The sequence below is a fragment of the Achroia grisella genome, unplaced genomic scaffold (genome assembly GCF_030625045.1).
Source record: "Achroia grisella isolate CSIRO2021 unplaced genomic scaffold, CSIRO_AGI_Agris_v1 utg669, whole genome shotgun sequence".
Lineage (NCBI taxonomy): Eukaryota > Metazoa > Arthropoda > Insecta > Lepidoptera > Pyralidae > Achroia > Achroia grisella.
Window position 1 is genome coordinate 187,528 of NW_026712988.1, and position 64,438 is coordinate 251,965.

Sequence of the window (64,438 nt, forward strand, 5' to 3'; positions counted from 1 at the left end):
GTTCTGCTAATTATTATACTTTTTTTTTTAAATACAATTTTCCACAGACATTCGTCCGTGCCTTTTTTAATTTACTTTAATATTATTATATTTATTTAATTTCCACTTTTGTACAACTCCAGCCGAGATGTTACAATTTGCCTAACAGTGACACCGAGGCAGACCTTATCCGTCTGGCCCAGAACCACCGCTGGCCGGCCGGGTGAGTTGACAACATGCAGTGTCATCCATCTTTATTAGGAGTATTAGATTTACCAATATGCATATACAATTATATAAATCAATTATACACTACTACATAATATAACAATACACATTATGAAATTTCTAATTTCACAGTTTTCATTACATTGTGCAATGTAAGAATTCATAATGTAACAATACACATTATGAATTCTTACACTGCATATACAATTATATGAAATCTTATTTTAACATTATTTTCAAAGTTCACTATTTGTTTTAATTAATTATTATACTTTTGTACATAACATTATTGCTTCCTAGAACCCGTGTTTGCATAATTATGTCTACCAGCCCCATATATATACAGTCCTTCGTTCACAAAGTTAAGTAAATAAAAAAAAATATATCCAATAATATATATATATATATACATGTATAATTTTTTTTTGACCTATTGTTTTTATTGATTATATTTGCACCGCCTACAGTTTTTCTCTGCACAGCCTATAGTTGACTGGTAGAAAATGTCTTAAGGCGTTAAGTCCGCCATATGTACTTTTACCTTGGTATTTTGTGAATTGAAGTTATATAAATAAATAAATAAATAAATATCCATTAAACACTGGAACGAGTTACTCCTTGAGATTAAATGTATCTCTTCAAAATACATATTCAAATCTAAATTACGAAAACGCCTTTCCCAGAACTAGTGTAAGCTCGTGTTATGTAGTATCATTCCTCTACACGACTTCCTCTATGCATCTGAATTTCACTGTTGATTTCTATAAATTTATAATTGTATGTGTATTTGTATGTATGTACGTGTATGTAGTTATATTTATATATGTATAATTATTTAGTAATATTATGTATTATAGTTTATTAAAAGAGCAACACACAAGTTTCTTGCTCGTTCTTCTTGTGATGAGACAGCTTTCAAAAGTGCTTAAAAAAAGTTTATTTGAACGTATATTCTCATATGTATTTATATTTAATCATATTGGTAGATAAAAAACAAATTGTTATGACTATTCAAAAGTGCTTAACTTAAGTTTATTTGAATAAATTATTTTCTATTCTATTCTATTCTATTCTTTTTTTTAATCTACCGCTCATTCGGAATGCTGTCTCATCACAAGAAGAACGAGCAAGAAACTTGTGTGTTGCTCTTTTAAATAATTTATTCTTAATTACAATTTAAGTTTAAGTGTGTGAATAAAAACACCGATTAGCACTAATTCAATTAAATAATTAAAATCTGATTCTGATTGAATAATGAAAAGTCTGTCCGTCCCTATGTATGCTTAAATCTTTAAAACTACGCAACATATTTCGAAGCAGTTTTTTTTAAATAGATAGAGTGATTCAAGAGGAAGGTCATGTACACTCGTGCGAAGCCGGGGTGGGTAGCTAGTATTAAATAAAAATACAAAGACATTGTCAGAGAATTGTTCGAGACAATAATACAATTGTGGATCTCTATTGTAAGTCCCAATCGTGCTGTCGGTGTTGTTGTACGTAGGACTGTATCGACCGGATCACCTGTTTGTTTGTCTATCCTTCACCGATCCACGTGGGAGAGTTACCACTATTGTATTGGAAGGGAATTTAAAAAACCACAAATATGTTTAGCGACAATACTTTAAAAGCCTTTTACAACTTTATACTTGCAATACTCTTGCAATTATACAAGGCGCAGATCCGGCCGCATATGGCTGGGCGGGGAGCACCACAATATCAGCTACTTCCATTTGACCGCATTCATAACCGAGCAGCCAGAATCATTGGTAATCAACGTCTATGTGACAGACTCTACCTATTGGCTTTGCGGCGAGATATTGCGTCTCTGTGCATTTTCTACCCCATATATCACGGGGAGTGTTCTGAGGAATTGTTCGGATTAATACCAGCTGCTGAGTTTCACCACCGTACCACCCGCCAGAAACTGAAATACCATCCTGATCATCTGGATGAATGGCGGTCTTCCACAGTACGGTTTTCTAGAAACTTTTTGCCACGCACAACCACATTGTGGAATCACCTTCCAGCAATGGTATTTCCGAACCGATACGATATTGAAACTTTTAAGAAAAGAGCTTATTTCTTTTTAAAAGGCCGACAACGTACTTGCAATTCCCCTGGTGTTGCGGGTGCTCATGGGCGGCGGTAATCACTTACCATCAGGTGAGCCGCATGCTCGTTTGTCCCCTGTGTTATAAAAAAAAACAACTGCTTGGAGATCTCTAAGTATTTTATATGTGCTCCCTCTAACATGAGTGTAAGATTTATATAATTGTATATGCATATTGGTAAATGTAACTGGCTCCTAATAAAGATAGGTGACACTACATGTTGTCAACTCACCCGGCCGGCCAGCGGTGGTTCTGGGCCAGACGGATAAGGTCTGCCTCGGTGCCACTGTTAGGCAAATTGTAACATCTCGGCTGGAGTTGTACAAAAGTGGAAATTAAATAAATGGAGTGGAGAATTGTATTTAAAAATAAAAAAAAAAACATGAGTGCAATGATGGCTGGCTCATCCGTCATGCTCGTGGACGGGTGCTGCTTGTGGGGACTGGTCTGTTTAGGTTGCGAACACTGATTAGATTTTTTATTCTTTGCAATAGCATATGCTGGGTCACTCTATTCTCCCAATTCTGAATTTAAATGAATCTGTATTATTGTAAACATGTACAACATTTATTTGAAATGAATACGAGCTGAGTTTCTTGTCAGTTCTCATCTCGAAATTGTTGTAATTAGCTAATCAGATATGTTTTATATTCTAAATTTGTATTTAAATTTATAGTTCTTTTATATTACATTCTTGTTTTGTTACTTCAATTCCTTCTTTCTATTCCTAATTGTCAGTAGTCTATATTAATATATTTTCTCCGTTTACCTAGTCTTTTTTCTTATTACTACAACAGAAATCATTCCGAACAACAATCTACCATCAGATTTAACACATCATAAGAATCTGTAATAGACCTACATGATAAAAGGTGTTTTGATTTTTTTTTTTTTATTTGAATATTTTGGCTATACGGAATTAGTGCTAGTTAGTTTATAGTATTTTGTATTACAAAAATACTAAATACTAACTAGCATATAATACGTATAAACTACTATAATTATATGGTGGTTTATATTTGAAACACAATTGAAGTTAAAAAGTTAAAGTTTCATCAATTATTTAAAAGAGCAACACACAGGTTTCTTGCTCGTTCTTCTTGCGTTTCGAATGAGTTGTATAATAAAAAATATATGACTATTAAAATGTAATAATAATTATAATAATCTCAGGACAATTCACACAGCGCCATCTAGACCCAAGTTAAGCTAGCCAAAACTTGTGTTATGGGTACTAGTCAACTGATACATGTATTATACATAGAAAACACCCAGACCGATACAAGCAATCATACTCATGAATACAAACTAAACAACTGCTATTAACACTGAAATACATTTCTTTTGTAAATACATACATAATAGAACACCTAGACTAACACAGATAGTTATATCATCAGGAATCGAAGCCGCTACCATCGGAAGTAAGGCGGTGTGCTAAACCGCTGGACCACCGCGGCCTTCAATAAAGATTATTTCTATTTCTGTTTAACTTACTACAGTTAATATATTTCTATCAATAAGGGTGTATTTGTACTATAATAACCTACCCGTTCACTTTGAACAACCCCAAGGGTTCTATAAACCGACAAACAAACAGACAAGTGCGGCTGACTGTATCTTTGTTATCTCACGATCAGATACCACCCCCTCGTCTCTAACAACGATGTGCTATTGTTAACAACAGTAGCTTTTGATCGGCACAAGATATCAGCGATATGGCCAATCTTTAACCATACTTTAAACTTTCACACGATATCGGATTACCCTACTAGTGTAGCGATAACGCACTACCTCGCCTACTCTAGGTTGTAGGTTCATAATATACAATTAAGAACAATGTAATTAAATATTGTAATGGCTGAAAACTGTGATTGTTACAGAATATGCTGTAAATAATATAAATGACGTAGTGGAGTAACTTGAAACAGTCATGCTCGCTATAAAGTTCAAACTTGTGGCGGCGTGGTGGGCCGGGTCGATGTGCTCCCTCTAATATGGTTGAGTGCAATGATGGCTGGCTCCTCCAGATTACGAACACTGATTAGACTATTTGCTTTTTGTAATAGCACATGCTAGTGGTCACTCTAGAATCGTTATGTTTTTAACCTAATTAGAGAGGTTAAAAACATAACGATCCCAAAGGAGGAAAGAGGATTGTTAGTAATGTGGACTGATGATCTTATTACTAGCAATGTACCATGTCAGGTTGACCTCCACACGGTTCCCTCTGGAAACCATCGTGATTAATTCTTGGTGAAGTTGTCACGATGGGCTAACTGACCTCATGCTCATCTTATCATCCTCCACTAGTGCCCCGCCAGCGTAGACCGTTAGCGCAGGCGGGTGCACCATTCCATTATCATCCACATAAGACCTTAAATTCATTCTGTCATCAGCCACTGGTGCCCCGCTAGAATAGAATATATCTTTATTGCTTACTGTGTGGGTACATTTTTTTTGTAGATGGTACAACAATATATATAGTATATGTATCAACAGTTACACCCTATCGGGCATGCAACAATTTACAACAGATTTGATTTAAGATTATATTATAAACTAGCTTTTTCCCGCGGCAGCGCTCGCGTTAATTTATCCCCTTAGGTGTGGAATTTATCAAAATCCTTTCTTAGGGGATGCTTACGTTATAGTAGCTTTATGAATGCGAAGTCTCAGCCCGATCGGTTTAAAATTGACAAAGTTTCATACGAACTTTCATCCCCATGTACAAGTTCAATTGAAAAGAATACGAGCAGAGTTTCTTCTCAGTTCTTCTCTGTCGGGACCGCATGGAGGTCAACACATTACTAACAATCCCCTCGGGGAAGAGTTGTGTTTCGATTATTTAGCAATACTTGTGTCACGCTCGGCCGGTATGGTTTGTATTCACGACCCAGAGGCCACCAGCCATCTGTCCAGTTAGCTTATATGGAAATAGATTCTATTCGGACGGTAGGCAAAAAAATAAAAAATATAATGTAAATAAATTAACGTTTATAAACGGATAATATGTCCTACATGATTAAATAATTTATGAATTTTGAATTCTTGTATCTTATCTAAATATATATAACTCAAAAGTGACTGACTGACATAGTGATCTATCAACGCACAGCCCAAACCACTGCACGAATCGGGCTGAGACTTTGCATGCATAAAGCTACTATGGCGTAGGCATCTCCTAAGAAAGGATTTTGATAAATTCCACCCCTAAAGGGATAAATTATTACCCCTAATGGGAAGCCGCGGGCAAAAGGTAGTTAACATTATAAACGCGAAAGTTTGTGAGTATGGATGGATGTTTGTTACTCTTTCACGCATAAACTACTGAACGGATTTTGATGAAACTTTACAATAATATAGCTTATACCTCAGAATAACATATAGGCTATAAATTTTATGCAGGAGAAACCGCGGGAATCCATCTATACTCACAAACTTTTACGTTTTTAATATTAATAAATTGTTTCTTTATTTGATCGAGGCCAACTATTCCACGCCGGCAAAGTCGAGAGCACAGCTAGTTTCTAATAAAACTGCGAACCTCTTCATTTAAATAGTCGGTTAATAAAGGAGCGGTCTCCACACTGAGTTGCCGCGTTCGCTGTCACCGACACTCACTCGGTAATTATTTTTATTATTGAGATACCTCCCCCCTCTGACCGTTCACCCCCACCCCCCGCCTCCCAGCGAGCCCTGTAACCGCCCTTTATCGTTTGCTAAAACTAAATTAATTTCTCGTTTTATTTTCTCTTTGTTAACTTCTAAACAATAACTGACACTTGGCGTTATTTGTCTCAAAGATAAAACAATCTCTGTACTAAAAGATCCGATGGCCAAGTGCAAGCTGTCCTGAAGAAAATATTAATGTTTGTATTGGTCTGGGTGTTTCCTATGTATATTATGTGTATATTATACGAACTCGGTGGTATAGTGGTTTAGCACAGCTTTACTTCCGATGGTCGCGGGTTCGATTCCTCGCACTCGCATGTGTGAGACATGCTAATTGTAGCGGAATTAAACAAAATAGTATAAATCCATTAAGTAAGTAGATTTGCTATAATAATAATAATAATCTCAGGACAATTCACACAGCGCCATCTAGACCCAAGTTAAGCTAGCTAAAGCTTGTGTTATGGGTACTAGATAACTGATATGTATATGTAATACATAGATATTTTTTTTTGTAAATACATACATATTATACATAGAAAACACCCAGACCGATACAAACAATCATACTCATGAATACAAATGTTTGTGCCGTGCGAGGAATCGAACCCGCGACCATCGGTCGTAAGCAGTGCGCTAGACCGCTGGACCACCGAGGTCGTCAATGCTATGATCTACTACACCTAATTACATCTTTACATAGTATAAAATGAAATCATTTCCGCTATCTGTTTGCTTAGATCTTTTAAACTACACAACCGACTTTATTGCAGTTTTTTGCAATAAATAGAATGATTCAAGGGGAAGATTTATATGTATAATACATGCCTGTTATGGTATAGAATAAGCCGAGAAAAGCCGGGGCGGGTAGCTGAAAAAGTTAAAAATATACTAACTTCTAAGTAGATTTACTTCACTTGCAACACCTAGTAATGTATATACGAGTAGACGGTTTTGTAGGCGTGACGCTCAAATAAATCAATTCCAATACTTAGAACTGAATCGAGCACGGCGAGAAATTTACAATTTTCCATCAGCTTTCCAACGATCAAAGTTAACACAAAGGATCCTCTGTCTCTTTCCAACTTGTTGGATTGCTAATCTAGCCATCTCTGTTTATGGAACTTATTGTAATAGTGGTAGCTAAGTCAGAAGAAAGTATTGAATTACAGCCGCTCGTGGACGGGTTTATGCACAATAAAGCAATTCAGAAGCAATTTGAGACTCTTCTAAAAGAAAAAAAAAAGAAGAAAATAGTGTATTTGGTACATAACAATAATAAAAATAATTTTAAAATTTTAAATGACATACTGGTCTATATCAGTTAGATAGTTCCAAATAGGTCTCCACTCAGCATATGTCGTCACGGGTTTTTTTTTTATATGATAATGAAATGGTGTTCCCGCCTGCGCTAACGGTTTACGCTGGCGGGGCACCAGTGGAGGATGATAAGATGAGCATGAGGTCAGATCAGTTAGCACATCGTGACAAATTCACCAAGAATTTATCACGATGGTTTCCAGGGGGAACCGCGTGGAGGTCAACCTGACATGGTGCATTGCTAGTAATGGGGTCATTAGTCCACATTACTAACAAATCCCCTGTCGTGACGGGGTGCCACGACGCTGGTATTCTGCAGATACCTTCATACATATAAATATAATAATAATATATATACATACATAGATCTAGGCGGATAACAGAGTAAACATTTACGACATACTAACATATATAAATAAATATCAATCATAACTATACACTGAAACATAAAATAAACTTAATGTTGTGGTAACACTAGCAGACAGACACATTGCATTACCCTGTATATAGAATACAGACACAGTTTTCTGAGTTGTAGTCTTTGAAATTTATTTTTAAAAATCTGCACAGTTCTCTATCATTAATAGACTAGAAAACTACTATAATATTGTGGCGAAGAGATCCGGAAAACACGTTAATGTTTTCCATTTTCTCGAAATTCCAATCAGCCGATCAAGAACATATTCATTCATTCATAATTTAAGAGCTGTGCTCTTGTCGGTGGAGCTCCCGCCACCTTCCACGATCTTCTATCAGTCCCTTTAGCTGTTGATACGACACGACTCCAACTTTTTCTTTAACTTGCTTGATACAGCTGTGTCTTGGTCAAACCCGTTAAAATTAAAATTTAATATTTATACACATATTTATAAATAAAAAAATTAAATAAAAAGACAATAATAATAATAATATTTACTTATCAATTATGGATTCTACAGCCGGAGGTTGTAAAAAAAATCCAACCTTTTTCTTAACTTAAATTTATTAATATAAAATAATAATTACAATGCTTATAGTTCGATGTTAGAACAGAATATGATTGATTTATATAATTCTATAAAAATGAAATGTAACTATAGGCATGACGCGATATGGCGTGATGCTCATTGCTGATCAAGCATTTGGTGCCTTGGTCCTTGGTCCTTCTATACTAGGCTTGCGTAACATATCTCTCTACACAAACACTGTACACATTGGGAACAGATACATGTAGTATTTTAGATAATACAAACAATCTACGCAAGAATTACCATTACAATCAATTGTTGTGAGAAGCTGGTGTCTGAAACAAGTTACAACCCGTAATACAGATCACCAGGCCCTCCAACCGAAAAACAAGTGATATACTTTAAATAAATTACAATGCCTATACTAAATCAATTAAATTAAAATCATAATGTTTAGAATTAAACAAAAAATAATAGATAATGAATAGGTTTGTAAGTAGGCCTACATTATAGACGAAGGAGAATGGCCTACATTATAGAATGTGAGTGAGAGTGGTGAGCCTATCTGTGGGTTTGTGTAAATGTGTGTGTTTATATAATAAATATATATAATAAACTTCTGTAAACATTTACGCATGTCGTGACAACCAGTAATTTTTTTTATGGATTTTTTTTATACTACTATAGTGGCAAGCAAGCATACGACCCATCTGATGGTAAATGGTTACCGTAGCCTATGAACGCCTGAAGCACCAGGGGTGTCACAGAGCGTTGAGACCCTTAAGAAAAGTTTTATATATATAACCCCATGCTGTAGTTATATAGAAAACCTCGGAAGGAAGTTCATTCCACAATCTAAGTGTACGCGGGAGGAAACTCCTCTGAAACCGCACTGTATGGATGTAATGGATGACAATGGAATGATGCACCCGCCTGCGCTAACGGTCTACGCTGGCGGGGCACCAGTGGTGGATGATAAGATGAACATGAGGTCAGATCAGTTAGCCCATCGTGATAAATTCACCAGGAATTTATCACGTTTTTTTCCAGGGGGAACCGCGTGGAGGTCAACCTGACATGGTACATTGCTAGTATGGTCATGAGTCCACATTACTAACAATCCTTTCTCCCTCCGTCAAACAAAGTCGCTGTCGCTATTTGTCTGTCCCTATGTATGCTTAAATCTTTAAAACTACGTAACGGATTTTGAATCGTTTTTTTTTAATAGATACAGTGATTCAAGAGGAAGGTTTATATATATAATACATGTACACCCGTGCGAAGCCGGGGCGAGGAGTTTGTATAGTATAAAACAAAGTCGCTATCGCTATTTGTCTGTCCCTATGTATGCTTAAATCTTTCAAACTACGCAACGGATTTTGAATCGTTTTTTTTTTAATAGATACAGTGATTCAAGAGGAAGGTTTATATATATAATACATGTACACCCGTGCGAAGCCGGGGTGAGTAGCTAGAAAATAAATAAATAAGAATTCTGTTGTATTATTCTACAGTTCTACACTATTTGTAGTTGGAAATAAGCTGAGATTGATAGCAGGTGAATTAGTTACAGTACACTCCTTTATATCTGTTTTATAATTTTGATATATTCTAATTATAATTACTTTAACATTTTTACGGAAACTTCTCTGTTCATCAATTTTATCTACATAGGAACGGACAGACAGCGACAGCGACTTTGTTTTATACTACATAATGAAATATACTCAACGGGTTTTAATGCAGTTTTCAGCAATAGATAGAGCGAGAAGAAGAAGTTTTATATATATAATACGTGTGTTATATAAATAATATAGTTAATTCATTCATAATTTAAGAGCTACGCTCTTGTCGGTGGAGCTCTTGCCACTTTCCTCGATCTTCCATAATATAGTATTACGTTTAAATTGTTTAGTACATCTTTACATAGTATAAACAAAGTTGACGAAGCTGTCTGTTCGCTTATCTTGTATAGTATTAAAATTAGCACAAATAATACAGACAAACCCGAGGTATTCAGGTATCGAGGGTAGTGGGTACTCCGCGCCGCGCCCGGTGTCACAGTACAGTGAATTATACACAAAGTTGTACAATTACTTGCACTCGTCCATTGTCCGACCTCATTCCACCATCCACCATCCACCACTCCACCCAAAACAGTCGCCACCGCGGACCACCCCCGCCGGTAATGACTACCCCGATTTATTGGCTTCAGTTCACATTTTCCGTAACTTTTCACGACTAAACACATTAAGGGACGAAACGACACCCCGTTTGGTTCCTTTATTGTTCCTTTTTAATAGATTTTATCATGGAGAAATAGAAAAAATAATGTTTAATATATTTTGTCAAAGAGAAATAGAAAAAATAATGTTTACTTTTGAATCATTATTTTTTAATATATTTTGTCAAAGAGAAATAGAAAAAATAATGTTTACTTTTGAATCGTTATTTTTTAATATATTTTGTCAAAGAGAAATAGAAAAAATAATGTTTACTTTTGAATTGATCTGCTTTTAATATATTTTATCATAGAGAAATGAAAAAAATAATGTTTACTTTTAAATCGTTCTTCAATGGAACTGATTTTTGTTTTTATGTAATTATGAAATAATTTGTTGCATTGCCATTTTAGGGGACTAAGAAGGTCTGTGTCTTACCCTGTAATTTCACTGCTTTACTCACCCTACCAGTTGTAGTTGTAACTGTTTCACACAAAAACTGCTCAATGAATTTTAATGAAATTTTTCAGTAATGTAGGTTATACATCTGAATAACGTAGGCTAAAAAGTTCATGCGAGTGAAATCCCGGGCACAGATAGTGAAAAACTAATATAGCGCCATCTAGTCCAAATTCAGCAGAGCTTGTGTTATGAGTACTAGACAACTGATATAAATACTTAGATTTTTTTTAATACATACATAATATACATAGAAAACACCCAGACTAATTGAATCGTCATACTCATTAATACAAATGTTTGCGTTGTGCTCGGAATCGAACCTGCGACCATCGGAAGTAAAGCGATATGTTAAACCATTAGACCAGCATCTCTATTAAATACTAATTCAGTTTTCCGCAACATTATGTTTAATTTAAATATAACCATTCCCACGCAATTCAATCGCATTTCATTATGAATTTATAAAACATTTAAGCTCACCCCTAATTCGTTGCAGTTTAAAAACCAACAAACAATAAAGTAAAACCCGTTTAAATTGAAATAACCGACCGCCATGACGGTCACGTGACCACTGCGGAAACTAAAATACTACACCCCAATTTTGCACATTTCAATATACATTGACTGTTTAGTTAGTGTAGTGAAATAGTTGATACGAAGAAAAAGTGCGATGTATAACTAAAAATACACCCCAATTTAGAAATGCATTTCAATGTACATACATTGAGCGTTTTGTTGGTGCAGTGAAATAGTTGATGCAAACAATAAATGCGATGTATAACTAATTGGGTAGGGGTTGTTTATAAGCCGGTTTTATCTGATGAACACTGTAAACTGTCGTATGCTAATCTGCGTTGATTTGTCGTGACATTTGCTTTTCACTCGACGTAATCCGTTCCGAATGAATACATAGAAAATAAAAAAAAAAATGTACAGGGAATTTACGATTATATTCCTAAATTTGCTGTTCCCGCGACTTCGTCCGAGTGGAATTACATTATTTTTCTAAAATTAAAGTAGCCTCAGTTACCACTTATTACATCAGCTTCCTGCCAAAATATGCCCTGTCAAAATCGGTCCTGGTCCAAATAACATTTTTTACAATTTTTTGATCTCGGAAATGAGATCAAAGAATTGTAAAAAGTGTTCTTTGGTGTACGTACCATATTTATATTCATATGCATGTAGTAAAAAACGGTTATTTCAATATTACAAACAAACACTGCAATTTTATTTATATATATAGACTACCTGTCCCAACAAACGTTGTTTTGCCTTAAAATAAAAATAAAAATTTAGGTGTGGACTACCCTTAACATTTAAGGGGATGAAAAATAGATGTTGGCCGATTCTCAGACCTACTCAATACGCTCACAAAATTTCATGAGAATCGGTCAAGCCGTTTCGGAGGAGTATGGGAACGAAAACTGTGACACGAGAATTTTATATGTATAGATAATAAATTGATCTACCTTCTAATTTTAGTATATAAATACAATCCTTCTGAGTGTTAGCACACAGTATATCAGCTATTCCGGTCTGCCGACTGCTTCACACTCCAGTGGGTCATCATTGCCGCATACGATGATTGTCCTCTCGTCATGCACCACTGTGATGCTCCACAAAGGAGACTGTCTTGTGCTTACGTCATATACCACACGTTCCCACGTAGGGTTGCCACTAGAACGACGCTTTAACATCAGTTAGTTTTTTTTATTCGGGAAGCTCAGATATATCTTTTCGTCCAGATTACCAGTGTCTCAAGACGAAGGTTTACGACCAATGTGTGTTGCCAGTGATGACATACGGTACAGAGACGTGGTCGCTAACTATGGGCCTCATGAACAAACTCAGAGTCACTGAGAGGGCGATGGAGAGGGCTATGCTCGGAGTTTCTCTGCGTGGTCGAATCAGGAATGAGGAGATCCGCAGAAGAACCAGAGTGATCGACATAGCCCGAAGAATTGCAAAACTGAAGTAGCAATAGTGGTCCATAGACCAGAATAGAAAATCCTTTATTCAAATAAACTTAATTTAAGCACTTTCGAATAATCAAAGTTGCGACCGGAATAGCTGATATACTGTATGCAATAGCATTCAGACGGACTGCATTTATATACTAAAATTAAAAGGTAGATCAATCTAAATATATATAACTCAAAGGTGACTGACATAGTGATCTATCAACGCACAGCCCAAAACACTGGACGGATCAGACTGAAATATGGCATGCAGGTAGATGTTATGACGTAGGCATCCGCTTAGAAAGGATTTTGATTAATTCTACCCCCAAGGGGATGAAAGTTTGTCAATTTTAAACCGATCGGGCTGAGACTTTGCATACATAAAGCTACTATAACGTAGGAATCCCCTAAGAATTTTGATAAATTCCACCCCTAAGGGGATAAATTAACGCGAACGAAGCCGAGGGCAAAAGCTCTACCTGTTCCCGCAACTACGTCCGCGTGGAATTTAACTTTATTTTTCTAAAATAAAAATAGCTTAAGTTACTCCCTATGACATCAGCTACCTGCCAAAGTCCCGTCAAAATCGGTCCAGCCATTTCAGAGATTAGCTGGAACAAACAGGCAGACAAAAATTGTAAAAAATGTTATTGTGGTGTATGTACCGTATTTATATTCATATGCGTGTAGTAAATAGCGGTTATATCAATATTACAAACAGACACTCTAAATTTATTTATATGTATAGATATCTCCCTTTGATGAAACTAGTCTATCAGACTTGTTATTGTGGGTAAAAATCACCAAACAATAACAATATAAAGAAATTATAAAGATGGAGATGTTTTAAACGGAAATAAAAAAATTGCAGACATTTCTACAAGTGTTCAGTATTACAGCTTTTTGGAGAAGTATGAAAGTAAGTGGGTGAAGTAATATCTTGAGGCTAGTGTGTAGGGATGTTGGGATACATCTGTGGACGAGATAATAATTGAAAAAATACGAAACAAAATATATAAATAATAAAATCACCTAAGATTCCAAACCTGACGACCCTGGTGCGGTAGGCAGCCCTGATAGGGTATAGGCGTTATCGCCAAATCAACACCCTGTATCTTGGTTCTTGTGCATTGATTGTAAAGATATGTTCAGACAAGTACATATATACAGAAAATAGTACGAAATAGTATTGTTAAGATTATCTAAATATATATAACTCAAAGGTGACTGACTGACATAGTAATCTATCAACGCACAGCCCAAACCACTGGGCGGATCAGGCTGAAATTTGACATGCAGGTAGATGTTATACCGTAGGCATCCGCTAAGAAAGGATTTTGATTAATTCTACCTCCAAGGGGATAAAATAGGGGATGAAAGTTTGTCAATTTTAAACCGATCGGGCTGAGACTTTGCATGCATAAAGCTACTATGACGTAGGCATCCCCTAAGAAAGGATTTTGATAAATTCCACCACTAAGGGGATAAATTAACAAGAGCGAAGCCGCGAGCAAAAGCTAGTGTTGTAGATAAACTTGAATAAAATTTCTTGATTGAACCTCGATGTGTTTAAATATAGTATTTAATTTCAGTATATTGTACAGGGCAAGAGACACTTGCCGAAAATTGCCGAGTTAGAAGAGATGGTTTTTTTATTGTGTCAGCCGTAACAAAGTTTTACATTTTTGTAGTCAAATAAGGGAAAAACTGGCTTTTAAAGAAAAATAAATCCAAGTATTATCAATTAATCTGTATACGGAATTAAATGGTATTTAGTAACGGTAGTAATAATATATTAATGATAATCAAACAATACAAGTAGTATTATATGATCATCATCATAGTTTGTTGAGATGGATATATACTATTTTGTTTAATTCCGCTACAATTAGCATGCGTGAGATCACAAATATTGAGTGTGGAAACTTGAGTACCGTTACGACCTTCTCTAATAGCGAACCCGAGACCATCGGAAAAAAAGCGATGTCCGAAATCCGAGTCCACCGAGAGCATCATTGAAATAAATAATGAATGTAATGAAATATTATGTTGAAACATTATGTTGATTGTAGCAACTGCTACCAATTCAAATTCAATTCAAAATCTCTTTATTCATGTAGGTCTATTACGGACTCTTATGATATGTCAAATCTACCGTCAGTTCGGAATGATTCCGAGATGAGAAGAACTGAAACTTTTGAAATAAATTTTGTACACGTTTACAATAATACAGATTCATTTTTAAATTCAATTTTGGGAGAATAAAGTGGTTGATTTGAATCCACAGAAGAAATTTTCTCTGTTCTGTTCTAAAATCAGGTAACAAACGAATTCAGTGCATCCAGTGAGAATACTGCCTATCACTTATTCTGTGGCACTGTACAACATATATCTCTTCAATAGACATGCAATTACAAAGACAAAGGACAATTGACGTCGCGTCAAAGACTCTCGTTGTCCCACTGTCCGCCTGTCCGGTGTCTGCTCGCGTCCGACGTCCGGACACGTCGCTTTGTGGTATGACGTAGCTGCGACGTGGAGATGACGAGCCAGTTAGATTGCTTGCCACGTCGCACTGTGTAAGTACTATTGGACGATTGTTTAAACGATTTCAAGAAGCGGTGTATGCACTTTGAAATTGGCTGGATTTACACGACACGTTCAAATTCAAATTCTAAAATCATTTCTTCATGTAGGACATTTTAGCCGCTTATGAACGTCAAGTTTTTATATTATAACTTTTTTTTCACTACCGTCCAGTTTGGTATATAGATCCAATTGAGAAAAACTGCCAAGAAACTCTTGAATTTTTTTTAAATGTCAGTTTATTTGCAATGTATAGGTATTTATATAGGTATCTATGTCTAACATTAAATGAAAATCCAGTGCATGAACAACTATTGCCATGCACGCTCGTTATTCAAGTAATCGTTTAGTGAGTAATAGTTCTTTCACGCGTTATCAGGAGCGAGTACGATTTGGAACGGAAATGCCAATGTGAAGTACTATTGGACGATTGTTTAAACGATTTCAAGAAGCGGTGTATGCACTTTGAAATTGGCTGGATTTACACGACACGTTCAAATTCAAATTCTAAAATCATTTATTCATGTAGGACATTTTAGCAGCTTATGGACGTCAAGTTTTTATATTATAACTTTTTTTTCACTACCGTCCAGTTTGGTATATAGATCCAATTGAGAAGAACTGCCAAGAAAATCTTGAATTTTTTTTTAAATGTCAGTTTATTTGCTAAGTATAGGTATTTATATAGGTATCTATGTCAAACATTAAATGAAAATCCAGTGCATGAATAACTACTGCCATGCACGCTCGTCATTCAAGTAATCGTTTAGTGAGTAATAGTTCCTTCACGCGTGATCAGAGCGAGTACAATTTGGAACGGAAAAGCCAATGTGAAGTACTAGTGGACTATTGTTTAATCGATTTCCAGAAGGGGTGTATGCACTTTGAAATTAGCTGGATTTACACGACACGTTCTTTCACGCGTGATCAGGACCGAGTGCAATTTGGACTGTGTAGTATTATTGGACTATTGTTTAACCGATTTCCAGAAGGGGTGTATGCACTTTGAAAATAGCTGGATTTACACGACACGTTCTTTCACGCGTGATCAGGACCGAGTACAATTTGGACTGTGTAGTATTATTGGACTATTGTTTAACCGATTTCCAGAAGGGGTGTATACACTTTGAAATTAGCTGGATTTACACGACACGTTCTTTCACGCGTGATCAGAACCGAGTACAATTTGGAACTGAAAAGCCAATGTGAAGTGCTAATGGACTATTGTGTAACCGATTTCCAGAAGGGGTGTATGCACTTTGAAATTAGCTGGATTTACACGACACGTTCTTTCACGCGTGATCAGGACCGAGTACAATTTGGACTGTGTAGTATTATTGGACTATTGTTTAACCGATTTCCAGAAGGGGTGTATGCACTTTGAAATTAGCTGGATTTACACGACACGTTCTTTCACGCGTGATCAGGACGATTGTACGTTGTTGTTGTTGGTGTTGTTGAGTACGATTTGGAACGGAAAAGTCAATGTGCGTAGTCGTGAGAGATTGCATTTAACTGTTTTTATTGTTCACTCTTTCGCGCATGATAACGTGTATGCTTCATGTAATTTCACTTACTTTTAAAATTTTGTTATTTATTCTACTTCTTCTGTTCTACTTCTACTTCTCTACTTTATTAATTTGCCTACTATTTTTTTTCGTTTTTTTTCTTTATATCTCTAAACATTGTATAATTATAATTTATTTAGTGTAGTATAAGCATCATAATTTGTTTAACTTATATCAATTTTCGGTTGGGGGCCTGGTGATCTGTATTACAGGTTATGCCTATCTCAGATACCAGCTCCTCACAGCAAATCGATTAAAATAATAAATTTAAGTATTTTACTATAAAAATACTACATGTATTGTTGCCATCATGTTTGTGAGGAGAAATAAATAAATCATATTATTATTATTATTACTTTTTTTTATTTCCAAAGACACAGTAAGAGTTATAAATGAGTAATAACTCTATAGTCGATGTCCGCCATTTTGCTATGACAATAATTACAAAAAGGCGCTAAAGCCCGGACAATTGTTGTATTTCTTATTAGAAATAGAAATAATCTTTATTCAAATAAACTCATTACAATCACTTTTGAATAGTCATATTTTGATTCTACCACTCATTAGGAACGCAGATTCATCACAAGAAGAATGAGCAAGAGCAAGTGGGTTGCTCTTTTGAATAAATGTTTTTCTGTGGAGTGCAGGAGTGTGCTCACTGTCGACGGGCGGTCTTTCTCGTTCTCTGACTACATTTATATACTCATTCTTTCCTGCGTGAAAGAATCATCAAACGAGAAACGCGTAAAGGTAGCTATTGACTGTTGCCTATAATATTTATTGCACAGAATTTGGACGAAACTGTACTGTGAAGGACTATTTTACCAAATAGAGGTAAGGAATGAGTTTAATCTAATACAATATTGACATCAACATGAATCTCTGTTTGCCCAATGGTTGACTGGGAGAAAATGCCTCAAGGTGTTAAGTCCACTATGTGCACTTTTATTTACGTATTTGTGCAAGTTTTAATGAATAAATAAATAAATGCATGCATGATGAAATCCTATCTAAATAATAGAATGCAAGTTGTTGAAATAAATGGTGTAAAGTCTGAGGGAACTAGTATTAAAATGGGTGTTCCTCAGGGCTCTATTCTGGGTCCTTTCTTATTTTTAGTTTACATAAACGATCTTCCTTATATGGTAGAAAAAATAGCTGATATAGTTCTGTTTGCTGATGATACTTCATTAGTATTCAAAGTCAATCGACATATTGATGATATGGACGAAGTAAACGGTTCTCTCTCTTATGTTTTAAAATGGTTTACGGCAAATAATATGCTACTAAATGCAAATAAAACTAAATGTATCAAATTTACTCTCCCCAATGTAAGGCCGGTAGATTCAAAAATCGTATTGGACAATAAATCTATTAATTTTGTTGACGATACTGTATTTCTAGGTATCACATTAGATTCCAAGTTGCAATGGGGTGCTCATATTACTAAATTGGCGAGTCGACTTAGTTCTGCCGCTTATGCGGTAAGAAGAATTAGACAATTAACAGACGTGGCAACGGCTAAACTTGTCTATTTTAGCTATTTCCATAGCATTATGTCGTATGGTATTTTGTTATGAGGCAAAGCAGCTGATATAAATACAATATTTACTTTACAAAAGAGGGCCATTCGCTCCATTTATGGTATGGGTTCCAGGGAGTCATTGCGAGAGTGTTTTAAGGAATCAAATATCCTCACCGTTGCTTCTCAATACATTTATGAAAATATCATCTATGCCAGAAGGAATATAGACAGTTTCAAAAGAGTTAGTGATTGCACTAATAAAAGCTTACGTAACAATAACAAACTGATTTTACCTAAATATCGTTTGGCTAAAGTTAGTAATTCGTTTTATGGCAATTGCGTAAGGTTTTACAATAAAATACCAGAGTCTGTTATAAATTTGCCAGAAAAAAGATTTAAATGTCAAATAAAACAGTTCCTTTGCAAAAAAGCTTACTATAAAATTGAAGAATTCGTTAACGATAATAATGTTTTTATAGAAAAACTTTAAATCTATAGCACTGGCAATATTATCTGATTACATTAATAATGAGTGCGTAGCGACCTCTATGTTGATTATCGCATGCCTCTTACTTGTTATACTGTAATTATTTATATAAAAAAAAACATCTATTAAAAAGAGCAACACACAAGTTTCTTGCTCATTCTTCTTGTGATGAATCTGCATTCCGAATGAGTGGTAGAATCAAAATATGACTATTCAAAAGTGCTTGTAATGAGTTTATTTGAATAAAGATTATTTCTATTTCTATTTCTATTTCTATTTCTAAATATTTTTATTAATTGAACAAACAAATTTTTCGTCTTCACAATTACAGCAAACATTATCTGTACAAGTGGCGAAATTTCTTGCGACCCTAGAGAGTTCTAGAAAAAGATTGTGCAAATCACATAAATTCAGGTAAGTAGATGCAATATTTGCTTGAATCCACTTACTTACATTAATTCCTAAAATTCTAAAAAAAATTCCCATTTTTTTTTTATTCCATGAAATATTGGTAGAGACAGCTACCGATGCAGCCAAGAGATTTTTCTAAAAGATATCACATTAGTTTAAATTTCTTAAGTTAATTGATTGTTTATTTACCTAGTTGATTGATAGTGGATTATCATCGTCACATTTTGTGTACAAAAATCCCAAAAAAAAATGTATATGTATGTAGAGTCAGGACTGTTATCGCATAGACTTTATCAGCAGTTTAAGTTCTGAAGACGTAAGGAAGAATGGATGGATGGACAGAAAATTAAAAAAAAATGTTGACTGATGATTCATTTTATTGAGCACGTACATTATTGTTCATTACATAATATTTTACATTAATTATAATCTCATTATTATCGGTTAAGCATCAACTACACAATATTTACAATTACCGTAACTATTTGAACACTAGACACTTCAGATTATTTTGAAACTAGACTATCTACAAAAACATAATTAATTCTTACATAAAAATAATTTAGAATTTTGATTCTAAATGTTGAAAGACTCCTAAAACAATATCCTAAAAAATGGGATATTAAACCTATAGAAAGGTAATATAAAATTACGTATGTCAAGGTATCGGTTTGTCACTTAAATTACAATATATATACAATTGGTATAGCGTTAGACGCACTACACACTTCTACCTATTTTCTAAGTGTCGTATGACCCCTCCGATCGATCCCCGTCCAATCCAAACGGGGATCGAAATTACGACGGTCTGAGCCGAGGTTCTAACCCTAGCAGTGCCTACTAAACTCGTATCCGTCAGGCGGGAGTTGGCCTTCAGCCGCTCCATAAGTCCTTCCTTTGGTTTGGAGTGCCATCTGCACTCGCCCCCTATCGTCCGATACAGCTGTAATGGCCAACCACTACAGTCGTATCCGTCAGGCGGGAGTTGGCCTTCAGCCGCTCCATAAGTCCTTCCTTTGGTTTGGAGTGCCCTCTGCACTCGCCCCCTATCGTCCGATGAAGCTATAAAGGCCAGCTGCGGCCAACAGCATTAGAGTAGTCCGAAAGAAAAATTGTAAGAACCAACGTTATTCCATCTTAATATGTTACCACTAAAATTAACTACATTATGTATAATTCCGTATACTGATCAACTATTATGTATTAAAATGGATAATTCTAAATATGTACACGATACAAAACTATACTTACTAACTAAACTATTATTATTGACACTAAAATATTTATTTGGTTTTTTATAACTACTTACATTACTACAAATTGAAAGAAATTGGGTAAATTTCCAGAATAATACAGTCGTATTTCACTCGTAACTCTAGGAAATCTACAATTATCACTTTGTTGATTATCAAATATGATTCTAGCGAGCATCAGTTGCTAAAATATATAATACTAACCGTGACCGCGGTTTTGTCCGCATAAAATTTATAGTTCATATGTTATTCTGATGACTTGATAGATACTTATATTTTAGGCTGTTGATTAACTGTAAATAAATAAGACATTCAAAGTTTGTAAAAATTTTCGACGTTCGATGGAACTTGTATTTTGGCGTTTTTGATTTAAATTATTAAATATTACCTGTACTGTGGCTTCACCCGCGTAAAATGTATAGCCTATATGTTATTCTGATGTATAAACTATATTACTGTAAAGTTTTATCAAAATCCGTTAAGTAGTTTTTGTGTGAAAGAGTAACAGACATCCATCCATACTCACATACTTTCGCGTTTATAATATTAGTTATTGTTTATATATACCAACCATTCATTTACTTGACAAATTTCTATGGGAATATGAAAAATCATTACATAGTATAAAAAGAAAGTCGCTGTCGGTCCGTTCCTATGTATGCTTAAATCTTTAAAACTACGTAACGAATTTTGAAGCGGTTTTTTTAATAGATAGAGTGATTCTAGATGAAGGTTTATATATATAATACATGTATACCCGTGCGAAGCCGGGGTGAGTAGCTAGTAGATTCATAAACAGGAGTTCAGTTCTAACTAAGGTCACAATTAAGAGCCTAAACACAATTCGATAGTCATCGCTCATAAAATTTTAACATTAGTTTTAAAATTACAATTAAATAAAGACATTTTTAAAAATTATATTTGTTAAATAGATTATGAAATTCGTTGCAAACATGCTATAAAATGAATTTTTATGAAATACTGTCTAACAGATGATTTTTTTTTATTTATCCTCATAAGAACGACAAAGAGTTTTAATATTCAAATTCATAAATCATTTATTCGTGTAGGACATTTTAAACGCTTATATACGTCAAGTTGTATACATTTTAATTTTAATTTTTTTCCCTACCGTCCATTTCTGTATATAGATACAATTGAGAAGAACTAGCAAGAAGCGATTTTTTTAGAGTATTATGATTTTTATTTAAATACATTCTGTCTATCGTTCTTAATAGGAAACAAGTCTTTCGTAATGAGACTACTGCAACAAGTAAGAAATGACAGTAACTTTGTCTCGTAGTCACTGCAAATTAAAGCAAGCTTGTAATTTAGACAAAATATTTTTTTAAACAAATATCCATAAAAAATTAACGTAAAACTCAACATACCACGTTTAATCCAATTTTACAAATTGCTATGTGGAAATGAGGTTGTTGTAACGAAACGGATTTTCATTTTTAATAGAAATATCTTGATCCATAATGTTAGATCTTATACATAGTATAAAACGAAGTCGTTGTCGCTGTCTGTCCGTCAATATGTATGCTTAAATGTTTAATACTACGCGGATTTTGAAGCGGTTTTATTAATAGATAGAGTGATTCAGGAGGAAGATTTATATGTATAATATATGTACAACCGTGCGAAACCGGAGGGTAGATAGATATATAGTTTTTTTGATCATCACCAATCACACAATTATACTTGTATAAATATCAACAAAACATAGCTCTATTTAAGAGTAATTTGGGATATTTATGTCGTTAAATGTGATTCGGGATAACACAAAAATATCAGAAACTCAGTATAGCAGATTGCTCAGAGAACAAAACACTGATTTTCAACCTCAATCCATTTGAGGTTATGTGAAAATAATTTAAAAAAAAAGCAACAAAAATGGCGGTGTGTTACGTGAGAATTGTTTCATGATTAGTATAATTGATTTATTTAATATAAAACTGAGTATAATTTCGAATTTTATACTTATTAGAATTTTTAAAAAGAATTATATATAATAATCTCAGGACAATTCACACAGCGCCATCTAGACTTAAGTTAAGCTAGCTGAAGCTCGTGTTATGGGTACTAGATAAGTGATACAAATACATAAATATTTGTTTTTGTAAATACATACATATTATATATAGAAAACACCCAGACCGATACAAACAATCGTACTCATACATAGAAATATTTGTGCTTTGCGAGGAATCGAACCCGCAACCATCGGAAGTGAGGCGGTGTGCTAAACCACTAGACAACCGGACCGTATACCGGACTTATACATTTAACGGATTGTTACTAGAGGTTCAAGTAGACCAGAAAATATCTATAAATTTAATATCAATACAATTATATACTACGCAAACAATTTCTTATTCGCTGTTAATTCTTAACTGCTTTAAATATTTTGACCAGTTTCAAGTGATTTTTACAGCGTACCATTCCATATTAAAATGTAAGTATTAATGTCCTGACAATATAAATATTTATTTACAAAACTATATCTAACACACTGCAGCTCTACTCCAACAATCAAAACGTCCAACTATTACAAAACGGTCCAATATTTCAGGTACCCCTAATCAGAGAAGCCCTCATTATTCGTGTTATCAGACGTAGGTGAAGTGCCAGGCGAGGGTACCTGGAGTTGTCTCCCGTACATCAACTCAGCTGGCGGCATGAAAGACGACAAATAGTCCGGCGGAGGTCGTATCACCGTCGGTAGATACCCAGTGCCACTATAAGGAGGCGTCAGGAATCTTCTAGAAGGAGAAAACTTGAAGCTTTGGTTCGACAACGGTGAGAAAGCAGATTTTGACTGATAATTTTGCAAATACGGCGGCGATTCTTGAGTTACATTGTAGGATGTATTGTCTGTCCCGTTTAGCATCATGTCCATAGCAGCTACGACATCTCCCTTGCATCTAGCGAGGATCGTCTCTATCTCCGCTCGACTCCGCCTCGGAAACACTTTGATCAATACATCTACTGGAGACTTCTGGTAAGGATGTGAGTCTTCTTGTACAGGTTCAGCCGCAGATTCAGGCTTTCTGTCACGTCTGAACATTTTGTATTTAAAATCTGGATTCTCCCATTTCTCGTCGTCTTCCTTCTTGACGGGCGTGTCTTCAGTTCTGGCCTCTTTCATAGAGAGGTTTTCGGGCGTTAGTGACGTCTCTGATTGGTCTTCTAGTTCTTCTTCTACGTTTAGCTCGTGGTCGGAGGGAGAGCGTGGTGGAGGCGTCGCGAGGGGCGGCGTGGGGACTGGGGTCTTTGATTCCTGTGGTTGCTGCTCTGTAGGTGGTGAGGGACTTGAGCATACCTCGGTGATTCGAGCGCGTTTTTGAACTGTTGACAAAAGAAAATAAATTTAATAATACAGTCAGATAAACAGACATATTCTGTATTGACTAATTGCAAATACATAACATATGTATGTGAGGTGTGAGTTTTGCGTGAAAGAGTAACATACACTACTTTCTCATTTATAATATTACTAGCCACTCGCCCCGGCTTCGCACGAGTGTACATGTATTATATATATAAACCTTCCTCTTGAATCACTAAAAAAAACGCTTTAAAATCCGTTGCGTAGTTTTAAAAATTTAAGCTTATATAGGGACGGACAGACAGAAACAGAAAAATATGTACAAATAAAAGAAAGTGCCGCAAAAATGAATACGCAACCCACTCAGGATACTTAACTAATACTTAATACCAAAAATATATCTATACATATAAGTAAAATTGGAGTGTCTGTTTGTAATATTGAAATAACCGTTTTTACCACATGCATATGAATATAAATACGGTATATACACCAAAATAACATTTATTACAATTTTTGTCTGTCTGTCTGTCTGTTTGTTCCGGCTAATCTCTGAAATAGCTGAACCAATTTTGATGGGACTTTTTTTGGCAGGTAGCTGATGTAATAAGGAGTAACTTAGGCTACTTTTATTTTAGAAAAATAAAGTTAGATTCCACGCGGGCGAAGTCGCGAGTACAGCTAGTACTAAATAAACCTATACTAATAAAACGAACTGAGCACATACTGTAGACGTATGTAGAAATCTAAAAGTTGTATCTGGGACTGACGAGGTAAGAAAAGAGAAATCAAACTAGATGGCGCTGTGTGAATTGTCCTGCGATATTAATTACTATTTTACCCGTACAAAGTCAGAGCGGGTCGCTAGTCTATACAAATAACTACATTCCCATCACCAAGAGAGCGTCATAATTGCGTGTGTATATCATTTGCAACGCAGCGCGGCGTGACATCGTCGTTGGTCAGTACAATGCTGCTTTTGTTCCCGCCACCGGCCAGTGTTATAAACAGACGCGTAAATCATCACCGAACATCGGCACGCTCACGGCGCGACGTATTCATTGTAGAGGTAATGATATGGTGTTCCATTACTCTTATATGTTTATTACATACTAACTATTACCCGACACTTCGCTCGTATAGAATTGAAATTGCATTTTTTTCTTATAATACATAAAATTTCTAAAATAAAAGTAGGATAAGATTACTCCTTATAATATTAGCTATCTGCGAGTGAAGGTCCCGTCAAAATCGGTCCACTCGTTTCAGAGATTATAGCAAGAACAAACAGACATACAGATGATGACAACAGATGTGTGTATCAGTACATAATAATTTGATTATTTCACATGTACGACGTAACGCCAGGTGTTTTAGCTATACTCCGTAGCATCGTAGCTGCGTAGCCGTATTGCTACGCGGTAGCAATTTGCCTACGCGTACTATACTGTAACTGTAACTGTTTTAGACATTTTATTTATCTTCATAATAAAAAAAGATTCCATGCGAAGAAAATCGCAGGAAATAGCTAGTATCTATCATTACATAGTATGCATATGAATATAAATACGGTACATACACCGAAATAACATTTTTTACAATTTGTGTCTTTCAGTCTGTTTGTTCCGGCTAATCTGTGAAATGGCTGGACCGATTTTGACGAGCCTATTTTTGGCGGGTAGCTAATGTAATAAGGAGTAACTTAGGTTACTTTTAGTTTTAGAAAAATAAAGTTAAAATCCACGCGGACGCAGTCGCAGGAACAGCTAATAATTTATAAATCTATAAGTGAATACACAAAACAAATTTAAAAGTACCAATAAGTTTGCATTTAAATACCCTTTACAAACACAATAATTATTCTCTGAATACCAAATGTAAACAAAATAACCGCATTACACACAGACGGACAAAAAACCGTCTGCCTATATCGTTTTCAAGCAGATGTCTTTATTAATTCAAATTCAATTTCAATAGCAGCATGCATCCCTTTCTTTACAAACAAAAACATGTTTGCGTCTCGCTCCCTCCCGCAAAATTTCAAAATGGCCAGTATTGTATGTTTCATTGTGGATTCTATAAATGAATGTGTTTGAATAAACAAAATGGCGGACATTTTAATGAAATTCTTATACCCTTATTATTTTAAAGTGAGGGCGTACACACAAAGTACAACGGACCAACTATTATATTCAAAATGGTACATTTTTTTCTTTTCTTGTGTATTTTTGAAATAGAAATAGAAATAATCTTTATTCAAATAAACTCATTACAAGCACTTTTGAATAGTTATATTTTGATTCTACCACTCATTCGGAATGCAGATTCATCACAAGAAGAATGAGCAAGAAACTTGTGTGTTGCTCTTTTGAATAGATGTTTTTTTATATAATAATTACAGTATAACAAGTAAGAGGCATGCGATAATCAACATAGAAATCGCTACGCACTCATTATTAGTGTAATCAGATAATATTGTCAGTGCTATGGATTTTAAGTTTTTCTATAAAAACATTATTGTCGTTAACGAATTCTTAAATTTTATAATAAACTTTTTTGCAAAGGAAGTATTTTATATGACATTTAAATCTCTTTTCAGGCAGATTTATAACAGACTCTGGTATTTTATTGTAAAACCTTACGCAATTGCCATAAAACGAATTACTAACTTTAGTTAAACCACATTTAGGTAAAATCAGTTTGTTATTGTTACGTAAGCTTTTATTAGTGTAATCACTAACTCTTTTGAAACTGTCTATATTCTTCCTGGCATAGATGATATTTTCATAAATGTATTGAGAAGCAACGGTGAGGATATTTGATTCCTTAAAGCACTCTCGTAAAGACTCCCTGGAACCCATACTATAAATAGATTTTCTTATAAAACTCTTTACATTGATCTTTGTGATCGTTATATCAAGTCCCTCTTGTATTTATGAAAAGTAGTTTAGTTTCACAAATTATCAAGAGTAACAAAAAATAAAACTTCTTTGTTAGTATCCATAGGTGTAATGTATTTCGATTGTGATTTTTATATATATAATTTTATTGTTGGAAATAAATATAAATCTATACATATAAATAAGATTGCAGTGTCTGTTTGTAATAGTGAAATAACCGCTTTTCACTACATGCATATGAATATAAATACGGTACATACACCAAAATAACATATTTTACAATTTTTGTCTGTCTGTCTGTTTGTTCCGGCTAATCTCTGAAATGGCTGGACCGTTTTTAACGGGACTTTTATTGGCAGGTAGCTTATGTAATGAGTAACTTAGGCTACTTTTACTTTAGAAAAATAAAGTTAAATTCCAAGCGGACGAAGTCGCGTATACAGCTAGTTTAATATAAATGTCATAAATGATTAATTAATGATACTTCTCTCTCGGATATCCGCGTATACGGATACGGATACGGACATCAGGCACATCCCTAGTTATAACATCACTATAACAACTGCCATATACATCTAATTCATTACATGCAAACTCGATTGAACTCTGATCGAATTCATTTTGCCGAGTATGGTACAACAACCCCTCCCCCACCCCCTGCCCCTCACGTCCACCCCCACCGGCGGGGGTTTAAAAAACAATAACAACGCCATTAAATTCGCACACGTGACTGAAAACGAGTCGGCTTGTAATTGCAGGAACACAATGACTGGTCCGCGCCACTGAGCCTGCACGACTTCATGAAATTGTTCTATTCCAAAAAACAACGTGTAATATGACTATTATCTATACATATAAATAAAATTGGAGTGTCTGTTTGTAATATTGAAATAACCGTTTTTACTACATGCATATATATACATATACCAAAATAACAATTTCTATAATTTTTGTCTGTCTGTCTGTCGGTCTGTTTGTTCCGGCTAATCTCTGAAATGGCTGGACCGATTTTGACAGAACTTTTTTTGGCAGGTAGCTGATGTAATAAGGAGTAACTTAGGCTACTTTTATTTTAGAAAAATAAAGCTAAAGCTGTTCCACGCGGACGAAGTCGCGGGAACAGCTAGTATACAATAACTAGCGACCCGCCCGGCTTCACACGAGTGCAATGCTATTATTAAATATACCTACCTACTACAGAATGTCCTTATAAACAACATTTATAGCTTTTTGTCATAAGACAGACAATGACTCGGCCCACCACGCCGCCACAAGTCTGGACATTGTAGTGACCATGACTACTCAAAACACCAGACCACGTCATAGCTGCTCACAATTGCCATCTGATAGTTATAGTATTCACATTTCACATAAGAATGCATGCGGCAATCAATACAAAAACCGCTACGCTTTCATATTTCTAAAATAATTAAATCAAGAAAGCAATGAGATAAACAAATTATAACGTTGTATGCTAATAAACTAATTACTTACTTGATACGTTGTCGTCTATGAATTCGTATATCATGTAATAGGCTTTCTTACACAAAAATTGTTTAATATAAGATTTGATATAAAGTACAACGTACAATGTCATAAGTATAAATCTTCTTAATATTATAAACGCGAAAGATTGTGAGTATGGATGGATGTTTGTTACTCTTTCATGCAAAAGTTACTGAACGGATTTTGATGGAACTTTATAGTAATATAGCTTATACAGCACTATAATATAGAATAGAATAGTAAAATAATTTATTCAAATAAACTTAATTTAAGCACTCTTGAATAGTCAACATTTTTTTAAATCTACCGCTTATTCGTAAAGCTGTCTCATCACAAGAAGAATAAGCAAGAAACTTGTGTGTTGCTCTTTTAAATAATCCTTGTAAGTTTACATTTACAAGTCGAAACGTGTGAATACAAACTACCAACCAGCACTAATTTATTTAGTGTCAAATATAAAAACACAATAAGATTAAATCAGTCGTAGTGATAAGAGCAGACCAGTCCCTACAAGCAGCACTATATATATACTAGAGTTGCCACGAATACTCACTATTATTTGGTATTCGACATTACTCGACATTTTTTTTTGTTATTCATCGAATACCGAATAATAGCCAGTATTATTCAAAATTCGGAGAAGAATCGTCTAAAATAAAGTTTGAATGAACAAAAAAGACAAAACGAGATATTCCCCGTAAAATAGGTATAAGAAAAGGGTTGCCAGCATTTAATGAAAAATTACTACCAATATTATGATATGAAACTGATTTCTTTAACTTTATTGTTTTCTTTTCTGATAACCTAAAAAAAACATGGTTACAGTAACAAATAAATGTGCGGTAAGTATAAGAGTACTATGTACAAGCGTGATTTTATTATTTAATAACAATAAAAAATATTTTTAATATTCCTTTATTATGTCGAATAATAATGGCGAGTTATTCGACTATTCGCCAAAGTGAATGGCGATTAATCGGTATTCGACTATTCGCTATAACAACTATTCGCGGCATCTCTAATATATACCTAGTATATACCTATATACCTACATTATAAAAATTAAAACACAAATTACACGAAAATTATCTTAAAGTCTCAAAAATATAGGCATGTACAAATTATAAGTATTTCATATGTACTAAACAGTTGAAACATAATAAATATTAAGGAACAGTGAGAGTACTGGCGTGGTGCCACTGCACTCGTACCAGTAACTAGTACAAGTACTTGCGACAGTGCTGCACATTACGACATAGTGCGCGCTCTACCATTGTGCGCTGATTTACAGCCGCCTGCCGTTGACAATGTACCAGCTACCACATTATCATTCATGTGTGTATGACTCCATTTACAATTGCTCTTGCTAACAGGAAGGGTTACTCGTAAACGGTTTGCGAAAGTGAGGAATGTACATGAAACTAAATCATTTCCACCGAGAATTTAAAATGACAAATATTCTCACCGTTGCTTCTCAATTTATATACTCAAATATTCTATATGTTCACAAAAATCTATCCAAAAAAACAGCAATATTCATTATATTAATACTAGATTTAATGACAAACTTGCTGTCCCCAATCGTTTAAAAAAGGCCAATAGGTTTTTTATGAGAGTAGGTATAAAAATTTACAATAATAAATAAATTCAAAACATCTTTGAAATCATATTTATCGAGCAAAGCCTATTACTCACTAAACGATTACTTGAATGACGAGCGTGCATGGCAATAGTTGTTCATGCACGGGATTTTCATTTAATGTTACACATAGACACCTATATAAATATACAATTTAAATAAACTGGCGTTTAAAAAAAAAGTAATTTAGTTAAGTGTCTTGCCAGTTCTGCTGAATCTATATACAGAACTAGTAGGTAATGGAAAAATTATAAGACAAAAAAAATTACGTTCGCATATGATCGTCAAATTCGAACATTTACATATCATAGGAGGCTAAAATGTTGTATCTATATGAATAAATAATTATTTATTTCATTTGATTTAAGAAATAGAGCAAAGTAACACAATTCGATTTTTTTAAACAAGCATACGGCCCATCTACCGTAAATGCTTACCGTAGCCTATGTACGCCTGAAACTCTAGGGGTATCACGTGCACATTTCCGACCCTTAAGAAACCTATATATATTAAAACCCTTCTCGAAAGAAAAATATAAAAATCCACACCCCTGCAACCCTAAAAGTGACCGACCGTTGGCAACTACCGCAGCGAAAAAAAATGTGAAAGAAAAAGTTAAAAATCTTTCTCTAATTACTTTGAAATATGAACGGCGCTGGATCCATATAATAACGTAATTACAGTTTTATTTGCTTCTTGTTTTGCTCTACCCACTTTATGGCGAATGACTTTTGCTTTTGTTTTTCTTTCTTGCCCGACGACTGAATATACATCTACTATACTTATATTTTAACTAGCAGTACCTGCGACTGCGTCTGCTTAAATAATGAAAAAATATTCAATGATCTAACACAATAAAAGCTAAATAAAAAAGTTTCATCGTTTTAGCTTCCATGTAATTCATTCAACAGCCTTAAAAACAAGTTTCAAGCTTCTAGCTTCAAAAATGACGATTCATTCATATAATCTTTCATCTCCCGTTTCAACCCCTTGCAACCCTTTCTTCGCATGAAAAAGTACCCTATATCCTTTCTAAGGGTCTAGACTATCTGTGTATCAAATTTCATTTAAATCGGTTTAGTAGTTTTTACGTGACACCGAGACAGACAGACAGAGTTACTTTCGCATTTATAATATTAGTAAATATAGGGATATACTTTTAATAGATTTAATATATATAGATTTTTATTTCTATACTAGCTGCATACAAAACATCACCTTTGTTAACATTTATCCTTTTCTTGTAACGATTCTCATTGCAGCTATTGATTGTTCCGTGATTATATATACATACATATTATATATACAAAACACCCAGACCATAAAAACAATCGTAGTCCTTAATATAATAGTAATAATCTCAGGACAATTCCCACAGCGCCATCTAGACCCAAGTTAAGCTAGCGAATTAGCGACACAAGGTTAGCTTTCGCTTATGGGTACTGTGGGGGTTTAAGTCCACAGTTCCGTGATAATGATATTAGTTGATATATTGATTGATTGATTGATTGATGAGGGGTTTTTGCTAAATAAAACCGTCTTGGTTGATGCTACTCCAACACTGATTTTAATGCTAAAATAAATATAATGAGATGAAATGAATTCAGGTGCAATTGTATATATCGGCAATTGTGTATTCCACAGTAAGTAGGCATGGGCGGTTACCCGTACAGGTACTAGATAACTAATACAAATACATAGATATTTTTCGTAAAAACAACACCCAGACCGATACAAAGAATCATTTAAATATATATAACTCAAATGTGACTGACATAGTGATCTATCAACGCACAGCCCAAACCACTGGACGGATGAAATTTGGCATGCAGGTAGATGTTATGACGTAGGCATCCGCTAAGAAAGGATTTTGATTAATTCTACCCCCAAGGGGATAAAATAGGGGGGTGAAAGTTTGTATGAAACTTTGTCAATTTCAAACCGATCAAATCCTGAGATTTTGCAAGTATAAAACAACTATGACGTAGGCATCACCTAAGAAAGGATTTTGATAAATTCCACCCCTAGGGGGATAAATTAACGCGAGCGAAGCTGCGGGTAAAATCTAGTATTATATACACTGTGTATAAAGCATACAGTTTAAACCACTTTTTTTTAACGGGCTAACAAACTTATAGTTCTGTAACCACACGGCAAAGTTAATCCTTTGCCACGAAACGGCCAGTTACGCACCACTCGACAGTTCATTTTTTATTTTATTATTTATGAAGTGCTCCTTGAACAACATACGTCCCTTTAGGTTCACCTTTTCATCTTACACTTATATATATATATATATATATATTGGTCCCTTTGGTTCTGCGGCGAGACATTGCATCTCTGTGCATTTTCTATCGCATATATCACGGGGAGTTTATTGAGGAATTGTTCTGATTAATACGAGCTGCTGAATTTATAACAATATGTATTTATTTACAACAAAAAAAGCCTTCCATGTATTTATATCAGTTGTCTAGTACCCATAACACAAGCTCTGCTTAGCTTGGGACTAGATGGCGCTGTGTGAATTGTCCTGAGATATTATTATTCTATTATATGGATTTATAAAAACTTTTTCATTCGTTAGTACACATTACTACGCTTCTCTGGATTTGTATTAAATTTGTTATAGACGTATCCAAGATTAGTTATACATATAAATATAATTGGTGTGTCTGTTTGTAATATTGAAATAACCGTTTTTTACTACATGCATATGAATATAAATACGGTACATATACCAAATTTTTTTAGCATTTTTGCCTATCTGTGTGTTCCGACTAATCTCTGAAATGGCTGGATCGATTTTGACGGGACTTTTCTTGGCAGGTAGCTGATGTAATAAGAAGTAACTTAGGCTACTTTTATGTTTGAAAAATAAAGTTAAATTCCACGCGGACGAAGTCGCGGCTACAGCTAGTTTTCAATAGAATCCGTACCGGTATACTACTGTATACTACCACAGATCATAATTAGTAAGGAAGTAATGTCATAGATTAAAAGTCACAGACTCAACAGATGTATTCACAGATTATAAAATACACTGGAATTATAATAGCTGGCCTCTATAAATCAAATTAATATCTATAAATGGGTGCGTTTAAAAATTAATAAAACATCCCAACTACAAAACCAGCCACCCTCCGGCGATATCCGTCCATTCTGAAGTGATTATCGCTAGCGAATGTTCCCTAACCCTGCACACGATTGTTTACGACACTTATTATTTAGTACTGCACCCGTACAAACTGTAATCAACTCTAAAATCAAGCAATAAGATTGAATTTACAAGAAAATAACGGTGGTTTCGTATACCGTGTAGGTAACTTTGAATCGGCGGGTGGTAACAATAAAACCAATTGTTGGGTACCTCTATTATTAACTAAATTTCAACAAATTTGAACTTTATGATGAAGGAGTCAGAGGTGGTTTTATAATGGATGTTGGGGTGGGATATTGAAGGCAGGGTTATACATTCGATTGAGGAATTAGTAAGCTATTGCAATGCAATCATACGGTCGCCTATTGCTAGGGTTGTCACATAATTAATAAATATAATAATTATTTTTTATTCTTTTGTTATTTTAATTACCTATTAAAAAATATTTAAACTGGCCATTGTAATATCAAAATTAAACTTCTATTAACTTTATATTGACATAACATAACAAAAATAAATCAACAAGATAATGTTGTATTAGCTCGTACAAGTTGTGCCTGAAGTTTGACCCTCGTGAAATGTATAGTCTATATGTTATCCTGATGACCTATATACTGTAAAGTTTCATCAAATTTTATTTATTTTTCTAAAATAAAAATAGCCTAAGTTACTCTTTATTATATCAGCTACCTGCCAAAAAAGTCCCGTCAAAATCTGTCCAGCCATTTTAAAGATTAGCCGGAACAAACAGACAGACAAAAATAGTAAAAAATGTTATTTTAGTGTATGTACCGTATTTATATTCAAATGCATATATGTTATTTCAATATTACAAACAGACACTCCAATTATATTTATATGTACAGATGATATTAAATTACATTTTAATTAATATAACAGGTAAAAAAAATATCAAATTTTTAATTTTTATAAGTAGGGTTATTTGTTTGTGTTGGTACTTTTCTATGTGTATATATAAAACATCTAAGTATTTATATCAGTTGTCTAGTACCCATAACACAAGGTCTGCTAATCGTGGGATTAGATGGCGCTAATTTTTTTATCCAGACATTTTATTATTTTCTAGCTACTCACCCCGGCTTCGCACGGGTGTACATGTATTATACATATAAACCTTCCTCTTGAATTACTCTATCTATTAAAAAAAACCGCTTCAAAATCCGTTGCGTAGTTTTAAAGATTTAAGCATACATAGGGACAGACAGCGAATGTTTTATACTATGTAATGATGATAATTATTTTTATAAACTGGAAATGTGGCAACCCTGACATCAGGGATCACAAACCTTCTAAATTAAATTACGCGACTGTATTTAATATGGCGCGGCGCCGGGCGCGTCGCATTGTATTCCAAACAGATAATAAAACATCTACAGATTAATAAATATTGACTACTAGCTGTGAGCCGCGGCTTTCTCCGCCTGTATTAGAGTACCTACAGTATATTAGTTCAAAGAATGTTCACATCGTAGTTTGCATAAAGTTTATTTAAATTGTTGTCAAATTATATGTTTTTATTATTCAAGATATGTTTTAGGATTAATTAACTTTCTAATAGTGAAAAAATATCAATAAAAACGGTTCAGTATTTTGAGTTACAATACATATTGGTATGTATTGTAACTCAAAATACTGAACCGTTTACAAATATTCCCTTTTCTAAAACAAATCAAATCATTTATTCATGTAGACTATTTTAGCCGCTTATTAACGTCATAATTTTTTATATATTAATATGTTTTCCCTACCGTCCAAATCATTATACAGATTGAATTAAGAAGAACTGGCAAAAAACTCACCTGATTTTTTTCAATAGCCCGTATAAGCCTAAATATAAATAAAACATTACATTTATTTTTGTTACCGTAGGAAACATCATGAATCACCGCAAAAAAACAAATATAAAATAGAAATAGAAATAATCTTTATTCAAATACACTTAATACAAGCACTTGAATAGTCATATTTTTGATTCTACCACTCATTCGGAACGCAGACTCATCACAAGAAGAATGAGCAAGAAACTTATGTGTTTCTCTCTTAATCTTTATAATATTACTATTTTTTTTTATAACACAGGTTACAAACGAGCATGCGGCTCACCTGATGGTAAGTGATTACCGCCGCCCATGAGCACCCGCAACACCAGGGGAATTGCAAGTACGTTGTCGGCCTTTTAAAAAGGAATAAGCTCTTTTCTTGAAGGTTTCAATATCGTATCGGTTCAGAAATACCATTGCTGGAAGGTGATTCCATAATGTGGTTGTCCGAGGCAAAAAGTTTCTAGAAAACCGCACGGTGGAAGACCGCCATTCATCTAGATGATCAGGATGGTAATTTAGTTTCTGGCGGGTGGTACGGTGTTGAAACTCAGCAGCTGGTATTAATCCGAACAATTCCTCAGAACACTCCCCGTGATATATGCGGTAGAAAATAGAGTATAATTCGTATGGCCCGTTTTTGCAATACATATATATATGTATAGTGTTTATTGTGGCTCAATTTGGAAATGATTATTGGTATTACTATTACTGATTTTATTGTTATTGGTATAATTTTGACATTGTTCTTTTAGATTTAGATTTAATTTTGTACTTTGAAATTCGACACAATAATTATTGTTCTGAATAAATAAATACCTTATAGATAAGATCATAGATCTCCGCCAAAAAAAAACATAAAGTCTATGCCGGTCTGTAGGTAATAGAGTAATTAGTACAAGTGGCGAGTGTAGCCGCCGCTCCGATGGAGTGGTAGAGTGGTAGAGTGATGCACTCGACGTCATCATCTCATCAAATTAACTCTTCACGTCATGATCTAACATCGTTATGATCAATTTTTTTATGCAATTGGAATATCAAAAGTTACCTGGTATGTGCTGAAGTTCGTTAGATTAATATTGAAAAGAGAAAACATTTGTAAGTTTGTAACAAATAAACTCATAAACTACAGTACAAATTTAAAAAAATTCGCCTTTAGTATACTTACAAACAACATTTATTTAAAAGAGCAACACACAAGTTTCTTGCTCATTCTTCTTGTGATGAGTCTGCGTTCCGAATGAGCGGTAGAATAGAAAAATGTGACTATTCAAAAGTGCTTATATTAAGTTTATTTGAATAAAGATTGTTTCTATTTCTATTTCTACAATATCCCTTAATAATATAGGTTTTCCTAATGCTTACTAATATTATAAATGCAAAAGCAACTCTCTTTGTCTGTCTGTCTAGCTTTCACGCCAAAACTACAAACTACTGAAACTACTGAACCGATATAATTAAAATTTGGTACACAGATAGTCTAGATCCTGAAAAAGCAGATAGGAAGAACTTCTTGAAGCGAAAAAAGGGTCATAAGGGGTCGAAAGATTGTATCGTCATTTTTAGAAACTTGAAAACGATTTTTTGAAGCCTGGATTAAATATAAGTTTAGGTACTTAATACGTACTAAATACGACATTCAAAGTTTATAAAAATTTTACCCTTAAGGGGGTTAAATAATATAGGGGATGATAATTCGTCATTTTTGTAGCTAGAACGATGAAAATTTTTTCTGTAGCCTTTTTGGGTTAAATTATGAAATATTTTAGCGTCAAGGTCACTATTTTCCGCAGATGAAGTCGCGAGCACAGCTAGTATTACATAATATACTATAATAACATCTGGACGTGAACTCCTGACCTCCACTGATGGCCCGCCAGCATATACCGTTAGCGAAGCGTGTGTACTATTCCATTATCATTACATAGTATAAAACAAAGTCGATGTCGCTGTCTGTCCGTCCCTATGTATGCATAAATATTTAAAACTACGAAACGGATTTTGAAGCGATATAGTAATTACATATATGTACAATACATGTATACCCGTGTGAAGCCGGGGCAAGTAGCTATACATAAAAAAAACTGTCACGCCACATATCTAACCGTAATAAAAACAGGTAATACGCAGCAGAAACCAAAATTTTAATATATGTCGATACAAACAAACTCTGAGTGAACCTAATAAATACAATAGCTCTAATAAACCCGTAGCACCGGCAGTAACCCGACACTGCAATGTTTTAATCAAATACCAGTAGGTAGTACGTAAAAAAATTGCGTCGTTTGGCTTTAATAAAACGCGAGAAGCCCTGCCGTGTAACGTTACGCGAGTACTCGCACACTTACAAGAATAAAAAAAATCAATCGTATTCCGTGTATCAGTTTCACGAGCGGCGAAAGGGAGAGTTTATATACACCCTCTGGAAGAGACAGTCAAGGCAGAAAAAAATATTTATAAGAAATTTGACGTTCATAAGCGGCTATAATGTTCTACATGAATAAATTATGTTTGAAATCGAATTTGAATGCAACCTCCAAAATTCCAAGTGAACACTTTTGATGGGAGTTTATTGTCCTGGTCGAATATTATCCCATCCCGTAGATTGGAAGGTTATACATATGATTTATCAACATTATTAAAGATGAAGGCAATATTTCAGTTTACGAACAGTAATTAGACTATTTACTTTTGCAATAGCATATGCTGTCACTCTATTCTCCCAAATTTGTATTTATAATGAATCTGTATTATTGTAAACATGTACAACATTTATTTGAAAAGAATACGAGCTGAGTTTCTATCAGTTCTCATCTCGAAATCATTCCGAACTGACGATAGATTTGACATATCATAAGAGTTTGTAATAGACCTACATGAATAAATATTTTAAATTTTGATATACAACTTTTTAATATAATAATTTCATGCCATCTTGTTTTAATTAATCTATTAATCAAATCAAATAAAAAGGTCTTTATTAATGTCTATTACAAATACTAATGATAACTCGAGTGTACTGTCAGTTTAGAAATTAGAGCTAAAAAGTAATAAAATCCAATTATGAAATTACTACCTTTTGCCCGCGGCTTCGCTCGCGTTAATTTATCGCCTTAGGTGTGGAAATTATGAAAATCCTTTCTCAAGGAATGCCTACGTTATAGTAGCTTTATGCATATACTATACTCTTAGATAACTTATATATATGTGGATTGTATGCTTTAGTATTGAAGTGTATGTAACGAGAAACAGTTATAATTACTAACAAAACAAAGTTACGTAAATACTTTACTACGTGCTTTTTTTAAATTAATATAGCATTATATATACATAACTTAATTATACAACAAAGAACCTAAAATTAAAAACTTTAATAAATGAAATATAATAACTAAAATATATTATTAAAAAGAGTTCCTTTAGGCAAGGTACCGAAGTTTTTGTTCATGCACTGAATTTTCATTTAATGTTAGACATAGACACCTATATAAAAATACATTGTAAATAAACTGGCTTTAAAAAAAAAGTAATTCAATTGAGTTTCTTGCCAGTTCTTCTCAATTGGATCTATATACCGAACTGGACGGTAGGGAAAAAATAAAATTATAATGTAAAAATTTGACGTTCATAAGCGGCTAAAATGTCCTACATGAATAAATGATTGATGTCCGAAGTAGCTGCCAGCTCAATTAAATTTGAAATAGCCAATAGTTAACACTTCCAGTAGATTCAACTCTATCTCTGCTAAACATATCAAACACACAACTCGGCCCCTCGGCGTCTGTCGATTACTGAACCATTAACCTTACCCTAAAATTGGAGAGCCAGCAGAGGGCACTCAACGAAAATAGACAAACATACTAATGCAATTAAAAACCAAACCTACTCTCAAAAGCTTACCGTCCAAAATCGAGAATCAGATCTGATTTTAAACACGTAAAGTTATAAAAAGAAAGTATATCGTATTACAATGTGAAAAAGTATAAATTGATATGAACGTTTATTTGAAGATGTTTGCAAGGATTTGTAAAGTCTCTCAGCAGTTTAACAGTGATTCCAATTCAGTTTTTTTTCGTAGAAACCTCGAATAAAACGAGCCGGTCAGCGAGGGCGGGAGTCTTTTGTGTGGTAACACACTTTTTACATCCAATGACGATTATTATGGATACCTCAATAGAATTATTATTTGTTAAATGTTCAACTCCTGAGGGTTTCTATTGAGTTGCCCAAATGCGGTGGTTTGAAGAGTTCTTCCTGTTGATCCTTTTAGACCACTCAGAATAACAAACTTATTTTTTTTATACAACTGCGAGGTCATAACGCTGATGACCCACCTGATGGAAAGAGGAAATCAATAATATCAATGTTGCTATTGTAATAAATGCTATTTAAAATGGACAACAATGTTTACAAACTAATATGGGTAATGATGGTGTTTTAAAAAACACTAGGGTTGTCACGTGCCTCATTACCTGATGTCCATAGGTAACCGCTTACTATCAGGTGAGCCGTATGCTTAATTGCTATCATCGTAGTATAAAAATAATATCGAATCGAATTGGTATAGAAATTCATTTCATTGTGAATTTAAAATTAATCTTAAAAAAATGTACGTAATTGTCTGCAAACTAATTTGATTCCAATTTCATTATATTTGGAGTTAAAATTCAATGAATATTTAACAATTTTCAGTAGCTTTTATAATTTTATCTCTCTCTCCCTCTCTCTCTTACTTTTACTTGAAATAACGAATACCTACATAAAAATTCGCAACAGACCTGATTTGTACTAGATTTAACGGGCAGTTAAAACGAAGAGGTTAGCGATCAAAAGCTGAAGCCAACCCTTCACTCAACCCGTTTCCACTGAAAGCCTCATTATGCTATTGTATACAATGAAAACTCAGGTTGCATCCAGCCATCCCTGAAGTGGACACGAGATGAAAGATACGTTTTGCGTATCAGAGCGAGCAAGATACCAATATTATTATGAGTGCCCACTTGAAATATAAATGGTATCGAATTCGTGCGAGAGGGATGGAGCAGATGAATGCTTTAAGTGGGAAAGGGATGGATGAGAGGTTTAGTTGAGTTTGAATGCGCTCGAGTATGGATAGTGACCCAGGGGTACGGCTGTGGTTGGACCTCAACGAGTAATTCAACTGTGGGCCAGCATAATGAAAATTATATACGCATAATCACAATATTATAAATTCGATAGTGGATTTGTTTGTTACGCTTTCTTAATATTCACATATATTTAAGGGTGAAATTTAGAACAGATATACATATTTATATTACACTAGCTTTTGCCCGCGGCTTCGCTCGCGGTAATTTATCCCCTTGGGGGTGGAATTTATCAAATTCCTTTCTCAGGAAATGCCTACGTCATAGTAGCTTTATGCATGAAATGTCTCAGCCCGATCGGTTTAAAATTGACAAAGTTTCATACAAACTTTCATTCACTATTTTATCCCCTTGGGGGTAGAATTAATCAAAATCCTTTCTTAGCAGATGCCTACGTCATAACATCTACCTGCATGCCAAGTTTCAGCCCGATCCGTCCAGTGTTTTGGGCTGTACGTTGATAGATCACTATGTCAGTCACCTTTGAGTTATATCGTACTCAGTTGATTAAAAATTACATTTTTATTATTAAAACTTTCCGCACACCTACAGTTTATATAGAGGAGTGCACAATGCTAATACTTTTTTTTAAATTTAGCATATAAACTACTTTAAACCAATAAAAATCGTGTAATGATGATGTACATCTATGTACTTGACACTTGCATATAATTTTTATTTTTCATCTAATATTTCCTATTTTCATTGTTAAGTAGAAACCAGTATCTTATGTACCAGTCCTCGCCTCTTTCAATTTACAATTAATTGGAACTACAATAAATCTAAAATATAACAAAAAGAGAGTAAATGAAGGTATTAACTTAAACACTTTTTTAAATCTTGATTTTACAGAAGAGTTCTTTTGTTTAATTGTTATTTCTGATGCAAATCTTTTTGTATTTGTTATTAATTACAATAAAGTAAATGAAAACATAAATAAAATAACTTGTAAAAATAAAACAAATAATTGTATAAATCTTTCGTTTGTATAAATAAAATATTGATATTATAAAAACGCTGTTATGTCCGCTAATCGCTGTGTATTGAACCGCAGGTTTACTCTACACGTACCATATCTACTAATATCCTAACTTGAACCTGTGCACCACAAGTGGACTGTACTGATGGTAAACATCATTACATATTATAAAACAAAATCGCCGTCGCTGTCTGTCCGTACCTATGTATGCTTGAATCTTTAAAACTATGCGACGGATTTTGAAGCGGTTTTCTTTAATAGATAAAATGATTCTAGAGGAAGGTTTATATGTATAATACATGTACATCCGTGCGAAGCTGGGGCGAGTAGCTAGTATAGCTACGGTAGGGAAAAAATAAAATTATAATGTAAAAATTTAACGTTCATAAGCGGCTAAAATGTCCTACATGAATAAATAATTTTTGAATTTGAATTTGATAGGACTTAAGAATCTGTATTTCTGTAAAAGCTCATTTGAAAAGAATACGAGCTGAGTTTCTTGTCAGTTCTTCTCATCTCGAAATCATTCCGAACTGTCGGTAGATTTATTTTATTTATTTCTTTCAGGTAATCAACAGCTTATACAATTTATAGACAACTAGCTTTTGCCCGCGGCTTTGCTCGTGTTAATTTATCCCCTTAGGGGTGGAATTTATCAAAATCCTTTCTTAGCGGATGCCTAAGTCATAATATCTACCTGCATGCCAAATTTCAGCCCGATCCGTCAAGTGGTTTGGACTGTGCATTGATAGATCACTATGTCAGTCACCTTTGAGTTATATATATTTAGATAGATGTGCGGTACTTAAGGTAGTTAAAATTACGTTTAACAAACAGTTATTGTCCGACACTCGGAGTGTTTCATTCGGAGTGGTTCGATTCCTCGCACGGTACATACATTTGTATTCATGAGTATGATTGTTTGTATCGGTCTGGGTGTTTTCTATGTATAATATATTCTATATTCTATGTATTTATATCAGTTGTCTAATACCCATAATACAAGCTCTGCTTACCTTGGGATTAGATGGCGCTGTGTGAATTGTCCTGAGATATTATTATTAATAATAATATTATTATACCAATATATGTACATGTTACATACTTCAAAGGTTAGATTCCTAGATTGATTTCAGAATATTGCATACAGACTATAAATATCACTAATTCATTGGAATATAAATGCTAATTCAAGAGAAAGAAAACGAAAAATGAAATGATATATTAAACTCTCTTATGGGGTAACATCCGTGCTCTTAAATGAAACATTCATGGGGTTGTTATGTTATCCAGTCCACAGGGACTTCAGTCATTTCTAGCTAGACAAGCAGAAATAATCTCTGTTAAAAAAAAACCGTTTTTATATCTCATATTGTCATTACAATGATATCTATGGTCCAGAACATGTGGGGTGTAACCTGATATTTGTCACATTTGGAACTATTAAGATATCTTATTACTACGTTACCACAAATTAAATAAATGTGGTATTTTTACAATATTCTGAATGGACAACGAGCTGGCTGGTAAGTTGTTACATTTGGAACTATTACGATATCTCATTGCTACATGACCACAAATTAAATAAATATGGTATGTTTACAATATTCCGAATGGACAACAAGCTAGCGATGGTAAGTTGTCACATTTGTAACTATTACGATATCTCATTACTACATTACCACAAATTAAATTGAAGTATTAACTAATTATATTATTTACATAACTTATTTATACAACTACAACCTAAAATTAAAAATCTTAAAAAATATAATACAATAACTAAAATATATTATTTATTACCCTTTATGTGGTATTTTTTTTTAATATTCTGACTGGACAACGAGCTGGCGGTGGTAAATGTGGTCCCTAAAACATTGTTAATTGTAATAGTAACGTTAGGACAAAAATATATATTGATACAAAAAATTTATGGTCATTAAGGGGTTAAATGTCCTACTACTATAAAAGAGTTTTCGATTTGATTTGATTTGAATTGATTTAACAGTAGTTCTATATTGTAGGTCTTTTAGTCTATAAATGACTAGCTACTCGCCCCGGCTTCGCACGGTTGTACATGTATTATACATATAAAAACCTCTTGTACCGCTCTATCTATTAAAAAACCGCTTCAAAATCCATTGCGTAGTTTTAATGATTTAAGCATACATAGGGACAGACAGCGACAGCGACTCTATTTTATACTACACTAACTTTTGTATTTGTTATTTTTAGCTATTGCTACTCGCCCCGGCTTCGCACAGGTGTACATGTATCATACATATAAACCTTCCTATTGAATCACTCTATCGATTAAAAAAAACCGCTTCAAAATCGTTGCGTAGTTTTAAAGATTTAAGCATACATAGGGACAGACGACGATCGTAACTTTGTTTTATACTATTACATAGTATAATGATAAAATTTCTGTAAACAAAATTATAATTGTCATAATAACGTAAAACATCAAACGAAATATAACAAATAACAATACAGCATTGTTAAAATAAAAAAAGTAATAATAAATTTCTTTTAAACACCATCATAATTGTTAGACGAGTATTTCGACGAGTATTTCCTTACAATAGCTGATTTTAAATAAAAAATGAACACGCAGAATGGTTCATCCGCTCAATTAGACGCCACGTTCCAACAATGGAAGTCGTGTTGATCGCATTATATCCGATATGTAATAATAACAATTGTTATTGATAGATTTTGTACGTTTATATTATTACTACCTACTCGCCCGGCTTCGCATGTACATGTATCTATACATATAAATAAAATTGGAGTGTCTGTTTGTAATATTGAAATAACAGTTGTTTACTACATGCATACGAATATAAATACGGTACATACACCAAAATAACATTTTTTACAATTTTTGTCTGTTTATCTGTTTGTTCCCGCTAATCTCTGAGATGGCTGGACCGATTTTGACGGGTTTTTTTTGGTAGGTAGCTGATGTAATAGGGAATAACTCAGGCTATTTTTATTTTAGAAAATAAAGTTAAATAACCACGCTGACGAAGTCGCGGGATCAGCTAGTTATATATATAAACCTTCCTCTTGAATTACTCTATCTATTAAAAAAACCGCTTCAGAATCCGTTGCGTAGTTTTAAAGATTTAAGCTTAAATTATGTTCACTTCAGTAACTTAGTAACACATTTTTATTTAAGTAAGTTAATACTACACAATAATAACTTACATGAATATCATTACATAGTATAAAACAAAGTCGCTGTCGCTGTCTGTCCGTCCCTATGTATGCTTTAAGGGAAGATAAAACGTTCTATGGAAATATCGTCATTTTTAAAGCTATAAGCTTAAAAGTTTATTTCAGCTTTTGACTATCAATATAACATTCAAAGTTTGTACGAATTTTACCCTTAAGGGGGTAAAGTGAAATAGGGGATGAAATAGAAATTCCTCATTGGTCCTCTATATCTTGCGAACGAAGTCGCGTGCACAGCTAGTACATAATATATAATTCTGATATTGTCGTGAGATAATAAAATAAGAGACCATATGAAAGTGTAGAAACGAGGGTGACGGATAATAAAAGCGGAATATCCGCGCCGCAATACACTGTAGCCGCATTCCGACACGCTCCAACCGCACCAATATAGCTCGCTACACGACCCGCCCAACTCACGCTGAAGCGTTAGCGATTTACTAAAAGCCTCCGATCGATCCCCCGTCCAATTCAAACGGGGATCGAAATTACGACCGCCTGAGCCGAGGTTCGAACCCCTTAGCGGCGTCACACTAAATTCGTATACAGTTTTAACGCGAAAGTTTATAAGTATAAATGGATGTTTGTTACTCTTTCACGCAAAAAGTACTCAACGAATTTTGATGAAACTTTACAGTAATAGTATAATATAATATAATCTCAGGACAATTCACACAGCGCCATCTAGACCCAAGTTAAGCTAGCTAAAGCTTGTGTTATGGGTATTAGATAACTGATACACATTCATAGATATTTTTTTTTGTAAATACATACATATTATACATAGAAAACACCCAGACCGATACAAACAATCATACTTGTGAATACAAATGTTTGTGCCGTGCGAGGAATCGAACCCGCGACCATCGGTCGTAAAGCGGAGTACTAGACCGCTAGACCACCGAGGTCGTCAAATATAGCTTATACATCAGAAAAATACGTAGGCTATAATTTAAACGGATATTATATAAATTGGGCGAAATATAATGATAAATGTCGTGTAAATGTGATGCAGATGAAGTTGCGCAGGTCAGCTAGTATGCTACAGGGATGTTATGGATATGAAATTTCGGATACGGATAGGTTTCGGATATAGGAATGATTATTATACCGGATACGGATATGAAATTATTTCGGATTATTCGTTAGTTTCGAATAATTTCGGTTAGGGATATTAATTTTTTAACGAATTTCAAAAGTATAGCTAATTCAAAAAATTCAAATTCAAAAATATAGCTAATAAAATGGTTACATAACGTGTCTTTATTAGGATCTACCGAATCCGATATAATCCGACATTTTTGTTTCGGTTCGGTTACGGTTACGAATATTTTTTTGTATCGGATATCCGATAGTTTCGGATACGGTTACGGAGATCCCTGTATGTAGTACTTTCCCCGAGATCACCCTCATAAAATTTCATATTTACCATAAGTATCTAAATATGCACTTGAGTTTTGCTGACCAAACTAAATAATAATTGATTACATGTCAATTCCGCCCGCGCTTATGACATAGACCGCGCGGGCCGCCTGTCCGTCGGTATGCAACTAAGAAATGTTATGTGGCATCTAATGTGGTCACATTATTATAGAATGAGCGACACCCCCGCACCTCCCGCTCACCACCACACCCCCCTAGCCACCCCTTAATGTAAGTAAGTTTAACAGAATATCAGTTTATATGCCACTTACTACAAGAGACTTTTATACCTGGACTGTTAAATAATAATTATTATTATTTATTTATTTGTTAGAATATGGTGTGTACAACTGAGTGTTAAAAGCATACAAAAATTTAATCTTTTAATCATTATACCTACTTGAAAAAGTAATAATTTTTTACTTCAATAACATTATTTTTAACAAATAACAGACTGTCAATATTACTATTCTAAACAATAACTTTGATTTCTGTTTTTTTGATTAATTTGTCAATAAAAAATTATATAATTGAATAATATGATTATTCAAGGATTTATTCATCCATGAAAAGTTACAACAGTTAGTCAATTTATGAAGCTATCAATGAATTTTGAAATTTTTAACTTACAAATATAAAAAATTACAAAAATTATTTAAAAGAGCAACACGCAAGTTTCTTGCTCGCACTTCTTGTGATGAGACAGTTTTCCAAATGATTTTTAATTTGAGAGAAAGTGAGACTTTACTAGTTTTTTAAAAACGGAATGGGATGGGGCAGATCTGATAGACAGTGGCAGGGAATTTCAAAGACGAATAGCCTGGACAGTGAAGGATTGGGAAAAGAAGTTAATAGAATGGGGAGGGGTTACATACTGACCTACTACAATTTATAACTACATTAAATAAGTCTTTTGAAAGAATTTTTAATTAAAATTAATTTAAACATGGTACTTAATTTGCACTGTGTTTATGAAACGTATAACTTTATAATGTTAAAATATGAAATTAAAAACTTACACAAGAAATTATAAGAAATTCAATAGCAACATTCAAATGCGACTAACTCGCTGTTAAACGAGCACACCCACCGCCCCTCAAAGGGGACGCAATTCACAACATTTTTATATTTTAGTAGCATTCAAAGTGTTTTGCCTTTCAAATTAATGACGCAAAGTAAATTATAAACATTTGAGAAACAAGTAGTAGCAATTAACTAATGTGAGAGTAGTCTCTCCCCCCGGCCGCACTCGCGATAACATAAAAAAAACTCCTTTTAAGAACAGGAATCTTGAAACATACATCTAAATATATATAACTCAAAGGTGACTGACATAGTGATCTATCAACGCACAGCCCAAACCACTAGACAGATCAGGCTCAAATTTAGCATGCAGGTAGATGTTATGACGTAGGCATCCGCTAAGAAAGGATTTTGATTAATTCTACCTCCAAAGGGATAAAATAGGGGATGAAAGTTTGTATGAAAACCGATCGGGCTGAGACTTTGCATGCATAAAGGTACTATGACGTAACCATGCCCTAAGAAAGGATTTTGATAAATTCCACCCCTAATGGGATAAATTAACGCGAGCGAAACCGCGGGCAAAAGCTAGTATTGTATAAAATTATTCATCTATCCTACATTCTATACAATATTAATATTTCAAGACTGTTTTTAAAAGGAATTATTTTTCTTAATGGAATAGTACACTCGTCTGCGCTAACGGTTTACGCTGACGGGGTACCAGTGGAGATAAGATGAGCACCAGGTCAGGTCAGTTAGTCCATCGTGTTAAATTCACCATGAGTCCATAGGCTACGGTAGCCATTTACTATCAGATGGGTCGTATGCTTGACTGCCACCACCGCATTATAAAAAAAATAGTTTTGCGCTTTGCCTTCACACAGACGCGTACAACGAAACTAGTGTGTCATTGTGTACATAAAGATTTACCAAATCACAAATCCCAAACCAGTTCGGTACACTGTTGATATTAGATATTAGCTATATACGCGACTATGTCTGATTAAATCATAAATACATTTCTATAATGTTACTTATGTGAAACTTGAGAACATCTATACATAATATCGCGTGACGTTAAGTGACGATGAGTGATATTACGTAATGCAGTTATATTTTTTTATTTGAAAAAGATTATAATAAATCTTTGTATACAAATTATTATATCTATAGTAACTGTATTTGCGTTTGAGATAATATCCAATCATTTTTGATATCCAATCTGTGCGGCGATGACCAAATCCTTAAGCAAAGTTCAGTTGTATCAACAGTCGATAAGTGTATGGATACCGTGAGTGCTGTGTGCCGCGAACTTTCGTTGAACAATCTAGTGACGGTAGATGAAAAAACTGCTGTCACCTATCTACATTGACATCGCTGTTACTCCAGTCAGCTCGTGACCACGGCTAGTGCAACCTAGTCGAAACGTCGAGAGAGGTAATTACCTTTATTTGCCATAAAATTATTCGTATTAAGACCCGGTTAATAATTTAAATAATGTATATTAAACATGATAGTTTAAAAATAACTATCAATTCCCTAGTTAATAACTTAAGAATCCGAGCCACATTATGAAATGAACCAACCAACCAACCATAACTATAAACTATTTAATATTTTGACCCTAACAAATTAGTGCTAGTTGGTAGTTCGCATTCACACATTTCAACTTAAAAATGTAAACTTACAATAATTATTTAAAAGAGCAACACGCAAGTTTCAACTAGTATTTCTTGTAATGAGATAGCTTTCCGAAAGAACGGTAGATAAAAGAAATAACTATGACTATTCAAAAGTGCTTAAATTAAGTTTATTTAAATAAACGATTTTGTATATTATTCTATTTTAAATAAATGCTTTTATTTTACTTATAAAATAAATATGTAACTATATCTGTTTGGGTGGAATCTTGCAACTCAATTTGGAAGCAGATATCTCCAATGATGTTTTTTTTATTTACATTTATTTAAATGCGTTAAAAAGTATAAAATTAAGTTTTCCTTTAAAATGTTTACTGTAATTTATAACGTCATTAAACAATTTATAAGATGTAAAAGATTGATTCATGTTTTTTTTAATATAACAGTGTGTTAACGAGAGTTTAACTGTAAAATAATAAAGTGATTTTTTTAATTTATTTTTTATATTTTTTAATTTCTTTTTATAAATGTCTCTTTATCACTGTAGCCTAAAGTTGAAAGTTGGAAAGAAAATTGACAAATTTCGTGATAAAAACACAACTTTGTAAATTGGCGTATATCAGGATCCAGCCAGAATGCAAAAATTCATTTCAGAGAGGTTAATTGCAAGTCGGTACTCGCCAGTCAGCTAACAGCAAACAAAACGACACGACGTTTCTTTTTTCCAGCGGCTGTTTCCCCTGGCGACATTGCGACACCGCGATACTCGGTGTCGCGACACCGAGTGGCGACACTTGACACTTTTGTCGCCAGTTAATTGGCACGCCCCGCTAAATGTTCTTTTATAGAACACCGTACTTTTATACTTTTTATTTTGAAGTGAAACGTTTTGAAATTCAGTCTGTTAGCGGGGAAATAATGTGGTGTTTGATGCTCAGATGTTAACAGGAGAAAAATTATTTAAAAAACTTTCTGTTATAATAATAATAATAATGCTCTTAGATTCTGCCCGCATTGTACGCCGGTTTCTCTCCCTGGGGCCCTGAACCCCGGCCGACTGTGCTTCTGCCGGGGGTATGTTGCCATCTCCTCTCCTTAAGAGGGGAGATGAGAATTTTTGGATAAAAATAATAATAATAATAATAATAATAATCTCGGGACAATTCACACAGAGCCATCTGGACCCAAGTTAAGCTAGCTAGAGCTTGTGTTATGGGTACTAGATAACTGATACATATACATAGATATTTATTTTTTGTAAATACATACATATTATACATAGAAAACACCCAGACTGATACAAACAATCATACTCATGAATACAAATATTTGCACCGTACGAGGAATCGAACCCGCGACCATCGGTCGTAAAGCGGTGTGCTTGACCGCTAGACCACCGAGGCCGTCGCTGTTATGTAACTTAATAATACGTAGTTCGTTGAATTGAAATTCAAAATAAAAAATCATTTAGGACATTTTAGTCGCTTATGAACGTATTTTTTTTACATTATATTTATTTTCCCTACCCTGGACGGTAGGGAAAATAAATATATTCAGTATAAAGATCCGATTGAGAAGAACTGGCAAGAAACTCAATTGAATTACTTTTTTTTTTAAAGCCAGTTTATTTACAATTTATATAGGTGTCTATGTCTAACATTAAATGAAAATCCCGTGCATGAACAACCATTGCCATGCGCGCTCGTCATAATTGTTCAGTGAATGAAGTGAATCTAAAATTGTATATTGAACTGTACGATTTTGTTCTTGATAGAGATGACTTGAGAGAAATAAAATGTGGTGCTGGAGAAGGATAGAAAGATACAGCTGGAAAGATAAAGTAAGAAAAGAAATACTACACAGAGTGAAAGAAAAAAAGGCAGATATTGAATACTGTAGAAAATAGACGAGGAAAAATTTTAAAGCATTTTATTTAAGTTTTCCGAAATAAACGTAAAACCAATTGTAATCCTATTATCCCTTGATACTCAGTATTATTACTAATTTTTATTATTAATTTCATACCCGATTTAGGAAAAAGTCTCTTTGTTACTAGCTACTCGCCCTGGCTTCGCACGGTTGTACATGTATTATATATATATATATATACATGTAAGAACCACTAATTATAATGACGACTTAGGCTTTGAAGCCGGCTACCAGATTTTTCTACAATATTGATGTGAACCCTAACATACAAATATATATATATATATATATATATATATATAACAAAGTCTCTGTTGCTGTCTCTCCGTCCCTATATATGCTTAAATATTTAAAACTACGCAACGGATTTTGAAGCGGGTTTTTTTAACAGATAGAGTGATTCAAGAAGTTAGAATAATATATATATATATATATAAGATATATATAATACATGTACATCCGTACAAGCCGGGCCGAGTAGATAATATGCTATATTACTGTAAAGTTTCTTCAAAATCCGTTCAATAGTTTTTGCGTGAAAGAGTAACAAACATCCATACTCACAAACCTTCGCGAATATAATATTAGTATTAATATATCATTTATCTAGAGAGATTGAATAAGCAAATCATCAATGGCAGCCTCCAGCCCAGCAGCTTGAACTTACAAATGTCTTGAACGGAAGTGGCCTCGTTTGCGAGCGGAAGTTGCGGAAATCAAGCGAGATTGAATTATCACTTTGGAATACTTACATCTACTGTTGAGCCTACAAAGATAGGCGAATAAATAATTGACTATATCTATAGTTTATATTATACGAGCTACACGTCCCGGCTTCGCACGAATGTACATGTATTATATGTACCTTCCTCTCGAATCACTCTATCTATTAAAGAAACCGGTTCAAAATCCGTTGCGTAGTTTTAAAGATTTAAGCATACATAGAGACAGACAGCGACAAAGACTTTGTTTTATATTATGTAATACTATCTGAGCGGTAGAATAAAAAAAATGTAACTATTCAACTGTTATATTAAGTTTATTTGAATAAAGATTATTAATATTATAAACATTTATTTGAAAAGAATACGAGCTGAGTTTCTTGTCAGTTCTTCTCATCTCGAAATCATTCCGAACTGACGGTAGATTTGAGATATCATAAGAGTATGTAATAGACCTACATATTTATTATTTTGAATTGAATTTGACATAAATTTCTTTTTCGAAAGAATTTCTTTCATTACGCTTGTGCTGAGGTAGAGATTGCAAAAAGTTGTCTCTTTCTAATAAGAAAAACTATGTTTGTCTTGGGACTAGCCCTAACATTTAGGGTGATGAAAAATACATGTTGGCCGATTCTCAGACCTACTCAATACGCTCACAAAATTTCATGAGAATCGGTCAAGCCGTTTCGGAGGAGTATGGGAACGAAAACTGTGACACGAGAATTTTATATATAAGATTTAATTCATTATTTTGAATACTTAAAATTGTAATTGTGACATAATTATCTTAAAAATGTAATTACTATTGACGTGCCATTGTGTAACGAGATTTGTTACATTTGTGAATAAAACAATATGAAATATGAAATATATGATAAATTTGACTAATCATTTAAATTAAATATGGTCAAATTTCGACCATTGGACGACCAATTCTTATTATATTTATTCATATGATTTATAATTTGTTTCCCTATAACGACTATCTTATCACTACGACTGATTTAATCTTATTGTATATTTATATTTGACCCTAATAAATTAGTGCTGGTTGGTAGTTTGTATTAGGGGGAAGGGCATTGTTAGTAATGTGGACTGATGATCCCATTGCTAGCAATGTACCATGTCAGGTCGACCTCCACGCGGACCTGGCAACCATCGTGATAAATTCCTGCTGAATTTGTCACGGTAGGCTAACTGACCTGACCTCATGCTCATGTTATCATCCTCCACTGGTACTCCGCCAGCGTAAACCATTAGCGCAGGCGGACGCTCCATTCCATTATCATCCATAAAAAAAAAGGTAGTTTGTATTCACACGTTTCGACTTGTCATTGTAAAATTACAAGGATTATTTATAAGAGCAACACACAAGTTTCTTGCTCGTTCTTCTTGTAATGAGACAGCTTTCCGAACGAGTGGTAGATAAAAAACAAATTGTTATGACTATTCAAAAGTGCTTAAATTAGGTTTATTTGAATAAATGATTTTCTATTCTATTCTACTACAACATTTTTACTTAACTGACCGTATTGTCAGATAATCGTCTTTGTGAAATCATTAATACAGTACGGAAGTACATACCTACTATACCAATTGAATGGTGAATTGGTGTAGTAGATAAAAAATATTATTAAAATAAACGAACACGAAAAACAAACTAGTATTTGACAACAACTCACCAGGTGACTCCTCAGGCATATCTGTGTAGTGGTGCGGCGCGGATGCCTGTCCGGCGTATAGTAGGTTCAGTTCCCGTGCCTCGTTTTCTTCTTGTGCTTGTTGTCGCCGGAGTGCCACCTATAAATGTGTGGTTGCATCAATTTTGATGTTTGAAATTTTTTATGGTTAGATCTTGATAATGTAACTTCACTGGACTGTTCAGATAGAGTAATGAGTAATTGTTTTTTCAATGATTTTGAAAAGCAGATTTAAATGTAATTTTTATGTCTGTGTAAGCATTTTGTATAAGCCCATCTGAAAATCAGCGCTGGAAACTATTTCCAGCATCATGCTGAGTTGTGGTCCACATTGACTCCGTTTTTTAATGTGTAATTATTCTTGTATTTCTTATGTTATTACTGTAAAAACGAGTTAATAAAAATTCTATTCTATTCTATTCTTTTTTTATTTCTCTAGTCCATTCCTGCGCCATCTACCACTTTCTGTCTTCTCTCCTCTACCCAAAACTTGTCTAGAAGAGATTGCTTAAGCGATAAGACCTCCTTTTGTACCTTATTACTTATTATCTGTTGGTTCTTTGTATAATTATTTATCTGTCTGGTGCAATATGGAGTTAATAAATCAATATCTAAATAAAAATTACTTTCGCATTTTTTATAATAGCTGTTACTGCGGCTTATGGTAAAAGATGGTCTATGAATGTTTTTTTTTATATTTTATAATTGTCACTATTAATATATAATTATAATAGTGTATAAGACATTAATTTTAAATTATAATATTATAGATTATTTAATTTTGATTCACTGAAATATTGCATGCCCGTAAATTGGGGCAATTAAACAGTTGCCAATAATATTACTAGCTGTATATTACAGAATATTTAACTATATAATATGTAAATAAATTACATTTCATTTCATTTCCCAATACAAGCTATCTTCAGGTTAAAATCCATTAGTAACAGGAAAATAAAAAAATAAAAAATAAAAAAAAAGCAACTAGTTTCAACACAATTCCATATTTAAATAGTAAAAAAAACAGAATCTTTATTCAAATTCATTTAATATAAGAACTTTTGAATTTTGAAAAGCGGTATTTTCTTTAATTTACCACTCATTCGAAACGCAGACTTATCACAAGAAGAATAAGTAATAAACTGGCATGCCTTTTTCTTTCGGACTACTCTAATGCTGTTGGCCGCAGCTGGCCTTTACAGCTTCACCGGACGATAGGGGGCGAGTGCAGATGACACTCCAAACCAGAGGAAGGACTTATGGAGCGGCTGAAGGCCAACTCCTGCCTGACGGTTACGACTTTAGTTTGAGGGCACCGCTAGGGGTTCGAACCTCGGCTCAGGCCGTCGTAATTTCGATCCCCGTTTGAATTGGATGGGGGATCGATCGGAGGGATCTGGCATGGCGTGTTGCTCTTTTAACATTCTAATTAAATAAACATTAACAAGGATTAGGCATACGACAATCAACATAGAAACCGCTACTCAATTATTGTGCAATCAGATATGATTATCAGCGTTAAGGGACATACAAACAGACAGTGTTTCTCATTAATAGTATTAGTATGTGATGTATTGTATACCTTATAACATACCTGTGCTGCCATGACCCGTTGCCGCTCAGCTATGAGGGTGCATTTGGCACAAACGCAGTCTCTCCACCGGCAGTAGCGTTTGTGGCCCTTAAGAGCGGATACCACCCCGTGGTTGCGGCAGCGGGCGCACTTGGGTGTCCTCTGGTGAGGGACAAAGGTGGACTGGTTAATGTTGTAGTACCATTACTAGATCTATGAAGTCTATGGTAATATTAGCTATATTCTGTACTAGCTGTACCCGCGACTTCGTCCGCGAGAATAGCCTTGACCAAATAATGAAAAAAATATTTAATGACCTAACCCAATAAAAGCCAAATGAAAAAGTTTCATCGTTTCATCTTAAAAAATGACGTCACTTCCATACATAACTCTTTCAACCCCTTATAACCCTTCTATTGCATTCAAACTATTTTATTTTACCCTCTTAAGGGTAACATTTTTATAAACTATGATGACCTATTTATTTATATTTAATCAACAGCCTCAGAAATAAGTTTCAAGCTTCTAACTTCAAAAATGACGATTCTTCCAATCTTTCATCCCCAATTTCAACCCCTTACAACCCTTTTTTTGCATTAAAAATAGTAGTAGCCTATGTCCTTTCTCAGGGTCTAGACTATCTGTGTACCAAATTTCATTTAAATCGGTTCAGCAATTTCGGCTTGAAAGCGAGACAGACAGACAGACAGAGTTACTTTCGCATTTATAATATTAGTAAGAATTAAATTTGACGCGCCATAATTAGTGAAAATCACGGGATATTACCACATTTATATTTGTGTCTTTTTTTTTAATATACATTAGAAAATAGTTATCTATTACAAAAACTCAAGCACTATCGTTGCCTGCTAACTACCACCTCTATCACAGCGCTAGGTTGGCTGGAAGAGATCTCTTGTACAGAGCCCGCCCTTGCTCACATTTTTGTATAACTGTCTTTGTTTATTAATGTAATAAGTGCAATAAAGTATATATATACTAGCTGACCCGGCAAACGTTGTTTTGCCTTAAAATAAAAATAAAAAATATAGGGGTGGACTACCCCTAACATTTAGGGGGCCTCCACGCGGTTCCCTCTGTAACCCATCGCAATAAATTCCTACTGAATGTCGATGAGCTAACAGACCTGACCTCATGTTCATCTTATCATCCTCCACTGGTGCCCAGCGTAAACCGTTAGCGCAAGCGAGTGTACCATTCCATTATCATCCATAAAAAAAATGATTACGTCCCCTTATAATTTAATAAACATGAACCGTATAATTATAAACAAAGAGATCACATTACAGTAACAACAGCGGTCGATGTAACAACATCATTACAGTATCACGTTACTTAACGTAGGGGCTGCAATTGTAACACTGTTCAATAGGGACTGTAATGTAATCTGTAACATTACAATAGCTAACACGGAAGTGTTAATATTCGTAATTACCTACCACCAACAGTTGTCGTTTCTTTTTAACATACTAGCTACGCGCTCCGGCTTCGCCCGGATGTGTGAAATATATTATGGACTTCGAATAATATAACTAAACGGCCGAAGTATAAAATAGAAATAGAATTAATCTCTATTCAAATAAAGTTAATGTAAGTACTTTTGAATAGTCACATTTTTTTATTTTACCACTCATTCCGAATGCAGACTCATCACAAGAAGAATGGGGAAAAAACTTGTGTGTTGCTCTTTTAAATAAATATTGTTTTAATTAGATTTACATTATAAGGATCAGGCATGCGACAATCAACATAGAAACCGCTACGCACTTAATGTCTGTTCAATCAGATAACATTGTCAGCGCTATGAATTTTAAATTAGATATTTTCTACAAAAACATATTATCATTTATAAATTCTTCAATTTTATAATAAGCTTTTTTCTAAATATTTTATACTAGCTACGCGCCCCGGCTTCGCGCGGGTGTACATGTATTATGCAATAAAACTTCCTCTTGAATCACTCTATCTATTAAAAATATCGCTTCAAAATCCGTTGCGTTGTTTTAAAGATTTAAGCATACATATGGACGGACAGACAGCGACAGCGACTTTGTTTTATACTATGTACTGACTAGCTGCGCCCGCGAGTTCGTCCGCGTTATAGTGATCTTCAATAAATAAAGAAAAATATTCAATAATATAACTCAAAAAATGGCAAGAAAGTTTATCGTTCTAGCTTCAAAAATGACGATCTCCCATACAAATTTTCAACCCCTATTTTATATTATCCTTTATTGCACTTGTTACATTAATAAATAAAGATAATTTACAAGAATGTCAGCATGTTTATTTTAACATTTTTAGTAAAACCCCATAAGGGTTGTTTTACTAAATATGAATGTCATATTTTCAATAATGTAACTTAAAAAATGAATGCTTTGAAACTTTGAATGCGTCTATATAATTTAGCTCTTAGGCATACATAGTGTTGGATTACAATCCAGTTTTGTACCGAACTACACGCTCCTAACTATATTATTATTGATTGTAATCTGTTTTGTATGCTAATAAATAAATAAATAAATAAAGAAAATGTTCATCGTTTTAGCTTCAAAAATTACGATTTTCCTTACAATTTTTCATCGCCAATTTATTTTACCACGTTAAGGGTTTTTTTTTATAAATTTCAATGTCATATGTATTCAATATCTAATCAACAGCCTTAGAAAATAATCAAGCTTCTAGCTTTGAAAATGACGAGTTCTTAGCTGGAATGCACTCCGAACTGAAGGCACTCTTTGACATATCATAAGAATCTGTAATAGATCTACATGAATAAAGATATTTTGATTTGATTTAGTATATATTATTATATATTAGTATCTTATCAGTTCTTCACAATTGGATCTATATACTGAACTGGAAGGTAGGGAAAAAATTAAAAATATAATGTAAAAATTTGACGTTCATAAGCGGTTAAAATGTCCTACATGAATAAATCACTTTTGATTTTGTATTTGAATATATAGGAGTACTTCTAATATATAGGATTTTTGAATTACCGATTTTTCCGAATTTGATTTTTTTTTAAATATAGGTATAAACACATAACCTTCCATTTTTTCTATAAACACTTATGGTTTTTTTTTCATTTCACAGTTTCTGTGTAATTTCAGCGACATGTCTTCAGGTACCACTACTGTTCCTTGTCAGCCGAGCCGTCGGCATTTTCCATGATCTTTGTATAAATATATAATTTTACCCCAAATATTCATAATATATATTATGAATAAATATAAATAGATATTATGACTAAAATAATAATATATAAGTAAATAATATTTTCATGTAGATAAATAAATTATTTATTAAAACGTATAATAATAATGAAATACCTATAATACAATTGAAATAGAAATAGAAATAATCTTTATTCAATTAAACTTAATATAAGCACTTTTGAATAGTCAAGTTTTTTACAAAAAGAATAAGCAAGAAACTTGTGTGTTGCTCTACTTGAAGAAACTTACGTATATTTAAAATTTGAATTTCTTTTCATGTTGTTAATAATATATTATTTCGAATTGATAAAAATTTATTGCAATAAAAATGTACAATAAATTACATTTTATTATAAAAAATGTAATAAACAATTATAATGAAATTATTATCCAATTAAAACAAATAAAGCCTATTACATAATATACTTAATACAAAATCAAATCAAAAAATACTTGGAATTAGTTGATAAATAATATAAAAACGTCCGCCTCTCTTCCACGTTGCAATGCCTAAAAATCTCATATTATGTGTGTGAATTAAATAATATAGTATAATTATGTAACGCAACATAAATAAATATATTATTAACATAATAATAAGATATCAAAATCATTACATAGTATAAAAAAAGCCGCTGTGGCTGTCTGTCCGTCCCTATGCTTAAATCTTTAAAACTACGCAACGAATTTTTTAATAGATAGAGTGATTCAAGAGGAAGGTTTATATGTATAATACATGTACACCCGTGCGAAGTCGCTACGAGTAGCTAGTTTTAAATGAACATAGGTAAAAATTTCCCATCAACATGTTTTTAAAACTTTTTTGTATTCACACACTTATGTAAACTTAAAAATGTAAAGTAATAATAAAATTATTTAAAAGAGCAACACGCAAGTTTCTTTCTCGTTCTTCTTGTGATGAGACAGCTTTCCGAATGAGCGGTAGATTAAAAAAATGTGATGACTATTCAAAAGTGCTTCAATGTAAGTTTATTTGAATAAATGATTTTCTATTCTATTCTATTCTTTTAACAAATTGTTTTCTTTACCGAGCTTTACGATCGCGTAATAACTGTATCCTACTACCATTTTCAAAAGGTTAAATATTACACGATATTAAATATATATACAGTGGATATATATATATGTCATTTACTTGCATCGACGACCTCGGTGGTCTAGCGGTCTAGCACACCGCTTTACGTCCGATGGTCGCAGGTTCGATTCCTCGCACGGCACAAACATTTGTATTCATGAGTATGATTGTTTGTATCGGTCTTTTCTATGTATAATATGTGTGTAATTACAAAAAAAATATTATCTATGTATTTGTATCAGTTGTCTAGTACCCATAACACAAGCTTTAGCTAGCTTAACTTGGGTCTAGATGGCGCTGTGTGAATTGTACTGAGATTATTATTATTATAGCTACCAATGAATGTGCTATCTAAACATGTTTTTTAATAATTTTTATATTTTAAACAATACCGCGAAATTATTTTTATCCAGCTCTACAATCAGAATGCAGAAGATTGAGATAACAGAAACAAACTTTTAGTACATTTTTCTGTCCTATTAAATAAATAAAATTACTGCTATTTGTAGGAATCCTTTGACTGTTTGTTTGTTTAATATTTTAGCTGTAATTCAAAATAACTGAATTTAAACAGAAAAACTGAGATTAGCTGGAACAAACAGACAGACAGACAGACAAAATATATAAAAAATGATTTTTTGGTGTATGTACCGTATTTACATTCATATGCATATAGTAAAAAACGGTTATTTCAATATTACAAACAGACACTCCAATTTTATTTATATGTATAGATTTAATGAAATCAAGCAAACATCAGATCAAATATTAAAACCTATCGATTAAAAAAAACGCTTCAAAATCCGTTGCGTAGTTTTAAAGATTTAATCATATATAGGGACAGACAGCGACAGCGACTTTGTTTTATAATATGTAATGATTAGGATTTTGTATATCTCTATCTACCTGATTGGAACTTTCTTAACAATACCATCTATGTACAGAATAGAAAAACGAAATCACTAAATATATCTATATAAGTATATTTACCTGATATCTCTCAGAGGCTCTGAGGAAGAAAGGCGGCAACGCGGCCAGCACGGGATGCTGCACAAGTTGGGACACATCTACACCGTTCGGCAGCGACATTTCCATAATACAACAGTAACTCAAACAAAACAGTACCTATACAGCTTTAATATACACTCAAAAACTATTGGACATCTTAAAAAAACTGGCAACACTGCAACTGTCAAACGTGAATTCACGTTATTAATTTAGAACGCGCTACAGTTAAGGCAGCGCTCCACGACGAGTTGTTACCAACACTGTTGCTTCATTTTCGGCACGCGGACAAACTGACAGTTGCCGGGGACGGGCCGGGGGACAGACAGACAGAGAGGGAACGAGTGCGAAACGACACACTGTATACATGCGATAGCTGCGTCCCACTCCCTCTGTAGTGTTAACTGTATATGTTGTATCAGTCGGTTATATAAAATGTAGACAGATGAGAGCCCCCCGAGGACCAATGGGAGAGCGGCTCGTCCCGCCTCCCGGCAAGCGATTGGTGTGCTCGACTGCTGAAACTTAATTTAAAAAGGTGACTTTTTTGAGAACCGGTTTTTGTAACCGGACAAAGCCTATTGAATGAAGCACAAAAACACAATTATTATTTGTTATACGCGTCGGGGATTCCAATCTATTTTAATATTTATTGTTAAGGTTTTGTTCTATTGTTGAAGCAGTGGCACTGCGGTTCAGCGCTGCGTGCTCTCAGGTCAATATGGTGCATGTTTCCTTCATTGTTCTGTAATGAGATCGAAATATCCGATTCTGAACACATTATGTTTGTATGATGCAGTCTCTCTAATTTATTCTGACATCAATTGATACTCGTATTTCTTAGATCGTTAACAGATATATCTCCATATAGTATGTTATTGTAAAATGAATTAGATATATGATAAATAAAACTGTCATACTCGTGAACGGGTGCTTGTGGGAACTGGTATGTTCGGGTTACGAACACTGACTAGACTATTTGCTTTTGCATACGGTCAGTATTTTCCCCAATTTGAATTTAAATGAATCTGTATTATTGTAAACATGTACAACATTTATTTGAAAAGAATACGAGCTGAGTTTCTTGTTAGTTCCTCTCACCTCGAAATCATTCCGAACTGACGGTAGATTTGACATATCATAAGAGTCTGTAATAGATCTACATGAATAAAGATATTACGAATTTTGTATTTTTAGTTTCTATTGTAGGTATATCTTATATATAAAACTCTCGTGTCACAGTTTTCGTTCCCATACTCCTCCGAAACGCTTGACCGATTCTCATGAAATTTTGTGAGCATATTGAGTAGGTCTGAGAATCGGCCAACATCTGTTTTTCATCCCCCTAAATTTTAGGGGTAGCCCACCCCTAATTTTTTTTTTATTTTAAGGCAAAACAACGTTGCCGGGACAGCTAGTAATATATATAATTACTGAAAATGGGACAGAATTATATTTAATAATATTTATTTATTTTTAACGTCACCGGTGGTCGAGCAGATTAGCACACCGCCTTACCGGTGGTCGCGGGTTCGATTCCTTGCACTATAGGAATATTTTTATTTATGAGTATGATTCTATCGGTCTGGGTGTTTTCTATGTTACTATGTATGTATGTATATATAAAAAATATGTGTTTATGTCAGTTGTCTAGTCTCCATAACACAAGCTCAGCTTATCTTGGTACTAGATAGCGCTGTGTGAATTATTCTGAGATATTATATTATTTCATTAAATTTCAATTAATTGAAAACTTGATTTGGAATAATAATAATAACTTATCAGGACAATTAACACAGCGCCATCTAGTCCCAAGCTAAGCAGAGCTTGTGTTATGTATAGGTAGGTACTAGACAAGTGATATAAATACATTGATATATTTCTTTTGTAAATTAATTATAATTAGAGTTGACAGAAGTGTCTGTAGTGGACCTACATGAATAAATATATTTTGAACTAGCTGTACCCGCGACTTCGGCCGCGTGGAATTTAACTTTCCTTTTCTGAATTTTTTTTTCTAAAGTAAATGTAGCCTAAGTTACTCCTTATTACATCAGCTACCTGCCAAAATAGTCTCGTCAAAATCGGTCCAGCCATTTCAGAGATTAATCGGAACAAACAGACAGACAGACAGACAAAAATTGTAAAAAATGTTATTTTGGTGTATGTACCGTGTTTATATTTATATGCATGTAGTAAAAACCGGTTATTTCAATATTACAAACAGACACACCAATTTTATTTATATATATATATAGATTTGAATTATTAACAGTATGCATGCCTCCATTACGCAGGTTATATAATTATATTATATTTATATATTTATAGGTTTGGATTTAATATATAGTAAATATATTAAATCCAAACCTCAGTCTCCCATATAAATTTAGATTTGTTATCCACATTCCCATCACTGGACGGTCAATCCAAAAATTGACATTACAAACTTTCTAATTCAGATTCGAACCCCCGACCTGCTAACACTGAGTCGGGCCAGTCAACCACTGAACCACAGCGGCCTCCCTTAATTTCTAATTCGCATGTCGAACTCTGTGCGGAAGGTGCGTCCAAATTGAAATATTTCAATTTACTTGTCGAACTGGAATTCGATTTAAATTACAATGAGCGGAGTGGGCCGGGGGCGGCGGGGGACGGGGGACGGGCCGCGAGGGGCCGCGAGGGGGTGCGCGGGGGTGCGCGGCGGGGTGAGGCGGCTGTAATTATTATTTGTCAATGTATATTTGCATGTCTGCGCGTATTGCTATCGAGGCGATAGGCCGCGTCTACAGGGTGCTCGAAGTTCGCCCTAAAGCGGGCCACACACGACACCAAAATTAAGGGATGTATATGTGCTAACTGTTTACGCTGGCGGGGTAGCAGTGGAGGATGATACGATGAGGATGAGGTCAGGTCAGTTAGCACATTGTGAAAATTCACTAGAAATTTATCGTGATAGTTTCCAGGGGGAACCCCGTGGAGGTCAACCTGACATGATATTGATAGCAATGAGGTGTGTCTGTATATATGACCTCGGTAGTCTAGCGGTTTAGTACACTACCTTACTTCCGATGGTTGCTGGTTCGATTCTCGCACGGAGCAAATATTTATATTCGTGAGTACGCTTGTTTTTAATATGAGACTGGGTGTTTTCTATGTACATTATAGATGCATATCTCGACCACTAATTATAATTAAATACATAAAAAAACAACATTCAGGTAGAGACATCCGTACACCCCCTGTATATAGGTATTACCTATTACAGCAAAGCAGATACAGGTGAGATGGGAGGCCGTGTGACCCGGAGAGGGGGGGAGAGACAGAGGGGCGGAGGGGGGAGGCTGGAGGCGCAAATGAGAATTCCGCAGCACAACGATCAATTCGCGAAATGTTCACATTTCGCAAACGTCTCAACTTGTTGTAGACATGGGAACGGTGCGTGGGAGTATCGATATCGAAATCGATAATAATAATTGTACAGAACTCCTTACATTTGGGCCGCTGGCTGGTACGACTATTCCTTATTTTTAAATATTTGTATATTAGATCGGTTGCTATGGTTTTGTTATTCTTTTTTTATTCCTTGTATTGCTCTTGCTTTCATCTAGTTTGTTACGAAATATATTTTTATAATATACCTACTATTCTTTTACATATAGCATCTTTAATTACCACCATCGTTGGCTGCACCGACCCCAGCGCCCTATACACACTCCCACATAATAATAGTAATAATATTCCTGGACACTTCATAATAACGCCATCTAGTCTCAAACTGAGTGTGACTGGAGCGGGAACACAACTACTATTTTAATTAAAAATCATAATAACAGTAAAAATGTGTATTATTCCACAAAAGGGCTCACAGCGAATAATGAAAGTAACAAGAAGTCAAAAGTGACATAAAAAATAGATATCACAAAATACAAAGTTTATAAAAAGAATGGTAGACAAGCTGCCAGTAACACTGAGTATAGTTTGTGTTATGGTACCCATAACATTTGAATGAATAATATTCTATTCTGTTCTCGAATGATCCTTACTTTGAAAGAAATGTTAATTAGTTAACGAAAGAGTTTTTACTTTACAAAGTATAATAAATTACGACATATTACCTAGGTAGGTACTCGTTAATAATAGGTGTAGCTTTCTATTGGCGGCAGAGTTCTTAAAATCCGTTTTTTTAACTAACTATCATTACAATTATAATAAAAAATCAGTGCCATTTACTTATAATACTTCTGACAACGGTACAGAAATAAAATTTTATCATCGCAGTTTCCCTATTTATCGATAATAATTATTATAATATTTTATCGACATAGTTTCCCTATCGATCATCGACAAAGGTCACCTCTCTACCGGGAGCGTGGGAGCGGAGCGAATATCTTCGCAAGCGTTAAAATGAAATGTTCGCAATTTGAATATCGTTCCCGGATCCCCCCTCGCCGCCCTCACCCCGGCACCGCACGACCCCCCTCCCGCCCCGCGGCTCACCCCGCTCGCCCCCGGGTTACGTCTTGGAAGACGTAGTACGTAAAGTTTTTCGTTCGTTAAACTTACTTTAATTACCTTATTAAAGTTAACTAAAAAGTAATAGTCGGATCTTGATTA

At 34.1% G+C, this 64,438-nt stretch overlaps 1 protein-coding gene across 4 annotated transcripts; it reads right to left on the reverse strand.

Annotated features, from left to right (window-relative positions):
- Positions 1 to 22,925: 22,925 nt before the first annotated feature.
- On the reverse strand, positions 22,926 to 60,054 carry LOC131849959 (doublesex- and mab-3-related transcription factor A2). 4 transcript variants are annotated; one of them, XM_059200098.1, is made up of 4 exons: positions 59,807 to 60,054; positions 54,500 to 54,640; positions 52,888 to 53,005; positions 22,926 to 24,092 (listed from the first exon to the last, which is right to left on the reverse strand). In XM_059200098.1, the coding sequence occupies exons 1-4, from the start codon at positions 59,909 to 59,911 to the stop codon at positions 23,323 to 23,325; spliced, it is 1,134 nt and encodes a 377-aa protein (XP_059056081.1). In that variant the 5' UTR covers positions 59,912 to 60,054; the 3' UTR covers positions 22,926 to 23,322. The 4 variants fall into 4 exon arrangements, with proteins under 4 accessions (XP_059056081.1, XP_059056080.1, XP_059056079.1 ...); XM_059200097.1 differs by having other exon boundaries at positions 54,488 to 54,640; XM_059200096.1 differs by having other exon boundaries at positions 54,500 to 54,661.
- Positions 60,055 to 64,438: the final 4,384 nt, after the last annotated feature.

Bases quoted from the DNA above. Each gene is read 5' to 3' on its own strand.
- LOC131849959 (XM_059200095.1), bottom strand. From the start codon at position 59,911: ATGGAAATGTCGCTGCCGAACGGTGTAGATGTGTCCCAACTTGTGCAG. The intron at 54,662-59,806 runs GTAAATATACTT...AACATTAACCAG, and splicing joins GAGCCTCTGAGAGATATCAG to TCCACCTTTGTCCCTCACCA. The intron at 24,093-52,887 runs GTGAGTTGTTGT...TTTTGTCAACAG, and splicing joins TATGCCTGAGGAGTCACCTG to TTCAAAAACGCGCTCGAATC.